The 72,089-nt window shown below is 35.3% G+C and overlaps 3 protein-coding genes and 1 long non-coding RNA gene across 5 annotated transcripts; 1 reads left to right on the forward strand and 3 right to left on the reverse strand.

Annotated features, from left to right (window-relative positions):
- Positions 1-17,442: 17,442 nt before the first annotated feature.
- Positions 17,443-24,360, reverse strand: LOC120091319 (3-epi-6-deoxocathasterone 23-monooxygenase CYP90D1-like). 2 transcript variants are annotated; one of them, XM_090307357.1, is made up of 8 exons: positions 24,006-24,360; positions 23,502-23,835; positions 23,042-23,191; positions 22,079-22,339; positions 20,731-20,820; positions 20,438-20,623; positions 20,222-20,336; positions 17,443-17,830 (listed from the first exon to the last, which is right to left on the reverse strand). In XM_090307357.1, exons 1-7 carry the CDS (start codon positions 24,266-24,268, stop codon positions 20,271-20,273), a joined length of 1,350 nt encoding a protein of 449 aa, XP_090163483.1. In that variant the 5' UTR covers positions 24,269-24,360; the 3' UTR covers positions 17,443-17,830; positions 20,222-20,270. The 2 variants fall into 2 exon arrangements, with proteins under 2 accessions (XP_090163483.1, XP_038905609.1); XM_039049681.2 differs by having other exon boundaries at positions 20,222-20,343.
- Positions 24,361-29,443: 5,083 nt separating this feature from the next.
- On the reverse strand, positions 29,444-36,804 carry RH20 (DEA(D/H)-box RNA helicase family protein). Its single transcript, XM_039048027.2, has 10 exons — positions 36,385-36,804; positions 33,924-34,189; positions 33,534-33,713; positions 33,278-33,439; positions 32,940-33,094; positions 32,144-32,236; positions 31,713-31,798; positions 31,386-31,612; positions 30,062-30,295; positions 29,444-29,837 (listed from the first exon to the last, which is right to left on the reverse strand). Exons 1-10 carry the CDS (start codon positions 36,438-36,440, stop codon positions 29,779-29,781), a joined length of 1,518 nt encoding a protein of 505 aa, XP_038903955.1. The 5' UTR covers positions 36,441-36,804; the 3' UTR covers positions 29,444-29,778.
- Positions 30,831-31,528, forward strand: LOC150038697 (uncharacterized). The gene is made up of 3 exons (XR_016531512.1): positions 30,831-30,967; positions 31,054-31,154; positions 31,312-31,528. It is a non-coding gene; the product is annotated as an uncharacterized LOC150038697 (long non-coding RNA).
- Positions 36,805-44,007: 7,203 nt separating the features above from the next.
- On the reverse strand, positions 44,008-44,463 carry LOC150038698 (uncharacterized). The gene has a single exon (XM_090314176.1). It carries the CDS (start codon positions 44,461-44,463, stop codon positions 44,008-44,010), a length of 456 nt encoding a protein of 151 aa, XP_090170302.1.
- Positions 44,464-72,089: the final 27,626 nt, after the last annotated feature.

Here is a 72,089-nt window from a genome sequence, read left to right on the forward strand (position 1 = left end):
TTTGTGAACGAAGCTAATTTGGTTCCTCAAATAGCTTTTGGGCCTGTTGGGGATGCCACGAGACCCAATTTTTGTGCGCGAACTTTCCGGAGGGCGAAAACGCGAAAACGCAGAAAAGGGTTAAGAACGATGAAAAAAAGCCATGCACCAAACGATTTTGCGAATGGAGCTCATTTGGTACCCCATATAGCTATAAGTCCCAACGGGGTTTCCCCGGGGCCCGATTTTTGTGCGCGAACTTTCCGCCAGGTGAAAATGTGAAAATGGACACAAGAGTTAAGAATGATGAAAAAAAGTCGTGCGCAAGATGGTTTTGTGAACGGAGCTCATTTGGGGCCCAAACGGCTCATTTGGGACCCAGGGGTGAACAACAAAATAGTTTTGCGAACAGAGCTCAATTGGTGGCCCAAACGGCTCTGGGGCCCGACGGGGCTGCCCCGGGGCCAAATTTTTGTGCGTGAACTTTCCTACGGGAAAAAATGCGAAAACGGACGCATGCGTTAAAAGCGATGAAAAAACTCGTGCGCCAGACGGTTTTGTGAACGGAGCTCATTTGGTTCCCAGAACGGCACTCGGACTCAATGAGGCTGCACCGAGGCCAAATTTTTAGGCACGAACTTTCCGGTGGTCAAAATGAAAAAATGGACTGAGGGGTTAAGAACGTGAAAAAAGTTATGTGCCTGACGGTTTTGCTATCAGAGCTCATTAGGTTCCCCAAACGACTCCCGGGCCTGACAATACTACCTTGGGCTTAATTTTTGTGCGTGAACTTTCCTGCGGGTGAAAACGGACCCAGGGGTTAAGAACGATGAAAAACAAGTTGTACACCAGACGGTTTTGCGAATGGAGTGCACTTGGTGCCCCAAACGGCTCCCGAACCCAAAAGTGTTGTCCCGAGACCCAATTTTTGTGTGCAAGCTTTCCAGCAAGCGAAAATGCGAAAACGAACCAAGGGGTTAAGAACGATAAAAAAAAGAGCGCCAAACGGCTTTGCAAACGAAGCTCATTTGGTGCCCCAAACAACTCTCGAGCTCGATGAGGCTGCCTTGGGGCCAAATTTTACTGTGCGGACTTTTTGGTGGGTGAAAATGTGAAAACAGACATAGTGGTTAAGAACAATAAAAAAAAAAGGCATGTGCCAGAAAGTTTTTTGAACGGAGCTCATTCAGTGCCCCAAATGTCTATCGGGCCCGGCAAGTTGCCCCGAGGCCCAATTTTTTTGTGCATTCTCTCCAGCGGGTGAAAACGCGAAAATGGACCCAGGAGTTAAGAACAATGAAAAAAGGGCGGGTGCCAGACGGTTTTGCGAACGGATATCATTTAGTGCCCCAAATGTCTATCAAGCCCGACGGCGCTACCCCGAGCCCAATTTTTGTGCACAAACTTTCCGGCAGGCGAAAACGTGAAAATGAACCCAAGGGTTAAGAACGATGAAAATAGTCGTGCGACGGGCGATTTTGCTAATGGAGCTCATTTGGTGCCCTAAATTGCTATCGGGCCCCGTGGGGCTTCCCTGGGCCCAATTTTTTTGCACAAACTTTCCTACGGTCGAAAACGCGAAAATGGACCCAGGGATTAAGAACGATGAAAAAAGTCGTGTACCAGAAGATTTTGAGAACGAAGCTCATTTGGTACCTCAAATGGCTATCAGGCCCGGTGAGGCTACTCGGGCCCAATTTTTGTGTGCGAACTTTCTGGTGGGCGAAAATGCGAAAACGGTCCTAGGGGTTATAAACGATGAAAAAAATCGTGCGCCAGATGGTTTTGCAAACGGAGCTCATTAGGTGCCTCAAATGGCTATCAAGCCCAACAAGGCTGCCCCGAGCCCAATTTTTGTCTAAAAACTTTCTGACAGGTGAAAACGCGAAAACGAACCAAGGGTTTAGAAAAGATGAGAAAAAGTCGTACGTCTGAGTGTTTTGCGAACGGAGCTCATTTGGTGCCCCAAATGCATATCGGGCCCGATGAGCTACCTTGGGGCCCAATTTTTGTGCACGAATTTTCAGGCAAGCGAAAATGCGAAAATAGACCTAGGGGTTAAGAGGGATGGAAAAAAGTCATGCGCCAGACGGTTTTGCAAACAAAGATCATTTGGTGCCCCAAATGGCTATCGGGCAGGTGGGGTTTCCCTAGGGGCTAGTTATTGTGCGCGAACTTTCCTGCAGGCAAAAACGCAAAAAAAGAACCAGGGGTTAACAATGACGAAAAACAGTTGTGCACCAGACAGTTTTACGAACAGAGCTCATTTGGTGCCCCAAATGCATATCGGCCCCGATGGGCTGCCCTGGGGCACAATTTTTGTGGACAAATTTTGCAGCCGGCAAAAACGTCAAAACAGACTTAGGGGTTAAGAACGATGAAAAAAGTTGTGTGCCAAACGGTTTTGCGAACGAAGCTCATTTGGTGCCCCAAATGGCTATCAGACCCGGCAGGGCTGCCTCGGAGCCCCATTTTTGCGCATGAACTATCAGGTGGGTGAAAACATAAAAACAAACAAAGGGGTTAAGAACGATGAAAAAAATCGTGCGCCAGACGGTTTTGCAAATGGAACTCATTTGGAGCCCTAAATGGCTAACAGGCCTGACGGGGCTACCCTGAGGCCCAATTTTTGTGCGCGAATTTTCTAGCAGGCGAAAACGTGAAAACGAACCAAGGGGTTAAGAACGATATAAAAAAAAAAAAAAAGCCATGCGCCAAACAATTTTGCGAACGGAGACCATTTGATGCCCCAAAAGGCTATCGGGCACGGCTGGGCTACCTCGGGGTCCAATTTTTGTCTGCGAACTTTTCGGCGGGCGACAACGTGAAAACGAACCTAGAGGTTAAGAACGATGAAAAAAAGTCATGCGCCAAACGGTTTTGTAAAAGGACATCATTTGGTGCCCTAAATGGTATCGGGCCCAGCAAGGCAGCTTGAGGCCCAATTTTATTACACGAATTTTTCGGTGGGCAAGAACTAAAAAGCGGACAAAGGGTTTAAGAATAATGAAAAAAAGTTGTACGCCAGACGGTTTTGCGAACGGAGTTCATTTCTTGCTCCAAATGGCTATCGGGTTTGATGGGGCTGCCTCGAGGCCCAATTTTTGTGCGCGAACTTTTCGGCGGGTGAAAACACGAAAATGGACTAAGGGGCTAAGTACGATGAAAAAATGTCGTGCCCAAGACGATTTTGCAAACGGAGCTCATCTGGTGCCCCAAATGACTGTCGAGCTTGGCAGGGCTGCTTCGAGGCCTAATTTTTGTCCGCGAACTTTTCGGCAGGCAACAAACGTGAGAACGGACCCAGGGGTTAAGAACAATAAAAATAAATCGTGCGCTACACGATTTTACAAATGGAGTTCATTTGGTGTCCCAAATTGTATCGGGCCCGACGGGGCAGCCTCAGGGCCATATTTTTGTGCGCAAACTTTCCGGCAGGCAAAAAACGAAAAAATGGAACCAGGGGTTAAGAACGATGAAACAAGCCATGCGTCAGATGGTATTGCGAACGGAGCTCATTCGGTGCCCCAAATGGTTATTGGGCTCGACGGGCTGCCTGAGGACAAATTTTTGTCCCCGAAATTTCCAGTGGGTGAAAACGCGAAACGAACCCAAGGGTTAAGAACGATGAAAAAAGTCGTGCGCCAGACGGTTTTGTGAATGGAGCTCATTTTGTGCCCCAAAATGGATATCGTGCCCAGCGAGACTGCCCTGAGGCCCAATTTTTGTGCGCAAATTTTCCGACGAACGAAAACACAAAAATGGACCCAAGGGTCAAGAGCAATTAAAAAAAGCCATGCGCCAAACAGTTTTGTGAACAGTGCTCATTTGGTGCCCCAAATGGCTATTGGGCCCGGCGAGGTAGCCCCAGGGCCCAATTTTTGTGTGCGAACTTTCTGGCGGGCGAAAACACGAAAACGAACCAAGGGGTTAAGAACAAGGAAAAAAAGTCGTGCACCAGAAGGTTTTTCAAACGGAGCTCATTTGGTGCCCCAAATGGCTATCAGGCCCCACGAGCTACCTCGGGGCTCAATTTTTATGCGCGAACTTATCGACAAGAAAAAACACAAAAGTGGACCCAGGGGTTAAGAACGATGAAAAAAAGTCATGCACTAAACGGTTTTACGAATGGAGCTCATTTGGTGTGTAAACCCCGAGTTTTATTTTCCCTACTTAAGTATGTTTAATAATGTGATAGATTGATAAATTGGTTAAAATATGAGTTAATTCTAATTTTTAGAAAAATTGAAGAATAAAAAGAGTGTTGAAAGAAGGTCCAAAGTATTGCAAAGTGTGGGCCTCGGGTGGAAAGGAGTAGCCTAGCAAGTAAGAAATTCTGCTAAGTTGTGGTCCGTGTGATGAGGGTAGGCATTCACGATGTGCAAGTAAAGGCATGGCTTGAGGTTGTGGCATGGCTAGACAAGGGTGAGTGAAGGCTTCCTAGGTGATGGCCTAAGGATTGGCGATGGGCTTGTGCAAGTGACCATGAGTGTAGGCTAGGTGGCAATTTAGTAAATAGTACCAGCTCGCTGCCTCGAGTATAAATAGGTAGACCGAATTTAAATAATCATTCCGGGAAATCTACTCATTCTATTGAGATGATTTCAAAGGCATCTGAAATCTAGGTGAGTCTAGTTTATGACTAGGGCTTCCGGATGGAAACTCCAAAGGAATCAAGCTCAAAACTTACAAATTTGTAGAAAGGATAGATTTACGGGTGAATTTGGGCCAGTGTTGAGGGTTTGCAGTTTTCGGCCAAACCATGAGAATTTTTTAGCTGAAATTTCAAGGTAAGATTTTTAACTCAATTCTAAATAATGTTGTAGAAGAAACTTTCTTAAGATGATGTCTAGAATTCGAGTTATTTACTCTGAATTTAAACCTGGAAATTGTTGAACAAGCAGGCAGCTGCTTGGGAAGGACAAGCAAGAAACTCAATTTAAGAGGCTCGATTTGGACAATTTCCTCGTGCTTGAAAGCTAAAATAGTTTCTGTCTGTGGGGCTTCCGGAGAAAAATCTCGAAGAATGAAGAAACCGCAGAGAGGTTAAGTTCTCAGGTTAATCAGGGCCAGTGATCAAGATCTAAAGCTCTTGATCAAACGAAGAATAATTCTAAGCCCAAATTTTGAGGTAAGCTTTCTAAGAAAACTTTGAACAAGTTAGTAGAAGGAAATTTCTTGAGATAAAGTCTGTATCATGAGTTATATGGATTATAAATTGAATCTGGAAATTTTTTAACAAGCAGATAGCTGCTTCGGTTGAACAACTCAAGGAGGCCAAGCGTGTACGGGCTGTAGCGAGCTTCAGCATGCCTTGGGCTGGCCGTGGAGCTGTGTAGGCAATCATAGGTGACCTAGACGTCTAAGGGAAGGCTCTTGCAAGGGTGGACAGCATGTAAGGCACCTAGGTTGGACGATTGACGCTCGATTGGTGTGGTTGAAGGAAGGATTGTCGCATAAGCCAAGTTAACACCTAAATAAAAATCCTAAGTGTTCAACATCTAGGGAAGTTGGCATTGGAAGGTAAAGTCAATATGTCAAGTATAATATGAGCTTAATTCTGAAAAGTTAGTCTGAAAAAGGGAGGCCATTGCTAGTAGCTAAATATATGATATTGTGTCCACAGGATTGACACCATTGCTAGAAGCATATCAACCTATAAGAAGTAGCCCTAAAGTTGTGAGTGACTAAGTATTTACAATGTTTTTAAAGAAATTATAATTTTAAGAAAGATTATTCTCATGCTAGCTAGTTTACAAAGTAGTTTTTCCAAGAAAACTATGAGTTTATGTTTTCAAACGCATGCCACATATGAAAGTATGTTGTAAAACTATTTATGTGTGCTCATATGCACAAAGCATGTGCTAGTACCTTTAAAAACATGTTTCTATGCGTTTAGCTTTACATGCTTTAAAGAGTAAGTCTTAGTATGACTAATGTTACTTCAAGCTCGATACTAAAGACATTGAGAAGGTATCCGAGCAACTCAATACTGAAGGACATTGAGAAGGTATCTGAGCAGTAGTACCTAAGGTATGATGGTACTTAGTTATAACCACGTGCATGTAGGTAGTTTGATGTCAGAGATTGAGCAAAATGGTTCTCTCTTGACTAAGGAATTGACGTTGGGATTTAACCATAGTAGGGTTACTCTCAACTAAGGACCAGTTTAATGTTTTATGATGAAAACAGCTTTGCATGTTTAATGCTTGTAAAGTTTACATTTCAGTACAAGGTTACTGTAAAGACTTATGTTTCAGTGTGATCTCTTTATTGAGACTTATGCATGAGAACCTGTTTTCTTTCTTAACTCACTCACTAAGCTAATAGCACACTCCATTTTTTTTTTTTTTCAAATATTTTCTTTCCCCAGGCAGCGGTTAAATTCTCCGAAGATAGCTCTACATATGCTCTACCACTTAAAGTCAGAAGTTCTAGTAACCCATCAGATAGGTGGTTACTGTAAATATTTGTACACATGTTGTAGTTGTTTCATGTAAGGACTAAGTTTGGGAGTTGGGACTTATGAGACATATGTTGTAAACTCTGTAAATGTTTTTGTTTAATAGTTAGTGTTTGTTTGGCCTTAGTGGTAGCCGTTGTATTTGAGATTACATGTTGTTATCAGATTATTTAAAAAGAGCCACTAGGCAGTAAGTGTCATACAAGGGTTGATAACTTCTATAGTCATGTCCTTGCCTAGGCTAAGAAAGTAGTCTAGGAGGGGGTGTGACATGGTGCCCCAAATCGCTAACAGGCCCGAGGGGCTGCCCCGGGACCCATTTTCCTGCACGAACTTTTCGTGAGGCGAAAACCCAAAAAGGGACCCAGACATTAAGAACGATGAAAAAAAGTCGTACGCCAAACGGTTTTGCAAACAGAGCTCATTTGTTGCCCCAAATGGCTATCGAGCCCGATGGGGTTGCCTTGGGGACCAATTTTTGTGCTCGAACTTTCTGGCGGGCGAAAAACCAAAAACGGACCAAGGGATTAAGAACGATAAAAAAAAAGTCGTAAGCCAGAAGGTTTTGCTAATGGAGCTCATTTGGTGCCCCATATGGCTATCGGGCTCATTGAGGTTGCTCTGGGGCTGAATTTTTATGCGCGAACTTTCCGGCAGGTGAAAACGCAAAAATAGACCCAGGAGATAAGAACGATGAAAAAAGTCGTGCGCCAGACAGATTTGCGAATGGAACTAATTTGGTGCCCAAATGGCTATCGGGCCCATCAGGGCTGCCTCGGGGCCCAATTTTTGTGCGCGAACTTTCTGTTGGGCGAAAATGCAAAAACGGACCCAGGAGTTAAGAGCGAGGAAAAAAAGTCGTGCACCAGATGATTTTGCGAACGAAGCTCATTTGGTGCCCCAAATGGCTATCAGGCCAGGCAAGGCTGCCTTGGAGCCCAATTTTTGTCCGCGAACTTTCCAGCGGGCGAAAATGCAAAAACAGACCCAGGAGTTAAGAACGATGAAAAAAGTCGTGTCCCAAACGGTTTTACGAACGGAGCTCATTTAGTACCTCAAATGGCTATCAGGCCCAACAGGGCTGCCCCAGGGCCTAATCTTTGTGCGCAAACTTTCCGGCAGGCAAAAACAGACCCAGGTGTTTAGATCGATGAAAAAAAGCCGTACGCTAAACGGTTTTGTGAACAGAGCTCATTTAGTGCCCCAAATGGTTATCGGGTCTGGCGTGGCTGCCTTGGGGTCTAATTTTTGTGTGCAAACTTTCCGGCGGGCGAAAACACGAAAATGGATACATGGGTTAAGATCGATGAAAAAAAGTCATGCGCCAAATAGTTTTGTGAACGGAGCTCATTTGTTGCCCCAAATGGCTATCAGGCCCGACGAGGCTGCCCTGGGGCCCAATTTTTGTGCGTGAAGTTTCATCGGGCGAAAACGCGAAAACGGACCCTGGGGTTTAAACTGATGAAAAAAAGCGATGTGTTAGACGGTTTTGCGAACGGAGCTCATTTGGTGCCCCAAATGGCTACTTGGATGGAGTTGTGACTATAGCAGTTACCAACCCTTTTGCTGACACTTTCTTCCTAACTAACCTGTTTAAATTTGCTCAAACCCTGAATATGTACATTTCATCAATATACTGAACAAATTAACTCATAACTTAACACAATTACATTACAGGTTTTCATAGCATTGTTCATACATGTATATTACAACTCTTTGACTTTTTACATCTTTGACCATTTCCATTATTTCCTAGCTTTCGAATATGAACGTATTCATATTCTTGATATTTAAATCACATTTAAACATTAAAGTTGTATCTCTAAACTGAAAAATCGACCACTATATCAGTTTCTCTCTCTTCACCTAATTCGAACAATTTGTATTATTCTATCATACTGTTTTAAGTTTATTCCATATGAGCTAGTAGGGGAACCTAATGGACCTATAGATTATGGGCTCTAACGATCCGAGATTAGCTGGCTAAACTCTTTAGATGGAGCTAATCAACATTCGTTAACTCACGGGTCATTCCACTATAGTCACGTAGTTGCACTCCCCTCACTATAAATATATTTGTATCCATATGATATAACCATGATTAGTAAGCTAATTCTTCACAGGTTTCGTAATCTCGGCAGGGTCATAAAAACCGTTTTACCCCTGAGATTACATCTTATTCCTTAAGTTCCACTGATCCTCTAATGAACAATTAGTTTAAGGTCCAACCTATAAAACGAATCCCTCTTGGGCCAAGGAGAGGGTGGAGCCCCTTGTTCAAGACCTGGATTCAGTACAAATGCAACAACCTATCTACTATCCCTTTAACGGGTAGGAGTGAATTTCGTCTTGCACCCTATGTTCCCCACTATCCACCTGATCTTACCCCTGAAATGGGAGGCTTATTGGGCCAGCGATAATGAGCTGCCCTCACCTATGCTGATCTAAGGATAATTCCGAGTGAACAGGAGTTCATAGTTAGCTCAGGATTAAGATTAAGTTACCTAGGTCATCAATTAACGAAACAGTCAATTTTATACATTAAACGGAATTTAGAACGTAAAAAGTGACTATTTCATGGTTCAGTCTCATGTAAACTCTTTACATAGGATGCCCCCATTTTCATGTCTCCACATGAACGGTTTAGGATCACATCGTTTGTACTAACTACAAAATGGGCCGCATCCATAGTGTCCCCAGAATAAGGCACCCAATCTTATTCATATACTATAGACCATTTTGGCTATATATTTTAACTTGATCCACATTTATGTCACTACATAAAGTTCAAACTTAAACTTAATAGCCTCGGATCCTTAGTTTATTGGATTCATGAATATAGAACTTAAATTTACTAAATATTTTCAATAATAACTCTATTGAACAAGCATATGATATTACAAACTACGAGTTTTAGGACATAAAATCCAATAGTTTTTTCATTCAATAAAATGTTATTGATATTGCCTTCTGTTATAAAAGTCAAATAAATAAATCCATGACTACAATATGAATACTTTAACTTTATATGGAGACATAAAAGTGGATCAAGTTTTAGTATATAGCCAAAATAGTCTATAAGTATATGGATGGGATTGGGAACCTCATCCTGGTAACACTATTGGATGCGACCCACTTTGTATACTGATACAAATGATGTGATCACAAAATCATTCATATGGAAACATGCGAGTTGGGGCATTCTATGCAAAAGATGTTTGCATAAGATCGAACCTAGAAATAATCACTTTTCTTTATAACGACCTTTTAATGTTAAAACTGACTATTTCAAATTTGATGACCTAGGGTAACTCAATCTTAATCCCGAGTTAACTGTGAACTCCTATTCATTCGGGATTATCCTTTGTTCTGCATAGGTGAGAGTAGTCCAACAGCACTGCTCAATAAGCCTCCCATTTTGGGGATAAGATTGGATAGATAGTTGGGGACAGAGTCCTGCAAGATGGAACTCACTTCTACCCGATTTAGGGATAGCAGATAGGTTATTCTCTTAAATACTGATTCTTAGTCTTGAACAATGGGGGTCCACCCTCTCATGATTGAGAGGGACTTGGTTTATTAGTTGGACTGTAAACCAATTGTTCAATAGGGGTTCAGTGGGAGTTTAAGGAGCAAGATGTATTTACAGGGGTAAAACAGTAATTTTGACCTAGCTATAAATACGAACAACTTGTGAAGGATCGATTTATTATTTATGGTTAAAGTGAACAGAAATATATCTACGGTGAGAAGAGTGCAAGTAACGAGCTATAGTGGTATGTCTCAATAGTCAACGAATATTGATTGATTCGATCTAAAGAGTTGAGCCAATTAATCTCAAATCGTTGGAGCTCATGATCTGTAGGTCCATAAGTTTCCTCTACTAGCTCGTAAAATTATATCTTGAATTAGTAAATTGACTAGATTTGAAATGTTCACATTCAAAATTAGGGTTTTGAATTTGAAGTGTTCAAATTCAATTTAGGGTTTGATTGATTGTATTTGATATAATTAAAACATTTAATTTTTTTGAAATTGAACGAAATCGGAGAGGTTAAAATATTTAAATATTGAATTGCATGAATAGGATTCATGCTTAAAATAGGTGTTTTATTAATTGAATATTTGATATTAAATTAATATTTAATTAATTAAATTTTTTTAATTAAATTAATAAATCATTTTGAAATTTTGAAGTTCAATTTCAGAATTGATTTTTTTGGTTTTATTTAAATTTAGTTTTAATTATAAAATTAAATAAATAAAAACCAACATTAAAATGGTTTTAATTTGAGTGGAAATGTCCAACTCTTTTGGTGTTTGAAGTGGAATTATCTACAAATCAACACCTAATGCACTCCATTAGTGTTGATTGAAGTGTTAATCAGATGTTTAAAGGAGTGTTTGCATGAATTATGTACATAAATACTCTGAATTTCAGAGTTTGAAAGATGATGCATGTTGGTTTTTTCTTAAATTCAGTATTCTCTCCAAACCCTCTTCCTTCTCAATTCCTTTGACCTCAACTCAATATTTCCACCACACAATCTGAGTTAGAGGATAGTAGAGAAATTCCTTGTGGTGGTCTACTATGATTTTGAAGGTCAATTTCGTGAAGAGGAACAAGAATTTAAAGAGTTTCATCAATGGTAATATATTCTAGAAACCCTCTTTTGAATTATATCTTCATGCATGCTTTTAAATTCAAATTATGTGTAATTAGAGTGCTTATTGATTCTGATTGCTTCCGCATTTTGTATGATTACTCTATCACAAACTCAGTTTAGGGTTTGGTTTATTATATTTGATATAATTGATGTTTAATAGTCGAATTAAATATCACGTTTTTGGAGAGTTAACAATATTTAAATACGATTTAAATATTTAAATGAGGTGTTATATTAATTTAATATTTGATATTAAATTAATTAATTAAATTGGTTTAATTTATCATCCAAATTATTTTATCATATTTTAACTTTATGAAATTCAAAATTATGAAATTAGATTATTAAATTTTGAATTTATGAAACTCAAAATCAAAATCAGTTTATTTAATTTTTTATTTTGAAAAAATTATATTTATAATTTTAATTATTCTTTTTTCAATAATCAAATTTGGATTTCATGGAAGTGGAAAAATCCCACATTTTTCCACTATCAAGTATCAAATCCACCTCATGCCACTAAATTAAATGGAATATGAAGTGCCATTTTCATGGTTAATCTGATCTGCATGATTAACATTTATAAATTGATGTTTTGAACTCAATTTGATGTTCATGCAACTTGAATTTCTGAAGAAAAAAACCAATTTTCCCTCTTCTGTCCAACTCCCAAAACCATATCAAATTCCTCTCAAATTGAGTTCCATCACTCAATCTAAGACCTGAGATTAGTAGAGAGGACTCTTGTAGTGCTCTACTGTGTAGATTGAAGAAGAAACTTGTGGTCAATTCAAGCAATTCGGAGGAAACATCAAAGGTATTCATCAGAAACCCCAATATATTGAAAACCATGAACATGCATGTTTTTTGGCTAAATTGATGTAGTTAAAGTGCTTAGATCCTTAATTGCTTCCACATGTTGAATGTCAACTCTATCACCAAGGTTGCCCTCAAAGCCTCAAAACGATCAGCATCGAGAGCCTTAATAAAAATGTCAGCAATTTGATTTTTTGTGTTAACGTGCTCTAACACAATCTTTTTACTTTCTACAAGATCACGAATAAAATGATGTCTGATATCTATATGCTTAGTATAACTATGTTGAACTGGATTCTTGGATACGTTAATTGTACTCATATTGTCACAGAAAAGAGTCATGGCATCTTGCGAGACATCATAGTCCATCAACATCTGCTTCATCCAAATTAATTGGGTATAACTACTCCCTGCTGTAATATATTCTACTTCAGTCGTAGATAGGAAAACACAATTTTGTTTCTTATTGAACCACGAAATCAAGTTGTTTCCTAAGAATAAGCAACCTTCAGATGTACTCTTTTTATCCTCGAAGCTACCAGCCCAATCAGCATCACAGTAGCCAACTAGAGCGCTACTGGTATCAAAAGTATACAATAAGCCATAATCGCTAGTCTCATTTATGTATTTGATTATTCTCTTTGCACTAAGTAAATGGCTATTTTAGGATAGGATTGATATCTAGCACATACCCCAACAACAAAGACAGTATTAGTTCTGCTGGCAGTCAAATAAAGCAAACTCCCAATGATGCTCCTATAGAGACTCTCATCAACATTAGTTCCACAAGAGTCTTTTGATATTTTTACATGAGTTGGAGCAGGAGTTCTTTTAGTACGAACACTTTCAAGGCCAAATTTCTTCACTAAATTATTGGCATATTTTCTTTGCGAGATAAAGATTTCCTCATTAAGTTGCTTGATTTGAAATCTCGAAAAATAGGATAGTTCTCCTACCATGCTCATTTCAAATTCATCATGCATCTGTTTCACAAAGAGCTCAACCATCTCTTGATACGTTCCTCCGAAAACAATGTCATCAACATAAATTTGAACAGTCACAAATTTTTCACCAGAGCTCTTTACAAAGAGTATTTGATCAACTCCCCCTCGTCTATACCCATTGTTGACAAGAAAATGGGTTAGACGCGCGTATCATGCTCTAGAAGCCTGTTTGAAGCCATAAAGGACCTTGTGAGTTTATACACATGCTCGAGGTGAGAATGATCCAAAAATCCTTTGGGCTGAGCAACATATACTTCCTCATTTAGAATTCCGTTTAAAAAGATATTTTTCACATCCATCTGATGTAATTTAAATTTCAAAAGACAAGCAATATTGAGTAAGAGTATGATGGCTTCTAATCTTGCAATAAGAGCGAAGGTTTCATCAAAATCCACACCTTCAACTTGTGTGCATCCTTGAGCCACTAATCTTGCTTTAATTCTGGTCACGTTTCCATTCTCATCAGTCTTGTTTTTAAAAATCTACTTTTTGTCAATAATTCACATATCCAGGTTGGAGACAAGAGTCCAAACATCATTCCTCAGGAATTGGTCGAGCTCCTCTTACATGGCATTTATCCAACATTCATCTGCAAGAGCTTCTTTAACATTCTTTAGTTCAATAGGGGAAATGAAGCAAATTTTATTGATTATGTCAAGATAGTTAGTTTTATCCTTTCTTCTGGTTGTCGCTCCTTCTTCCAGGTCCGTAACAATATTACTAGAAGGATGATTTTTATGAACCCTGCTGGAAGGTTGTTTATTACTAGCTTCTACCTATTCTGAGATATTCTAGTTAAGCTCCACTTGATTTTCTGAATTCACATCTGAAGGCATGTCAGGCAAGATGTTAGGCACATTAGTATTAACGACTGAAGTGATATTGAGATCTTCTTCAATAGGAGGAGAACCAGCGAAAGCATCATTGTCATCAATTATAACATTGATAGACTTCATTACAGTATGAGTTTGTTTGTTGTAGACATGGGAAGCTCGACTATATGTGGAATATCCAAGAAATATCCCTTTATCAGACTTGGAATCCCATTTTCTTCTATTCTCTCTATCAACAAGAATGTAACAAACACTTCCAAAGACATGAAAATATTTCACATTAGGTTTTCTATCTCTCCATTTCATAAATAGTGCTTGAAGTTCTTGATCGTAAGACCACTCTATTATGTATATGACAAGTCGTGTTTAAAGCTTCCATCTAGAAGTGAAATGGTAGATGTTTTGCATGTATCATCGCACAAGCCATCTTTTAAAAGTGTTCTGACTTTCCTTTCCACAATCTCATTCTGTTGTAGTGTAATAGGAGCTGAAAATTCATGGTGAATCCCAGCAAACTAACATAACTCAATAAATTGAGAGTTCTCAAACTCCCTACCATGATCACTTCGAATATGTATCACATTCAGATCTTTCTCATGTTGTTGTTGAAGACAGAAAGCACGAAAAACATAAAAAATGTCTAATTTTTCACGAAGAACATGCACCCAGGTGTATCTAAAGAAGTCATCAACAACAACTAGAACATATTGTTTGCCTCCCAGACACTCAAATTGCATGGGTCCTATCAAATCCATATGATGAAGTTCCAGAATACGGGAAGAGCTTAAGTGGCCTGATTGTTTATGAGAGGCATGAGTTTGTTTACCAGATAGGCAATCTCCACAAATAATTCCAGAAGACGATAAAGAAGGGAGACTGGTTATAACATTAGTTGCAAGAGCCTTTTGAATAGTTTTCATGCTTATATGCCCAAGACATTTATGCCTTAGGCTCACTTCATCTTGTCTAGAGAGATGACAAACCTGCAAAGAATGATCAGGACTCCACACATAACAATTATCAAAAGAACGTAAACCTGTCATAATAAGAATTTTGACATCGTCTATGACAACACATTTGTCTTTGGTAAAGCTCACATTCAATCCTTGGTCGCATAGCTGACTGATGCTAATAAGATTGGCAGTGAGTCCTTCAACCAACATTACATCTTTTAGTGGAGGAAGACTCGAATATTGAGTTTTCCTTTCCCGATAATTTTTCCACAAGCACTATCACTAAAAGTGACCTTTTTGGAACTGATAGATTTGATGCTGCTAACAAGCACTTTGATATAATCCTCTGAATCACTAATATCATCAACATTACATATTCTTTGCTCTGTCTCTTCAGAAAAGTGGGACGTTTAGCCTGTATATGACTAAATTCACCACACTCTAGACATTTGAAGTTATTTTCCTTATGTGAAAGTAGATTTCCTGACTTGTCAAATTCACTTTTACTATTCTGAGATCTAAATTAATTGGGAGTATAACCATTAGACTTGTTATTATTATAAGAGTCAGACCTCTTGCCAAAACGTTTTAGCACATGGTTAAACTGTTTTAATAGCAAAGCAATCGATTCAGTAAGAGGATCTTTTGATTCTCTATTGTCACTTAACAACTCTTCTTTAACCACGGATTGAGGCAATTCCTTTATTTTTCTTTTCGACTGTCCCATCCAGAGACATTTCAAAAGTGAGTAAGGAACCAAATAATTCTTCTACTCTCAACTTTGTTATATCTTGAGCTTCCTCAATGGTCGTGACTTTCATGTCAAATCTCTTAGGTAGAGATCTAAGTACCTTCCTGACAAGTTTTCCTTCCGAAATCTTCCCTCCGAGAGCAAATTACTCATTTGTAATATCTAGCAAACGTACATTGAATTAAGCAATGAATTCTTCTTCATGCATTCTAAATGCTCAAACGTTGATGTAATTAACTACAACCTGAACATCTTTACTTTAGACATTCCCTCATGAGCAACAAACAATATGTCTTACCTCCTTAGCTAAGATACGAATGTTAATTAATCTGAATATGTTGTGATCTACACCATTGAATATGGCATTCAAGGCACGAGAATTTTCTAAAGAGACTTCATCTTCTTCTCCAGACCATTGATATTCTGACTTCAAAATTTTCTTTCCATCATTAATTTTGATGGTAGGATGACTCCATCCAGATATAACAGCCTTCTAAGTTTTACTATCAATCGACTTCAGAAAGGCAATCATTCGAGCTTTCCAGTAAGAATAGTTTTTTCCATTAAGAACAAGTGGACAAGTAGTAGAACCTCCTTCCTTTATTCCTTCCATGATCGAAAAACCTGAGATAAAGGTGACCCGCTCTGAAACCAATTGAAAAAGCGCTAGGATGACTCACCACTCGATATACGAATATTAAAATGAAAGCACTAACAACAACTGTAACAACAAAAATACCAACAACAAGTAAACAAGTAAAAACACACAACAGTTGGTATCCCAGTTCAGTGATAAATACCTAGGTCTAGAGAGCAAAAAGTCCAGGAAAGATAATCCACTAATATTAAAGAGTTAAGGAATTTACAACATAGTACTTATTTGTAATACACAAACTACTACAGTGACTCACGTAGAGCTTAGCTCACACTGCACCTAGGCTCCCTCTAGATGTGAGACTCCCTCTCAACTAAACTTAGGCTCCCCCTAAGTATGTTAATATTAGTATCTGACACTTCTGTACCCGACAGTATGTGAGACTCCTCTCAACTTTATTATCTTCCTCTTGGATTAGTGAACTCCCTTCACTGACAATTCTTAAGTCTCTCTAAGACAGAAAACTCCTTCTCTGAAGCTAAGGTCTTAGGCTCCTTCTAAGATTGAGAATCTCTTCTCTTGCAGCAATGGCTTAGGCTCCCCCTAAGACCTTGAAACTCTTCAACGTGTTGCATTCAATGGATGAAGAACATGCACAGTGGAATAGTGAGCAAACAAGCAAGAACACGATATAGAATAGTTCAACTGGAATACAAAAAAACGTCTTGCTCAATTACACAAATGCGACAACCCTAAATGATTTGCAACACACCTTAAATAAACAAATCCAATAAAGGAAATAAGTCCTCATTTGGAATAAAAAGTCACGCTTTAAAAAAGAACATATCCGACTAAATACCACAGCCGGATATTTCCAGATATGAAAAATATTCAACAGGAAAATACTCTAATATCACAATTGGATGTTAATACTTTATTTGAAACATCTGCAGAACCACTGTCTTAGAGAAAATTATAAAGCCAACAAATCAAATCTCCAACAACTTTCTTTTAAATTATGTGGAATATGAAGATAAAGAAGAAATTGTACACTTTTTAAGATGGTGATGGATCACAATTTCACTAGTTCAAATGTAAAATAGATTTTTTCCAAAACTGGTGATGTTTTTTTTAATAGACAACTCCTTTTAAAATTGAAGATAGTTAATTTAAACAAAATTTTTATTAGAGGTGTTTTCAAATATAGAAAAATGAACTAAAATATTTATAAATAATAGTAAAATATCACAGTCTATCTATGATAGACTGCAATAGACAGCGATAGACTACTATTATTTGTAAATATTTTTAGCAGTTTTATCATTTAAAATAATTTTCTTTAATATTATTTATTATTATTATTTCTTATATTCCACTACTATCCCTATCCCCTACTAAACAATAATATTCAAAACTAGGTGATTAAAAATTAAACATAAAGGAAAAGAAAAGAATCCTATGGAAATTGGGATTTAATTTGTAGTACAATATACAAACATTTTTCCCATGACGACAAATAAGAACATTAAAGTGGCCATACTCACACGTTAGGCATTTTGATTTTTGACCAAGAAAATGTCTTTTCTTTTTGTCTGTCCCAATTATTTCTGTCTATTTTTCAAAAGATCAAAATGGTCAAAATTGGATGGAAATTATGTTGATGTGTCTTTGTATCATTTTAATGCTCTCTCTTCTTTACCCAAATTGCCATTCTCTTCTTCATTCTTACTGTTGGGAAGTTGATAATATTGTCTTCCTCAGCCACCCACCTAATTAATCAAATTTACAAGAAGATTAGTATATATAGTCATTATATTGGACAAAGATTATTTAATTAAACTATATAATGTTTATATTCCTATTGTCACAAAAAAAAAAAGAATTTTATGTTCTTTTTGTGTTAAAAGATGATTTAATTAAACTATATAATGTTTATACTCCTATTGTCACCCAAAAAAAAAAGAAAAAGAAAAAAAAAGAAATTTATGTTCTTTTTGTGTTATGATTTGCTCAAGAACTTTATATTTATGTTTTAAATCCAAGGCTTCAAGATTAGGATTAGATAGAGTACATGTGTTATAGAATAACTCATAAAGTGTCTTTTTCTTTATATTTCAAGGAAATTGGTAATGTGATTACTCGGTTACAATAATGTTTAGAAACAATCCTTTTCTCCAAATCTTATATAGATTTTGAACCAATGTGGGTATAGTTTAAGTGTTAATGCATATATCATCAATAATCTCTATTACTTTAATAAGAATTTTTTTTGGTTTTTAAATAAAAATCCTAAAAAGAATGCCAGATAAAGTTTTAAAAATTGAAAACGAAGTCTTCTTTTAAAAAACCCACAAAAAAAAAAATATTGTTTTTTAGGTCCCGTTTAGTAATCATTTTGTTTTTTATTTTTTATTTTTGAAAATTAAACCTATTTTCTCCCAATTTCTTACATTGATTTGCATCTTTCTTGAGAACAATTGTTGAATTCTTAGTCAAATTTTAAAAACAAAAACAGGTTTTTTAAAAGATATTTGTTTTTACTATTTTACATTCATCAACTTTTTTATTCTTGATACAGTGTTTACTATTTCTTACTCAAACTAAAATAGTTTACACCTCAAATATATATTATTATAACTTGTTTTTGAAATAGTGTTGACTATAATTAATTGGGTTTTGAAATAGTATTTACTGTAGAGGTAGTGTTAACAAATTTCATTTTTTTCAATAGTATATAAATATAACAATTTTAATATTTTGTTGGAGAAAACCCTAATTTTACATTTTGCATAACCCAGCAAGATTCCTCTCAAAGAGAGTGAAACCCTAATTATATGTTGGAAAGTTACACACATCACAACCAAATTGTTCTCAAAAGAGACCAAGTTCCTCTCACATTATAAAAATTCATTTTTCTAATAAAAAAAAATAAATGCTTTACTCCATCTACTTAATTTTGGTTCATTTTGGTCTTTATGTTTCCAAAATATTCGACTTTGGTTCATTTTGATTCATGTTCTTCAATTCTGGTTCATTTGGGTCATTGAAAGTGACCATTTTGGTTTCTTTACTTTTATTTTTATTTCATTTTTAAGTGGACCAAATAGTCACTTTTTGAAAGTTCGAGGACCAAAATCAACCTAAAGTTAAAAGTACAATTATGAAAATGAACCAAAATTGAAAGTATAGAAACTAAAATGAATCTTTTAAAAATAAAAAGACTAAAATAAATTAAAACAAAAAAATATTAGAACCAATTTAAACTAAACAGACCAAAAAAACTATATTTTCCAAGGATTGACTCTCTTTCATGGAAGAAGAGGAGCCATCTCCATTGCACGTGTGTGTGTGTAAGAGACAGCAAAAAAATAAAAAATAAAAATAAAAATAAGGGCAGCAACGATGAGACAGAGAACAGAAGGATTCACCAAAGATTCAATTGCTACTTTTTGGATTTTCCCCAATCAATCATCCAAATTTGGTCTATTCAACTTCAAAACTTTCCTTCTTTATATATATATATATATATAACCTTCAATTTCTTCTTTTTCTTTTTTTTTTTATTATTATTATTTTACATTTTTCTACTCCAAAATTCCCTTTGGATTTTTTCTTTCAATTTAGCAATTACTCAATGCTAACCCATAATCATTTCCCCCTAAAAAAACCCATTAAGTTTTTTTGTATCTTTCTCTCATAAATGATTATCATTTTAGCTAATTGGCACATTAATTAGAGACATTATGTTGATTACTCCTTACCCCACTTTGGAAAGTTTGCTGAAAACCACTCATGATTTTGCTTTAAACCCTGATTTTTAGTGAATAGACATGAGTTGATTTGAAAGCATGCATGAATGGATATAATTTGTATGGCAAAAAAAGTTGTTTCATTGTTTCATCTTAGCTTTCTAACTTTTTTTTTTTTTTTTTAACCAATCACTAAATGAGGTGATGACGTAGATAGATATACCGATATTTCTTAATTAAGTTGACACATATTTAACACCATCATCATATCTCAAACCTAAAAATGAAAGTTAAGTTATCTTCTTAGCTTTCAATTTATATTAATCTTAAAAGAGATACGATTCGAATCAAAATCCGAACAACGACTCCGATAGATTTAAAAGAAAATGCATATGAATATTTATATTTTACCTGAACTCAGTAACGAAGTGATGTAAGAAAATGGAAGCTTCTAATCTGGCTAATTCAAGTCCAGGGCACAATCTTTGTCCTCCACCAAAAGGAGTGAAATTGAAGTTATTTGAGTCTTTATCCTTTAAAAAAAGAAATCAAAATTTAATATTTCCATACATTAATTAACCATTAAAAATTATACCCAAATAATTAGGGCAATTAATGAGTACTTACTTGCCATCTCCATGGATTGAAATGGTAAGGGCTTTCAAAGTGGTTTTCATCAACATGAACTGACCTAATATATGCAAGAACACACCATCCTTTAGGTATTAAATATCCTTTTATCTCAACGTCTTTCATCGTCTTTCTCATCACTCCTGTTATTATGTTTCCTATCCTTAATGTCTCTGTTATGACCTAAATATATCACGACAATTATAAGAAAATATAATATATTACAATAATTTAATTAAATATTTTTATTATATTATAAATGATATTGGAAAATTGAGTAGGTGTCTTACATTTTGTGTAAATGGCAAAGACAAGTAATCACTCCACTTTAATGTCTCTCCAAGCTGAGTTTTCAGTCTTTTCAATTCCATGTTTTCTTCCTGTCCATTAAAAATTATAAATTTAGAACAGAAAAAAATATTCAAAGATAATATAATAATGCTGAATAGAATATATTTTTGATTCATTGGGTTGTGACTGTTGAAATATATCCTTATTAAGACAAAAGAAAATCATTATTTTGTTGTACAGATTCTACATTCATGAATGTAATATCTGTCTTTCATGATTATCTTTTAATTATTTTCCTTTTTTTTTTTTTTTGTTTATAAAAGAAATCTTTTGTGAAAACAAGAGTATATATTTTGAAAAAGAGAGAAAAATAAATAAAGAGGTATTATTGGAGAGTGGAGAGTGGAGAGTGGAGAGAGAGTTATTTTTATATTATTGATGTGGTTGTCACCCAAATGACAGAAACAATCGCTATCAAATGAAACACACATTATAAGGGACAACCACACTCAATAAGTAAATAAAATAAAACCAAAATTATTAATTTAAAACCAAATTCGCAACCCTTCGATTAAATAAATGGATGATTATAAATATATAAATAAGAATAATTATTTCTATTCCTATATAAGTCCTTTTAGATAAAACAAAAAACAAAATCATGGTGTATGTTTAAAATAGACAATATCATATTATTGTAGAGATGCTTTAAACGTCATTGTCGCTAACAGATTTCTATTTTATAAAATACAAAAAATAAAAGTCTCAATTTGAGGATAGATCTTCTATAGGTTAAGACACAAATTACCATCTCAAATATCAACCAAAAAAAAAAGTAGATTTACATTTCATTTTGGTCTTTTTTTTATTACAATATAAGAACGGAGAATCAAACCTTTGACCTCGAATTTGATAGTATGATGCCCTTTGTCTCGTTATTTTTGTCTTTTCCCTTATTTTGTTACGACACGATTTATTAAGTATATGCATATAAGCATGTTAATATGAATATTATTCCAAGTCATATAGTTAAAAGAAAAGGCATTGACCACAAGTGGATATGTATATATTAGATGGAAATTAACTAACATGTCACAAACCACAAAAGTGATTTTGTCTTTTCAAAGTTCAGCAACTAATAGAAATTTTGAATGTTTGAAGATATTGAAATGGAACCAACTTAAAAGTTTAAAGCGATATTTAAATATCTACAACATATTTAAACAAAAAGAATAATATAGAGAAAGAGTGTTCATTCTAAAACTATTCGAAAGGTTTGAATCTTTACCCTAAATTTGTACATTAAAAAAAACGATAGACTAAAACACGAGAGTATGATGCACGTACCACTAATTGATGGAGGGCAGATGGGGAATCTGAAAGGTATTTAATGGCCAAAGTGATAAGAATTGGGACAGAATCTTGGCCTGGAATCATCATATCAATCATGTTATCTGCTATTAGTTCATCTGTGACTTGTTGGCTTCCATCATTCACCAAAACATCCACAACATCATTAATTGGGATTGCATTACTCAATTTCTCACCCTTCTTCTTTCTTCTACCTTCTATTATTTCTTGCACTAACTTAACCATTTTCCTTTTGGCCTGAAGATTTTGACATAAAAACATAAACAATACAATTTTGCTTGATTTTCCATTTTTTTTAATTTTCAAGAGAAAAATACCTTTTTCTTCCTTTGGATTTTGAGTCTAGTATCTATTTAGTCTCTGGATTTCAAAATCTAACATTTTTAGTCATTCCTTAAGTAACCAAATGTAGTATCTGGATTTCAAAATCTAACATTTTTAGTCATTCCTTAAGTAACCAAATGTTATAATTTTACCCTTGAGGTTTGAGTTTTCTTTCGATTTTGTCTCTATGTTTCAAGACTTGTACTTTTGATCTCAATTTTTCATTAAAGACTCGTATCAATTAATTAATTTAAAAGAATTATAAAGTTTCACCATTGTTTCGTCCCTATTAAGATGAATTTAAAATTCTCACTTCATGATTATTTTAAATTAATTAATAAATATTCACGCCAAAGATTGAAAGGGAATATTTAGTCTGAAAAAACGATATTAAAAGGATAATCTTGAAATTTAGGGATTAACTAAAACAAAACTCAAACCTCAAAGGTTAAATGGACTAAATTGAAATCAAACTTACTAAAAGTATAACATTTTGAAACTTAGAAACCAAATGAAAACTAAGACCCACAATCTAGGGACCGAAAAACAATATTTTTCAATAATCTCAATTATATATGAGAACACAAATTTTTATAAGGAAAAAAAAAAACTTGCCTGTAATGATCTGTAAAGTCTGCTTCCTGGGATGTTTATTGGGAAAGCCATAATCCCAGCAATGAATTGATTAAACTGTTTCTTGAGAAATTCCATTTCGTCACCAGCCTCCAAACTGATCAGTGTCTTTACTAGTACTTCAAAGGCAATCTGAAGAAATTAATCAAATATAAATTTTATTTTTTTATTTTTTTTTGTCTCTCAGTTGAGAAAAATGAGAAAAAAAAAATTACTTATGATTATGAATGTGTGAGTTTCTTGGACAATATGATTCCTAGCAAAATTATGACCAACCCATGTTTCAAATGAGAGCAATTTCTACCATAAAATATTTAATCATCTTTTTAACATATTCTTAATATACTTCACTCCACTCTAATATTATTGGGCGAACTTAAAATTTAAGTTGATAGATTACGAGAAATTTAATCAAAACAAGTAAGAGAAAAAGAGGAGGTACATTTTTGGCTTCATCTTGAATGTAGATAGGATTGTGTTGACAAGTATTAGTCCAAGTAGGGATGGATTTTTTAAGATATTTCTGCATGTCTATGGTTACTTGAGCTTTGAGATGAGATGACTTGAAAAATGCTCCAATAAGGCCATGAATTCTTCTATGTAAAGAGCCATTGATAAGCAATATAGAAGATTTTCCCATCAACTCTGTCACAGATTTTGGATAAGATGGCACAAAAAACTTTGCATCACTTTGTAGAATAAACCTATTCACTTCTGCATCAGTTGAAACTATTGTTGGACTTCCAAATATATGTGATTTGAAAACCTTTCCATACCTATAAAAAAAAATCCCATTATTTCATGTTCTTAAAAACGAGATATGTCCGCAACCAAAAGGTTTCATCAGAGACGAAACGAAGAAGGAACGACAAAGAAAAATAAATAAAGATAAACTTTTACGACGGTTATCTCTATGAAAATTTCTAGCTATAACCCTGAAACTCACCGTCGGCGACGTGTGTCCATGAAGGTGTCGGGACGTTGAGAGTAAGCGGAAGAGATGAAGTGGAGGGTTTCGCCGACGAAGGGGAGACCGAGGGAGCCGGAAGGAAGTGAAGGATTGTTGGAGGAGATGAAAGAGTTTGAAGATGATGATGATGATGATGATGGTGTGGTGGGGATATTGATGAAGCTTTTGAGGATTATGATTGTGGAAGACATAAAAGCTGCAGCTGTGATGAGCTGCACAAATATCCACAAAGAATCCATTTTTTTGATGAATCTGATCTTTGTGTGTGTATAGATTTGTTTTGAGATTTTGCAATGGTACTACTCAACCCTTTTGAGATCTCTCTTTTTTTTCCTCTTCTCTCTCTATCCTCTCTCACCTTTTATATATAAATATGAGGGCTCATATGATGATCACCACTCTTCAAATTTTGAAGGTTTTTTTTTTCTTTTTTGAGTTATTGCAATAATATGAATTTGCATGGTTTTTAGGTCCACAGAGACTTTACCCTCCCTTTTACGGGGTAAAATTGACAGTCACATTGTGACGATCTCTCCAAATAATTGAGAGAGTTTTTCTCTTTTTTTTCTTTTTTTTTTTTTTTTTCAAGGAAGAGGTTTTATTATGTAGAAGGTGTAGGTTGAATTTTCCGTAATTAAATAGTAGAGAAGAGGGATAGGGTAATGCTACCTAAGGGATTTATTGTAAAGAATACATTTTAGGAAAAAATAACAACTCTCCTTTAATAATATTTTTTTAGAAAAAAACTTAGGTGCAACCTTATTGTGAGTTCAACACTTACTGTACTTAATGAAAGAGGCTGTCATGTGTCAAATTTTTTTAAAAGTAAAAATATTTATTTTATTTTATTACGTAAAGATAAGAGCATTAAATTAGATACAATGTAAGTTGTATCTAATCGTTGTCCTTCTTTTAATTGTATTTTTATTTTTTTAAAACAAAATTATAAAAGGAAACTTTTTTTTTCACAATTTTATGAAACTTTACCACGATAGCACATTCTTCCTTGTGTTTCAAAAAGTTAAAGGCAAACTAAATTACTTAATATTTTGAAGAAATTATAGGGTTATTAGAAGCAAAAATATATATAATTAGAAAAACACATAGATTTAAGTTTTTTTATATTAAATTGTTTAAATATAAATTAAGGTTAAATTACATGTTTTGCGCTAAAGTTTATTTCAAGTTTTTGTCAAATTAAGAACTTTAAAAAATATTTTTTAATATAAATCTCTAAATTTTCAATTTTGAATGAATTCAATAAGTCTTTATAATTTTGATTTTGATATCTAGAAAATAAGTTCTTACACTTTTATATCTAATAGATGTGTTGGTTTTGTAAAATATTGAATATGCCAATGGCCTCATTAGGACAAAAAAATTAAAAAATTATGAACCTATTAGATACAACTTTCTAAATTGTTCAATAGCCTATTTGACAAAATATGAAAGTTGAGGGGACTAAGATTTTTAATATAACTTATATAATAGTCAAAGTGACCTTAGCTCAACGATCATAACTTTCCTTTTCAAAGATCGAAACTTCAATCCTCCATTCCCATCATTATTCTACTCGATATATATATAAACTAACATAAGGGACATATATAAATTTATCACTCTTTTTTCCTCCTTTTACACAATTGAACAATTTTGAAGATTGAAAGAACAAATCTTGATAATTAAAGTTGAATAAATCTTTTATAAAAAAGAAATGTTTTATATATTTATAACTAGTATATAGTAAGGAAGTAAAATTACTTATTTAAAAAAGAGTGAAATGAAAAGAAAGAAATTATAATGGAGAGACAAAAGACCAAAAGTTTATTTAATTTCAAAGTTTGAATGATGTAGCTCTAGAATATTGGCTCAATAACATGTTTAATGGATGACAAATTTTCTTTATATATTATTATTAATATTATTATTATTATACATATAACACTGCTCAATTCAAAGATATAGACCTACTTATTACACCCTCCATCTCAAAACATTGATCTTTTAATAGAAAGTGAGTTTTCCAAAGTAAAACTTGGATTATCCCTCCATTAATCTTTGACCATTTGACTTTGAAATTTTTATCATTTCTATAATTACCATCCAATGGAGTAACTTCTAGAGGATACTAAGTTTGATATTTTATTTAATTATTCCTATATTATAAGTTTATAGCTATCATTTATCAATCAAGGAATCGATATTAAATTAAATTTGTAAAACGTTATTCTTTTGTTGATGAACAAGGTGAAGCACAAATCAAAGGCTATAGTGATTACTTCTTACACAATAATCTTAGAGATCTAAGTATAATTTAAGGGAGAAAAAAGTTCCTTTCAAATAAAATTCTTATTATATTGAAATCTTATTAGTTTCGTGAGTACGTCTGAACTAGCTTTTACATACGTCGATTAATCTCACATGACAACTGTCTAGCATCATCCTTTATATAATTTGATTGTTTAAAAAACTCATAAAAGATATAGCCATGAATCATCACGACTTGCTTCTCATGCCTTCCATGTTAGAATAATAAATATAAACTTCCTTTTGATCATCACTCCACATAGAGGATGCATGTGCCACCCTATGTGATGGGAAATTTAAAAAGGGGAATTTTTTTTTTTTAATTTGGAGTATTCATCATTGCCCATAAAATCTTTTTGAATCCAACCCATTTTTCTTGCACATTTTCAAAGATTTCCCTTTGACCCTTTCCTTAACTTATGTTCATTTTAATGACCCAACATTCATTCATTGCCAATTTGTTTAATAATTAAGTGTTCCACACTCTCTCTCTTCAAGCCTAGTACCTAACTAATTGATGTGTTAGTTTATTTAACTCACTAAATATAATAGTATATTGTTTTGGCACATATCATCATCATGTCATCAAACTCTTTGGACCTAATCTTTTCTTTTCCCTCTTATTTTCTTTGTTCATTTTCAAAAGTTTATATATATCTTTGAGAACCTCATAGAAAGCTAGAGAAAAGAGTTCTTTATTTGCCCTCAAAAAAGAGACTAGAGCTTTGGGATTATTTTGAATCTTGATTGGGGAACTTTGTATAATCTATACAAATAAAGATATAATTAGACAACTTATATGGAGCCTTAACATTTGACTAGTTGCACTAGTGAAAGTTGACATGCTTTTGGCTTTAAGAACACTTGACTGATCCATTTCCTTCATCCATGGGATTGTTCTGATTTTTTAAAAATAAAAATTAAAAAAAAAATCAAAAAGCTTAAAATTGTTCTTCATAATTTCATGATTTTAAAAGAAAAAAATAACTATACTAGTTAAATTTAAGCTTTCATTCTTGAACTTTTAAGATTATGTTATTTAGATTCGTACAACTATACTTCAAAAATTTTCTAACAATTTTTTAAATTTTCAAGATTATGCTCTTTTAGTCCCTATAACTTAAAGTATTTCTAATAGATTTTTAAACTTTCAACTTTGCACTTAATTGATATGTCATTAACTACACAAATTTAGCGATAGTGGTACATTCGCTATAACTTAAGAACTATAGGGTGGACTAATTTCAGGCTAGTTCAAGCCACTAGTACAAATTTAAGAATGAATGACATTAAAGGGAAATGTTTTTTTTTTTTTTTTTACCAAGACAGAAGCTCCAATTTGTTGTAGTGAATGTGTTTTATTAGTATTAACATAACAATGGATGCATGCTAGATACAAAATTAAAATTGTATATCCTATCAACCCTTTCTAAGTTATAAAACTTAAATAAATACAACTTTAAAATTTGATAAACCTATAAGAAACTTCTTAAAACGGCCTTTTTTTTTCGAAGAATAAGAACATGATAAACACTACTTTAAAAACACAAAATCGAACTTATAACTTAACCTAAAATATATGACTCAAACTTATAATTTAACCTAAAATATATGCCAAACATAAAAACAAACTGCTGAGGAAATAAATCTTTTGAAAAACCTCCATCTGAATTACACCAACAATACCCTAAAGTTTGACAAATATTGGCCTTTGGTATTGAGGCAATCTTAGCTAAACAAAAGACAAACATATTCTGTTCATACTGTCTGACAATTGAATCTAATACAATCAAAGTAACTCATATATAAGTGATCTGTTGGTTTCTAAATGGTGACTTTGTAAAAGGTTTATCAACATTTCAAGTTCCAATGAGCCTTTAACTTGAAACTAAATCTGCAACAGAAAAACAAAGCAAGGATGTTAAATTAAAGGTACACTTGCACACTAAGTTTCCTCTTAAATATAATTTCTTCTTTGCTTTTGGATCCTGTTCAATGAATATGCTGCTCCTTTTTTCAAGTCAAATCTTTACTTTATTCATCGTATCTCATCATATTTTATAAACATAAGTCTCAATGTATACTTAGCAGAAAACTAAAGCCACGTATAACAGATTCATAATGAGAATTGGTATAATCATAATATTTTTTTTGATAGGTCAATCGTAACACCAAAATCATAAATGTATTAAATTACTTTTAATTATGCTTACTTAGAATTATAAATCTATCACATTTACTATTATCATTATCGTTTGACCCTAAACAATAAATATGACAAATTCATATTTCTCATATTGTAAGAGTACACTAACTATCAGTATCAATAACATAATTTCAAAATATAAATGAATTAATCATCGTTCGTTCTTCAATCAGTTTGTATTTTTATTTTAGATTGTGCAATGGATCCCACATATCAATATAAGTACGAAACACAGGATAAACAACCATAAATGAAATTCATTGAGACTCACTTTTAAGAGTACCATTCATTTATTATTTTTCTCCTGGTATAAATATGATGATTATGAAAGAATGTAAACAAAAACTAAATTCAACAGAGTGAAAATTTTCCAATGCTATGACAGTATGGGAGTGCATCAATTCCATTTTTGTCATAAACAAACCATTAGAAAATGATATGAAACCCGTGACATAGAACAATATATCATCTAATGTCATGTCAATAGTACTAAAAAATTTTCTTTCCTCCCTGACTAATGAGGACTACAAGAGAGTAAGAGGGGAAGAATTTTAAGTGGAAAAAAATTATAAATTTAGTTTATCAAGCTCATGTTTTGTCAACCAACTATAGAGAGTTAGTTCATGCCATCATAACCCCTGCTCTCTTGTCAATCTCTATATTTCTTCACGTTTGTCATAATTTCTCTCTTTCATTGTGGGTTTGAGAGTAAGCATGGATCAATCCATCCTTGTTTAAAATCCAAATTATTATATAAATGCGTGATTATGTTGGTCCAAAGTTACAGCTAATCTAGAGATTAGCTGTTTCCTGAGTTTCGGCAGCTCTTGCCTTTTTCTTAATGATAAAAGATATTATCCCATGTAAGATCCTTGACGATGTCTCGTAGAGAGGTCAGAAATAATTAGAAAATTTACTTTCTAACATACTAGAAAATATCATTGGTACAGTACTGCAGCATATTTGAACAACTTGTCTACTAAATACACATTAACTTGAACATTTTTCTTTTGAGGTAAAAAAATGAAATTCTTTCTTGTACATCAAAATCCCAGAGAACTTTCACCTTCTTCCTGTCATGTGTTAGTAAGAGTGGCAGTAGATGGAGCTGTTCAAAGGGTTAACTTTGTAATTTGAGCATACCTACTTTTTCAATGGCAACACAGTGCATATGTAGCAATATCAAACATGTGATTGCAGGACTAATAATTGACTTGAAAGATCAGGTTTAGAAAATCAACTCCATGATCGTCCTCCACCATATCCCCTTCCACGATCTCGAAATCCCCCATGACCTGATTAACATACAGATTAAATGTTCGATAAACTCAAAAACATTCATTAACAAGCACAGAAGTGTATGTACAGTTCAGCGAGGATGCACCAGAGAGAAATACAAGTAATGGACCAAGCTTCTTGATTACTTTTCCTTTTATACTTGGTAGTTGGTATTGATTTTTAAACGTATTGATAGTAATAGGAACAAGAACGCCATTTCACTAGCATAGAGAAAACTAACCTGAGGGAGGAGGAGGTGCACCACGACCCATTGCTGCCAGTTCAGGACTAACCTTCTGTCCAGCCTCTTCAAGAATCGCTATAAGTTCTTTTGCAAATCTGGCATTAGCAGCGGTAAAGAAAGTGTATGCAGTTCCTTTCGCTCCAGCTCTTCCAGTTCTACCAATTCGGTGAACATAATCCTCAAGAGATCCAGGAAAATCATAATTTATAACGTATTTCACGTCCTTCACGTCTGCAGTCAAATGACATTGTTAGGAAATACTAAAGACAGCAGTAAAGTTCGTCAAAAGATGAAGCTACAAACTTATGAGACACAACACCCAGTTCCTTGAGCAATCCGAATGAATTCTGGTCCATACAAATCTAGTGTTAGTAGCTTTTATCCTTTTAATAATGAGCAAGAATATTATTTTCCATTCATACATATGAAAGAGCAAACTTAACAAAAAATATATACAAAACAAGAAAGAAGATGATGCATCTGGTAGGTTACCTTTTTTTTTTTTTTAATATATGAACACTTAAATCTGAGGATATTTTCAACAGAGAAACTTGCAGAATAACAAATTATATAGGTAAGCGATATTCTACATGTTCTTCCAGGTTATCCATTACCCACATCCTCATATTTTATCTAATTCTTTGTTGGGAATGAATTGCTTATGTGGTTTCACCTTTTGAGGCGATTTACTGGAATAGGTAAATTCTTTTTTTTTTTTTTTTTTTTCAGTCTCTAACCCTTGCTTTCATCTGGCTTTTTGACCCCGTGCTAATGATATCTTGTCCTGGCATCTGGCTATTGTTTTACACCCTTTTGGGTTATTCTCCCGTGCTAATGAAGGTGTTAAAGGAAGTGTATTAAGCAGCTCTTTGGGAAATCCATACCCATCAACGTCGTCCAGAGGTTTGTTTTGTTTGCCTTCTCATCATAACCGTTTTCTTTCATCCTTTTGAAGTCTCACATAAAACCAACATGGAGTTTCTGTCCAGTCCTCCAAGGGATAGAAGCAAGTTACAGTAGGATTTGGGCGTATTGGCTTTTCAGCAAAATATTTGGTCCTATCAGTAAAGGCACATATTCAGAGTGTTAGGTGGTTCAATACTTCCCTTCGGGTTTTCAACTTCTTCCTTATTTTCAGATATTACTCTGCTTCTGATTGCAGATGATTGAGATCATTATGATACTTTTAGGTTGAGACCCTTATCTTTAGTTCTTATTGTTCCTATTGGAAATTCTGTTGTTCTCAGAATAAATGCACGAGCAGATATCCGGCGACTACTGTAAAAGGTCACACCTTACAATTTTAATATAAAAGACATACCTAAACCACGAGCAGCAACATCGGTAGCCGTCATTATAGGACTCTTGCCAGACCGAAATTCTGAGAGGACCCAATCCCTTTCTGCTTGACTCTTATCACCATGAATTGAAAGTGCAGGCCAACCATCCATGCGAAGCTGTCGGGTAATTTGATCACATCCTTTCTTGGTATCCATAAAGATCAGGATTCGACTCCCATCCATGATATCCTCTAGTAATTTCACCAATCTGGAAAATTAGTCAGTACCATTTACTCTCATCATACCCTGACAGGCTTTTGGGGAATTATGGTCCCCTAAAAAAACAAACGACCACACAAAATACTCACTTGTTATATTTCTGATTTTCAGAGACAATATCAACATGTTGGCGTATGGCATGATTCGCTTTCAGATCTGGAGAACCAATGATGACCTGTGGAAATTAATTTTTTTAAAAAAGAAAAAAGAAGTCAATAACAGCATAAAGAATGCTAAAGACCACCTCCCTACTCTCTCCATAAGAGAGAGAAAACTAATAGATTTATATTTTGGAGAAAGAATCTTCAATTACCATCCACAGCAGTTATCCTGAAAAACAAAACTTTCCTTCATGGTGGAATTCTTTTATGTAATAAAAATGTAAAGATAAATACTGCCATGCTATGGAAAGAGAAGTGAATGAACCTCACTTCTTTCTTAGAGAAGTACAAGGTATATTTTTGCAACATAGACCACATTTATGTCCTTGAAGAGGGTGTATGAGTTAAAGATTTTTTACCTTGTATGGATTGTAAAGAAACTGCCTGGCCAATTGTTCAACTTCTTTAGGCCAGGTAGCACTCCAGTACAACGTTTGTCTATCTGGTCGAATCTGTATTGAAAATAAAATAGCATTTAAGAAAATTTAACAATTTGGCACAACACAATTAAGTGCTATCACCAACTGACCCATAAAAAATGAGCACAAGTAAAGCCACCAAAAACACACATAAATGCCTGGCTCAAAAGCTGGCTATCAACCAGGACTGCACCAGAAGCCAAGAAAATACAATTCAGTTTTAACAAATCTTCTGAACAGTCAGATTGATTTAGAGTCTGCAAATTTATCATACAGAATCTAGTTCCAGGAAATCGTGCAACTTATGTCACCAAGGAACTGAGACGAAAAATGTCACAACTAATAAGTTTTTAATGAATATCAACAGTCAGAATATTTGGTTTGCCCATTTTGAATGAATCTTTTCTTCTCTTAAATAAACTAATTAAAAAAAAAGATTAACAGACGGAATGAACAACATTTACGAGCAAGGAACTTGTACAGCAGTATAAAAGCAAAAAAAAAATGTAAGAGAACAGAGGACAAGAAGAAAACCAACTTGCAAAAGAGCCCAAAACTGTGTTTTTTGAACAAACAAAGTTGTCATTTTTACTTTTTTTCTTTTTTTTTTATTTTTGCAACACCATTTTTACTTGATATTATCTGAAACCTTTACCTTAGATCTATCAAACCTATGAAAATAATTACATACAATATGACAATAATGTGATCAGATTTAGCGTACAAGAACTTAAACCTGTGAAACAATTTTTCGTATTTGAGGGTCAAATCCCATATCTAGCATCCGATCAGCCTCATCCAGCACAAGGTAAGTAACCCTTCGCAAGTTTGTATGATGTGACTCCATCATATCAATCAACCTTCCCGGTGTAGCAATCACAATTTCAACTCCTGGTTTTACAGAAAAAACAGGAGCTAATCTCACTAGGTAGGGTAGTAATTTTTTAAAAAAATAAAAAAAGAGGGGGGATATTCAATTAATCAACCATGAATGTAAGAAGAAAGTGTTCATTGACACCTCAAATTTTGGTTAGGATAAGAGTATGAACATCTTGAACTTAATTCACCATCTACCTTTCTGAAGATCACGCACTTGAGGTCCCTTGGGAACGCCACCGTATATGCATGTGTTCTTAATCTTCGATGATGCACCAAATTTTGTAGCTTCTTGTTGTATTTGAACGGCAAGTTCACGAGTAGGAGCTAGAACTAACACAATCGGACCATCTCCAGGAGCTGAGAAATATTATAAAATGAAAATAAGAAATCAGTTAATTTGAACGTAATGACCACAATTAGACACTTAATAGTTTACACATTATCTCCTTACAAAGAATTGGCTGGGCATTAACATGGACAATTGCAGGCAAAAGGTATGCAAGTGTCTTCCCTGACCCCGTTTCAGCAATACCAATGAGATCTCGACCTTTGAGTGCCATTGGCCATCCTTGCGACTGAATGGGAGTAGGCTCAGTGAAGCCAGCTTTGGCAATTTCTTGCATGACATAATCTGATATGCATAATACGTTAAAAATCTTCGTATGCATTAATTATAAAGAAAATTGAAACTAAACATTAAATAACTCAGGTCATATCAACAATAATGCTCAAACTTCAAAATAGCATCAATCATCTAGAGAATGTGGCAGTAACTGTTGAATTATAACATCAGAAGTCAAATTTTAGTTTGTAAAAATAAGTTCTTTCTTAAGAAAAGTACCAGGAAATCCAACATCGCGGAAAGACTTGACTGGTTTTGGAACATCACGACCTTCTACGGTAATTTCCCTCCTTTGACGATACTCCTCAACCTCTCTCTCTGTCATTGCCGCCACTGATGGAGCCTCAATGTAGAAGTTCTTCTCAAAATGAGGCAATCCATCCAAATCCACCTTTTTTGGGCCCTCAGATGCATAATAATCATTCTTGCTAGAGGAGGATCGAACAGAACTGCTATAGCCTGTAGACCCACCAAAACCTGAATCACTGCAGCAGCCCAAGAGACATATTGAGAGAGAGAGCCACATTATTTAAGGAAAAACAAAATAAAGAATACCAACGTGGTTTATCCTAAGAAGTACAGGGAAGACAATACATCATTTTTCCTAAAAGAATACAACGATACAATCACAAGAAGAAAACATATGAACATTAATTTAAAGATTACTATGATTAATCATATTTTAAGAACTTCACAGATTTGTAAGTTGAAACTTGAAAGGTATACGTGATTATGGTTTTCAGGTTGATTTTGTAAAGAGTTGGCATCTTCTGACAAGGAGAAATATGGAAAAGATTAAACATGGAAGACTGGAGTTGGGAAGTTTATTGATCTTTTGAAGCTACTGGAAAATATTCATGCTAGAGAAATGGTGAGAGCCGAGAGGACTAGGATCTTCGTTTCCATTGTTTCATATTTTTATGAAGAGAATTTTGGAATGGGAAATGCTCTAGAAAAATTTAAGTATTTGATTCTTCAGCTTTTTATTCGGTCCTAAATTCAAAATAAGTCAAATAAGCTTCGGAGGAGATGTCCAATGATGGCTTTAAATCTGTTGATCTCTACTTGAGAGTTGGTGAATTTTTGGATCATCTACTTTTTCACTACCCTCGCAGTAAGGAGTTATGGCACTCTCTCTTCCAAGGCCTATCAAGAATCAATGAAGCACAAACATAGACACTAATACGAGATATAGATATGATAGGATACGGCGATAAGCAATTTCTAAAAAACTAGGATATGGATACATTGAGAATACGGTTTTTTTATATATTTTTTCTAGGTTATATGTAGATTTAACATAAAGATATTAAATGTAATCCACTAAAAAGCATAAAAGGTCAAATTAGTGACAATAGTACAAAATCCAATACATGCACTTAAATACTATACAAAAAACATCATCAGAGATATTGAGATACAATAGAAAAGGTTGGTGGCATGTCGGAGTCAGATTGATCAAAGAAGAAGAACATTAGAGGGAAAGGTACAAAGACAAACAAAGAAGATAAAGTTGAACTGTTGAAGATATTTAAGAGGGTTATTTTTTGCATGACTTGGGGCCTTGGGCTGTGAAGAGGAAAATTATCAAAACACGTTCTTAAGAAAGTCATAAGTAAGAAGAATGGTAAAGATACCGATTTAAAGGACCTCTCAGAACATGGCACAACCATCGTCTTCTACATAAAAGGTAATAAAAAACAAAACTTGAAAGATAGGAAGAGATTGATTTCCATGGATTCATAAAGGTGTCCTTAGAAGCTAAACTGAAATCTTGGTCAAGAGATGAAACCCATACTTACAACCAACAGATGCCACGAAGCATGAGGTTCTAAACAGAACCATCGTAGCTACTTTAAGAGAAATGCCACATTTCTGCGGCACAAATTTCTGATGCTTAAACCACCCACCACAATAGATTGACCCACTTCCCTCCTCCACCTCCTCCCATTAAAAACCTCTCATGATCTTTTCGAAGTGTGCCTTCGGCATGTCAGTTTTTAAATCTGTTCTACAAACGTACTTCTAAAGATTAATCAAGTTGCTTCGTATTACTTAAGCTTCCTATTCCCTAGCCCATATTTTTTAACACTAGATGACTTTGATAATAAATTTAGAAAGATAGCAAAAAGAAACCCAACTGATCAATGAACATAAAACAAGAGAAACAAGATTTATAAATAATTATCAAAACACGTTCACACTCCAAATGAAATGTGGAGGGGGGAAACTTCACTTTAGAAACCAAAAACATCTTCAGGGTAGTCATAGGCTTAGAACGAAATTAAGTACTTTCTGGAATACGGTTTAATCCCTTGCTTTAGGAGTTACGGCACTGTACTACCTAAAGCTCTGGTAACACCTAGGAGTACATCACCGAAAGCCTTTTAATAACTAATCTTTTTGTAATTAATTCCAGTTGGATGTTTCTGGATTCCCCAAATCTTCCTCTAGAAGAAGGAAAGAAAAAACTGCAGCCATAATCGGGATACTATTCAATCAGCTACGATGTAATAAACTTGAAGCAGCAAAATCCCATTACTCAAAATAGCCCTCATCGTGGTGAAAATTAAGCAAGCTCACAAAGCCTAAGTACATTAAAAGGCTTAAAATTCAAAGCAATAAAACCAAAACCCACATTCGAATGCGTTCACATGAAAGGAGGAAGATAGAGTGATACCTTCTACGGTCGCGATAAGAAGTGGGATCGGAGGAGCGGCTGTCGTAGCGACTCATGGCGCCGGAGCTCGCCGGAAAGAAGTTGACGAAGTGGGAATTTAAGGGTTTTAGACGCTGGCTCTGTTCGGTGAAGGCGAAAAGCGAAAAACGAACAACGGAGGACTTTCTGTGCCCTTGGCTCGATCGACTTCGAGGCTTGCTAATCGTACGGCTAAGTTTTTCTTTTCGGCTCACTGCACCTATTACAGGGTGCCACGTACTATAGCGGTGTCTTTCGTATTAATCAGATTTATTGTTCAATTACCTTAATGAAATTAGGATAATTTGGATGAAGGACCGATTAGGTTGCATTTTGCGCGCAGGTTTAGAATCAAAAAAACTTTAGAATGTCAACTTGGAGGCTACGAGGTTTAGATAATCCGGGAGGTATTGTGTTGGTAGTGCAGGTTTTAGAAATAAAATCCAAATTTATAAATCTTGAGCTTGTGAAATATTTTCTTATTTTTTAAATGAGTTCAATCTTATCATCTTAATTATTTTAATATAATTAAATTTAAAATAAATTAAAAAATTTATAACTATATATATATTGAATCTTGAAATAGAGATGTGACTAAAATTATATTTTTATTTAATTTATTATTTTAATAATTTGGTATTTTGATTTTACTAGGTTTTAAAATAAAACTTCGTAGATTTTATCACTTTAACTAGTTTGAAAATGATCGATTCTTTTTATGATACCTTCAAATTGAAATAAACTCTTGAATTCAATTATTGAAAAATTATAGTTTCTTTTTTTTTATCAAATTACATTTGAGGAATTAAACTAAGGGCCTCTTTAGAGTGATTTAGAAAAAAATGTTTGACGGTGGGATCGCTGGAAGTGGTGGCCAAAGGTTGGCCTGCGGCGATCACTAGAGGTAAGGTCTAGAAGTTGGCTGACGAACTTCCTATATTAAATTAGGCAAAAAAAAAAAAGTAACTCATGGCTTTAAATAGTTTACTATTCAAACCTACGAGAACATGGTGGAAGAAGCCAAGGTTGGGCTTAGGATGCCTAACTCATCCAATCTCAAGCCTTGAAACAAACACCCAATCAAAAACATTTTGAAAAGTCAACCGTGATATAGCTCCATTAGAATAAAAGATGTATTCTCTATATTTTAATATAGAAACTGTTGGATTGGTATCCAAAATCTCTTTGTTCTCGTAGTTTGTAAACTTGTATAAACAAATTGTTATTAATAAAATAAACGTTATTTCGTTTGTGTATTAACTTAATCCAATAAATTAAGATCCAAGATTATTTTATGTAACTTGAACATGCATGTGGTTGAGATATAAGTGGATCATGTTTAAGAAATAACCTAAATGGTTTATAGTAAATGGCAGATAAGGTTGGATGTCTTGTCCTGGTGACACTACAAATATGGGCCACTTTATAATTGTTACAGTTGTTGTAAAGTGTTACAAATGATTGATCCTAACCATTCATGGGGAGACATGTGAGTGAGAGTATCTTATACAAAGAATTTGTATAAGACCGAACCACGAAATAATTAGTCTTTCTTTATAATGTCATCAACTAAAAAGACTTACATTTCACTAAGATGACCATAAGTAACTTGACCTTAATCCTAAGTGAGTTATGAACTCCTGCATATAAAGGCAATCCTTTGATCTGTATGGGTGAGAGTGGTCAAGTTCATCGACTCAATATGCCTACCATTTTAGAGATTTGTTTGAGTAGAGAGCTTTAAACATAGTTATACTAGATGGAATTATTCCTTTAAAGGATCTTGAACAATAAGGGCCCTCACCCTCTCATTGACTAGAGATAGGTCTAATTTAGAGTAGGACTATATCTAATTGTTCATTAAAGAAATTAGTGGTATTTAAGAAGTTAGATGTAACTAGAGAGGTAAAACAATAATTTGACCCAACTATAGTTACGAGCAATTTATGAAGGGTCAACTTACTGTTGATTGGTTATATTTATGGATACAAAAATATATCTACAGTGCTAAGAGTCCAGTTGTCAGTCTTTGGTGGAATGACCGAAATTAATGAATGTTGATTAATTAAATTAAATAATTAATCTCATATCATTGGAGCTTCTAATCTGTAGGTCCATAAGGTCCCCTTACTGACTCGATAAGGATTAAATGAGAATCAATTAATTTTAGATTAAATTTAAATTGTTCAAATTAATTAAAGGAAAGTTGATTATATGAGATGCAATTAATATAATGTATATGGATATATTAAAATATTAAGTTTAATGAGAGAGATAAATATCTGAATATGATTAATGTATTAATTATATGAATGAGATTCATATAAAAACCACAGGTTAAATTAATATGAATATGATTCATATTAAAACTATAGATTATACGAAAATATGTAAAGTTAGATTATATTATATATAATATGATATAAATTATAGGTTATATTATATGAGATATAATATAATGTTTTAATTTAATTATATTATTTTAATATAATTAAAGAGAGTTATTTTATGTGATGAAGAGAGTTATGAAAATAACTTCCCTCAACTCTTTCATATATAGGATCACAAAGGGATTTTTTTATAGTGGATGAACATACGTGAATAAAAAAAAGTGGTGAACCCTCTCTGCACTTTTCCTTCCTCTCTGTAAAACTCTCTCAAATAATTCTCTTCCAATTTTCTCACCAAAATCAATAAGAAGAGCCCACAACTCTTTGATTCTCACCTCGAGAATAATAAGGAAGACTTCGGTGGTGGTGTCCAAGAGTTTCTGCATTCTTGTTGTGTTCATGGAAGAAGGTCCTGTGAGTAGAAGACGAGTTCATGATCATTAGGAGAGGAGTACGTGAAGAATGATTTCTTCAAAGTTAAGTGTTTACTCTTCCCTTTCCCCTCTGTACGTTTTAGAAAGCATGCTTAGAATTTTGTTTATTGTTCTATGTTTTCTCTAGTTTTAATTTTGTTCTGAAAAGAATTCATTGACACAAAAGCGTTCATACGCTTCCGCACTGGGATTCCATACCTTCAATTAATGTTAGAGCCAAATTATGTCTCTGAATTTATTTTTGAAAACGAAAATCAGAGAAATGGTGGGTATTGCACTGCATTGTGAATGTTGATTTGCAAATTAGATGTTTTCAAAACTTGGCACTTTAGATTTACTGGTTAAATTGTTTAAAGTTGTAAGGGCCATTGTTTTAGGCATTTAAATTCCTGCTCGAGTTTGTAAGTCTATGTCGATCGTGATGCAAGTGTTGCTGAGAATATCAGTGCAATTTCAAGCAAAGACAGACTAGTTTTGAAGCAGAAATTGCATTCTATGCTAGAGCGAAATGGGAGAGCATTGCAATGCTGCCTTTTACGCTATAGCACAGAAGGGCCAACATTGCAACCCTCCAGTCGAGCGTTGCTACACTAAAACATTATCCAGACTAACGTCGCAACGCTTCAGCCGTGCGTAACGACGCTAGAGCGATTTCCAGACTAGCGTTGCGATGCTACAACCGAGCGTTGCAATGCTCCAAGACGGTCACACGTGCACGACCAACGGTTTGAAAAGTCGTGAGTTCGAGGCTGACGTGGTGCAACAGTCATTTTTTACCCATTTTTTTCTAATTTTATGTAGTTTATTTGCTTATTAATTAATATAAGTGTTATATTAATTTAATTAATTTTTAGGAGTGTCAATTTTTTTATCCAATTTTGTTGTTTAATTAATTTTACATGTGATATATGATTAATTTAAATGTTGCATGATGTAGGTCATATAGTTTAAAATTTCACCATAGGATAAACATTTGTCATGCATCATATTTAATATAATTGTTATATTATATAGTTACATGATATTATAAGTATGCCCATACATCATATTGAATATAAATGTTATATTATATGATTGCATATATCATTTACATAAGTGTTATATTATATAAAATGAAAATGGATGTGTTTTATTTTCATTAGTTTATAATATAAATGTTATATTATATAAAATGAAAATGGAATTGCATTGAGCATGACATTACTTAATTAATCTGATTGTTATCTTTAATTAATTTCATTAGGTGCATGATTATAGGTTTTAATTATTTCATTAATTTATAAATGTTATAAGTTTGATAATTAGAATTAAAATCTATAATCAACAGTTGCATGTCAACATGGATTTCAATTAGTTTGAAATGGTTTAAAATTAATTTCACCTAAACCTATATTCAAATATCACTAACATGATTAGAAATAAGTTAATTTTTTATTTTATTTTTAATAGGATTAATAAAAGATTAAGTTTATAGAATAATTGTCTATAAGGGACCTTTGTCTAAGAAAGGTTATGTTTAAGGTTGGGGTATTTAAGCTGACAAAAATGGAACTAGAGATGTCCACGGGGTGGGGCGGGGATGGAAAAGCCCTCCCTGTCCCTACCCCCACCCTCTATTCCATTCCCCGTCCCCGTGAATTTCTCCGCGGGGAATGGGGTGGGGATTACGTGGGGATCAGGTTCCCCGCAGGAAAATTTTCTTTAAACATATCCAATACAACTTTCATTTAAATAAAATATTATCAATTTTGGTAATAAAAAAAGTTGGAAATGTCCTAGAACTCGCAGTTCATAAAATTCATGTTAAACATTTTATTTATCAATAAAATATTATTGAGTATCTTATTCGATAAGTTGTTGATATTGCATTCTATTATGAAAATCCAATAAATATATCAATGGCTATAGTATGAATACTTTAATTCTATGTAGTGCATAAACAGGATCAAGTTAATAGTATATAACTTAAATGGTCTATAAGTATATGGATGAAATTGGGTATCTCATTGATGCGTTGGTTTACCATGCGATGTAAGGATGTGTGGATGCGATGATCATGCAAGTTTTCCTAATAAAGGCCAAGTATAAGCCTTCTTAGGGTCCTGGTAAGTCCAGGGTCGAACGCAGGGATTACTAAATAGAGATGTGCGACGGACTTTCTGATCCTATTGCGATGGTGATAAAGAAGTAGATGGTGATTTAACTTAGATCTTCTAATGCAGTGGAATTAAATACGGAGCGATGAAAGGGTGGTGTTGTAACAAGTATGCGATGAAGGGGTTGAAAAGAGATTTAGCTAGCATTTCTTAAGATTTTGTTCAAGTCATGCGATCATGCTATACACAAATATTAAGCACTACATTTCTCAATGCATAATGCCACATTTTCTATTTCTAGGATGCATGCAATGTGTATGGAATGTAGCAGATAAAACTTATTTCTAAGTCTCTACTCTTGTGTATGTGATCTAATTCGACTCTCTCAAGCCTATATTCTGTCTTCAAACTACTCTCTCAAGTACTTCAAATGATGAATGAAGCATACATAAGACAAGATGATCGCATAAAGTGCATAGCTTAAGTCATTTTAGCTAAGTACTTCTCAACTCATTCACAAATTTAGTTACTCATGCATGGTATGAAGAGATTGAACATAAATTGAAATGAATTTTCCATTTTTGCAAATAAAGTATTTGAGTACAAAACAATAAATGGTGTAAGAAGTATCAAGCCATGTAAGCAATGTCTTGCTTCCTCTGGCTTTTTACACTACTCTTATCACTTCAACTCTTTCTCAAATTGTAGAATCTTGCTCTCGTAAGGGTTAGGTGTCTCTCCTTCGTGTTATTTCCGGCAGCCTCTCGACCTCTTCGAAAATTAATTTCTTCTCAAGAATCCCCTTCCCTCGGCTTTGCCTTGCTTCCTCGCGTGCTCCCTTTTTTGGTTTGGTAGCATTAGGTATTTATAGAATTCTTAGGCAAAGCAGTTCTTCTCATTAATGATTGCGTGGATGGCCAGCATTAATTTTCATACCCTGTTGCGCCGTCTGATAATCACCAAAAGTTCAATGTATTTGCAATGATATGGCCTTTCAATGACCGTCAACTATATTTCCGAATTGACCGTCATCAGCTTTATGTCCCATCATATTATGTTGTTGTCTTTATGTAAAGTCTTTATCCGATCATGATCACAAACTCAAACGTGTCATCGCATTGTGCCCTTGGATTGCAAACTCAAACTATGCCATTGCATTTTACCTGCACAGAATAACGCAATTTAACTGTTTTTATGAGATGAGCGTCAGCGATCGCAATTTTCTTTTAGTTTGTCGCATTCAATCGTAATATTGCCTATTTTACCATCGTTTTCTCCCATTGTTTTAATAATTTGAGCTTTAATATGTATTTCTACCAGTTATCACACTCTCAAATTTAAAACAATGTTTGTCCTCAAGCATAAACTAAAGATTTCTCAAAATTTCAATCGTCTTCACCCTGCCTAGGCTTCTCATGGTGCCTTATTCAAATTGCTGAACCAATGTCTTATTAATTTCTATCCTAATCTCTTCCTAAAATATTTCTAACCTTTAGGGACCGTGAGTTTAATCTTCAAAAAAATCTTTACTCATTTCCCAGGACATCGCATGATTTATTTCAAATTTTATCAAACCGGGGTGTTCAAGCAATATCGGTCTTTGCATGATTCAAATATTCGTTTTGTGATCTTGGGCTGATCCGAGTGCCTAGCCTTCATTTTGGCTTGCCCTTATGGGTGTCATGCGGACATCCAACTACGAGCGAGACACTCTTTTCAGTCAAAACTCATGCCCATCTCTTTATTTGGCAGCGGAGTTGCTGATCACTTAGCTTCTGCGTTGATCATGATTCCCTCCTTCATTTTGGCTTGCCCCCACGGGTGTCATGCGGACATCCAACTACAAGCGGGATATGATCTCAACGATATATATATATTTTTAAAATTGAAATGAAGTTTTGAAAATAATGAGGCTGAAAACAACACCCCCCCCCCCCTAAATTTAACACGCAGCAATGTCCTCATTGCTGAAGATGAAATAATTCATGCGATGGACTCAGAAAATTTTGTAAATATGTTTAAAGTAAAGTTGGTTGACCACTAAATTTTAGAAATGTTTTGTGAATCGATTTTCCTGAAATTAATCTGACGCTAGTTCATGTGATAAGAAAAGATGCATATATTTCACATTGAAGTCATAATGGGCAAAGGATGAATGCGGCGACCAAATTAAGTAATAAAAAATTCATAATTGGGCCAAACGAGAGAGAATACGATAGTAGAATTCATCAATATTAAATTGAAAGTGAGAAATATAAAAAATTAAATAAGATGAGGCAAGAAAGGACACAACCCCCAAATTTAATTTCTCGCCTGCATCATTTTGATCGCATCCTTTCCTGTGATGGGCAGATAATTTTTTTTTTAAAAAAAATTGAAAGCTCCACCGATCGCATGTTTTAAGCCCATCGCATTACTCCGTTGCATTCATTTATTGTGATCAAAATGATGAAATAAAAAATATTAGAAGTATAAAAAAAAAAAGTTGACAATCACAAAGAGTAGTAAATATGCAGAAAGTAAAATAGATTCTTGAAAGAAAAACAAAAAGGATATACTTCATCCCAGATGAATGTATGTCGCTTATCATCATAGGGACTGCATGTTTCGTCTTTATTCTGGCTTACCTAAGTCAATGGAGGTTTTCTCGCATTGGAAATCTCCTCCATGATACATCTTTACTCTTTATCCATTCACTTTAAATACGTTGGTTCCATCTTCGTTGGTCAATTCCACCACTCCGTACGGGAATACTTTCTTGATTATGAAAGGCCCAGACCAACATGACTTCAGTTTTCCAGGAAAGAGACGCAACCTAGAGTTGAACAGTAATACCCTTTGACCTACCTTGAGGTTTTTCTCGCAAAAATGCTTATCATGCCATCGCTTGGTGCATTCTTTGTAAATTTTGGAATTCTCATACGCTTGTAATCTCCACCCGTCCAACTCTAGTAGCTGAAGTTTTCTCTCTTCTCCTGCAACCTTAAAATCAAAGTTAAGTTTCTTAACTGCCCTCATCGCCTTATATTCTAGTACCAACGGCAGATGACAAGCCTTTCCAAATACCAACGCATATGGTGACATGCCTATGGGTGTTTTATAAGCAGTTTGATATGCCCACAAGGCATCATCCAGTTTCATGGCCCAATCTTTCCATGATGGGTTCACCACCTTCTCTAAGATTAATTTGATTTCTCTGTTAGAAACCCCTGCTTGCCCATTTGTTTGGGGGTGATATGCGATGGTGATCTTATGGTGGACATTATATTTGATCAACAGTTTACGAACAATGCGATTCACAAAGTAGGTCCCTTCATCACTTATTATGGCACGTATGGTGCCAAAACGAGTGAAACAGCTTCAATCCATTTGGAAACATAGTCGACAACCAATAGAATGTATTTATGACCATTTGATGAAGGAAATGGTCTCATAAAATCTATTCCCTAGACGTTGAATAGCTCTACCTATAATATGATGTTCATTGGCATTGCATTTTTTTCTGAAATGCTTCCAGTGTGTTGGCACTTATCACATTTCATGGAGAATTCTCGTGCGTCCTTAAACAGAGTGGGCTAGTAATACCCACATTGCAAAACTTTTGTTGTTGTGCGCTGTCCACCGAAATGCCCTCCATATGGTGATTCATGACATTGAAACAATATGTGATGGAAAGCAGTTTCTAGAACACAGAGTCTCAATATCTAGTCTGGTCCCCTTTTGTAGAGATTCGGATCGTCCCAGTAGTAAAATTTGCATTCATGAATGAGCCTTTTCTTTTGATGGGGTGTATAGTTTTTAGGGAATTATTTGCAGACCAGGAAGACAACAATATTATACAGGGTAGTTCTTCAATTTTAAGCAACTGTTCATCAGGAAATGAGGCGTTCACCTCCTACTGGATGCGATCCACTTCTAGATTCTATAATCGTGATAAATGGTCAGCGACCTGGTTCTCTGTTCCCTTTCGGTCGATTATTTCCATATTAAATTTTTGGAGTAAGAGAATCCATCGGATTAGTCTAGGCTTCGCATCAAGAGAATCCATCGGATTAGTCTAGGCTTCGCATCTTTTTTTGTCATCAAATATCTTATCGCAAAGTGGTCTATGTGGAATATCACTTTTGATCCCAACAAGTAAGATCTGAATTTTTCAATCGCAAAAATTACCGCTAAAAGTTCCTTCTCGGTGGTGTTGTAATTCGCCTATGTGGAGTTTAATGTTCTGCTAGCATATGTGATGGGGTGTAACATTCTCTTTACTTTTTGTGCCAAGACTGCCCCCATCCGCTGGCATCACACATCAGTTCGAATGGCTTTGCCCAATCGGGTGCGATCAGAATCTGCGCTGTAGTCAAAGCGTCCTTTAGTGTTTTGAATGCAGTGAGGCAGTGTGAATGAAAATCAAATGGTCTATCAGCTTCCAACAACGCATTCAAAGGTCGAACGATTTTGAAAAAGTCTCTTACAAACCTTCTGTAAAACCCAGCGTGTCCTAGGAAACTCCTCAAAGCTTTCACATTCGTTAGAGGTGGAAGTTTTTCTATAGCTTCAATTTTTGCTTTGTCCACCTCTAACCCATTTCTTGAAACCTTGTGCCTGGGCACAATTCCTTCTTTGACCATAAAATGGCACTTTTTCCCATTTCAACACCAGATTAGTTTCTCTACATCTTTTCAGTATTCTCTCCAGGTTTTGCAAACAGATTTAATATCTTTGCCCATAGACTAAGAAATCATCCATAAAGATTTTGACTGAGTCTTCAAGGTACTCGGAGAAGATCGTCATCATACACCTTTGAAACGTACTGGGACATTGCATAATCCAAAAGGCATATGACAAAAGGCGAACGTTCCATATGGACATATGAACGTGGTCTTTTCTTAATCCTCTAGTGCGATCATAATTTGGTTATAGCCTGTGTACCCATCAAGAAAGCAGAAATAATCATTCCTCGCTAATCAGTCGAGCATTTGATCAATTAAAGGCAAAGGGAAATGATCTTTCTTTGTCGCCGCGTTGAGTTTCCTATAGTCCATACAAATCTACCAACTCGTGACGGTTCTCATGGGGATCAATTCATTGTTTGCGTTAAGAACTATTGTCATCCCACCCTTCTTGGGACACACCCTGCACGGGGCTGACCCACGTGCTATCTGTGATAAGGTAGATAATGTCAGCATCTAACCATTTGATGATTTCTTTTTTTACAACCTTCTTCATCGCATGGTTTAGTCTATGCTAAGGTTCTATTGAGCCCTTTTGATTTTCTTCAAGCCGGATTCGATGCATGCAATACGTCGGGCTAATACCTCTGATGTCTTCAAGCATCCATCCGATTGCTCTAATATATTTCTTTAGAACACTGAGCAATGCGGTTTCTTTTTCTTCAGGTAACGCAAAGGATATGATGACTGGTAAGGTTTCATTCTGGCCGAGAAATACGTACTTCAAGTGGGTTGGTAGAGTTTTTGGTTCTAGTGTAAGTGGTTGCTCTAAAGAGGGATTTTGTGCTTTTCTTTCTTCATCCAAATTCAGCATTTTCTCATTTTTAATATCTCTGTTATCGCATGGCAAGTCTCTATGGATGATGTCGCATCCTCTCTTTCTTCATTCTCTTCCTCGGACTCCCAATTTTCAGCGCAAGTATGTTCATCATCGGAATCCGATAAGCCTTCCTCATCTGGGAACTTTATTTCCTTTATAATATTGAACCTAAGCTTCTTTCCGTTGATGCTCATTGTGATTTCTCCCTTGTGCACATCTATTTGAGCACGACCAGTAGACAAAAAGGGTTGTCCCAATATGATTGGAACATCTTTATCCGCCTCATAATCTAAGATAATAAAGTTTGCAAGTAGAACGAATCTGTCTATTATTACCAAGACATCCTTTAATTTCCCTTCAGGCTACACCAAGGTTCTATCGGCGAGGTGAAGAGTCGCCGTTGTGGGTGTTAGCTGTCCTACATTTAATCTTTTGAAGATTGAATGGGGCATTAAGTTTATGCTTGCCCCAAGATTGCATAATGCTTGACCAATATAGATTCCTCCTATTGAGCAGGGTATTGTGAAACTGTCTGGTCGCGCATCTTTGGTGGGATTATAGTATTGGATTCTTGTGTCAATGCCACTGTGGCGAATCTTCTCGTGCTTTTCTTCTTTGAGACAATGTCCTTTAACAATTTCGCATACACCGACATTTGCTTTATCGCTTCTATGAATGGAATATTGATGTTCAATTGTTTCAATATTTCCAAGAAGCGCTGATACTGGCCTTTATTATTATGTTTCTTTTTCAGTCTTTGAGGAAATGGAGGTAGCTGTACTTTCAATGTTTCATGGTCTGGAGGCTTAGAGGTGATCGCATCTTTTTGTTCCCTAGTTTCGGACTCCTTTGATTAAGTCTGCGATAGAGGTTTCTTTGATTCAATCGCAGGTTGCTCCTTTCACTCGGTCTTACGAGGCTTCTTTCTGACTTCTATCGCTACCTTTCCACTCCTTAAGGTGACTACTTGGCAGTGTTCTTTCCCTATATTCCTTGGATTGCGTGGAAGCTCAGTTGAGCTGGGCAATGTCCCTTAGGGTCTATTCTTTAGCTCTCCTGCAATTTGTCCCATTTGAATTTCCGAATTGCGGATGGATTTAGCTTGGTTTTGAAGGATTGTATCATTCTTTTCGATGTATTGCTTCAACAAGTTTTCCAGGGATGATGGGGATGGTGTTTGAGAGCTACTAGCTTGTTGTTGTCCATTAGTTCTATGGGAAAACCCTGGCGGTCCCTCTCTCTGAGCCACAGGCTGATTGCCTTGCTGTTGGTTGTTCTTCCAAGAAAAATTAGGGTGATTTCGTCACCTCGGGTTGTATGTGTTTGAAAAAGGATTGTTTTTGACAAAGTAAATTGATTGATGATTTCATGGACGTTCCTCAAAAGAATGTGATTCTTCATATATGACACAGCTGGTGATTGTTTTCTTTATCGCATTGATTTGCCCATTTCGAGTTCCTGAATTGTTTATTGCGATGCCTTGCAACAAGTTTATCATCTCATTCATCTGATTTTGTAATGATGCGATGGCACCATTACTCGCATTATCGTCTCTGGGCTTCGTTCTTTGATCGCTTTCTTACCAATCTTCGTGGTTTTTCGAGATGCAATCAAGAATATTCTTTGTTTCATCATATGTTTTGTCCAGCAGACCTTTTGCTGCTGCCGCATTGGCAGCCGTCTGCGATGTAGAGTTGAGTCCATGATAAAAAATCTCCATTTGGAGGCAATCCGACAATTTTGGCAATCGCGTACTAGCCTCTTGAACCTCGCTCATGCGTCACTGAGCGATTCATCTTCTTCTTGTTCAAGATTGGTGATCAATTTCCTCCTTCTGGATTTTTCTGTGGGAGGGAAATACTTCTTCATAAACTTCTCCACAACTTGCTCCCATGACGTTATCTCTCCTGGTTCGACAGAGTAAGCTCATTTTCTTGCTTTATCGCATAGTGAAAATGGAAATAACGTGAGTCGAACCTCTTCTGAGGAAATATTAGGGAACACAAAAGTGTTGCAAATTTCAATGAAGCTTCGTAGATAGGCGTGTGGATCTTCACCACGTCATCCTCTAAAATCTAAAATGTCCTGCTATTTGTATTATTTGTAACATTACTGGCTTCATCTCGAACCTTGATCCATCTAATGCTGGTCTCATGATTCCTGGGGAGAAGTCATACAAGTTTGGTGACGCATAGTCCTGAATGGGTCTATTACGATCATTTTCCAGTAGGATAGGATTTGCCATCATGTTGTTTTCATTTGCTACTCGTTCCTCAGTTTGTTCAGTTATTCTGTGAACTCTTCCTTATCGTTTACGTCTGTTTCTCTACCTTTTGCGAAAAGTTCTTTCAATCTTTAGGTCGTACTTAAGCTCAGGAGTATGTCTTTCACTCATATGATGCTTGTTTCTTCCTTCACAGGTGGAATGACAATACAACAAAGGCTGAAAGCTACAAAGATCAAAGAGGTTTGATGTTAGCGCAATCTATATCGTAATCCCCAGGAACGGTGCCAAAAACTTGATATGTTGGTTTATCATGCGATGTAAGGATGTGTGGATGCGATGAGTATGCAAGTTTTCCTAATAAAGGCCAAGTATAAGCCTTCTTAGGGTCCTGATAATTTCAGGGTCGAACGCAGGGATTACTAAATAGAGATGTGCGACAGACTTTCTGATCCTATTGCGATGGTGATAAAGAAGTAGATGGTGGTTTAACTTAGATTTTCTAATGCGGTGGAATTAAATGCGGAGCGATGAAAGGGTGGTGTTGTAACAAGTATGCGATGAAGGGGTTGAAAAGAGATTTATCTAGCATTTCTTAAGATTTTGTTCAAGTCAGGCGATCATGCTATACACAAATATTAAGCACTACATTTCTCAATGCATAATGCCACATTTCCTATTTCTAGGATGCATGCAATGTGTAAGGAATGTAGCAGATAAAACTTATTTTTAAGTCTATACTTTTACTTATGCGATCTAATTCGACTCTCTCAAGCCTAAATTCTGTCTTCAGACTACTCTCTCAAGTACTCCAAATGATGAATGAAGCATACATAAGACAAGATGATCGCATAAAGTGCATAGCTTAAGTCATTCTAGCTAAGTACTTTTCAACCCATTCACAAATTTAGTTACTCATGCAAGGTATGGAGAGATTGAACATAAATTGAAATGAAGTTTCCATTTTTGCAAATAAAGTGTTTGAGTACAAAACAATAAATGGTGTAAGAAGTATCAAGCCAGGTAAGCAATGTCTTACTTCCTCTGGCTTTTTACACTACTCTTATCACTTCAACTCTTTCTCAAATTGTAGAATCTTGCTCTCGCAAGGGTTGAGTGTCTCTCCTTCGTGTTATTTCCAGCAGCCTCTCGACCTTTTCGAAAATTAATTTCTTCTCAAGAATCCCCTTCCCTCGACTTTGCCTTGCTTCCTCGCGTGCTCCCTTTTTTGGTTTGGTAGCATTGGGTATTTATAGAATTCTTAGGCAAAAAAGTTCTTCTCACTAATGATTGCGTGGATGGCCAGCATTAATTTTCATACCCTATTGCGCCGTCTGATAATCACCAAAAGTTCAATGTATTTGCAATGATATGGCCTTTCAATGATCGTCAACTGTATTTCCGAATTGACCGTCATCAGCTTTATGTCCCATCATATTATGTTGTTGTCTTTATGTAAAGTCTTTATGCGATCATGATCGCAAACTCAAACGTGCCATCGCAATGTGCCCTTGGATTGCAAACTCAAACTACGCCATTGCATTGTACCTGCACAGAGTAATGCAATTTAACTGTTTTTATGCGATGAGCATCAGCGATCATAATTTTCTTTTAGTTTGTCGCATTCAATCGTAATATTGCCTATTTTATCATCACTTTCTCCCATTTTTTTTAATAATTTGAGCTTTAATAACTTGTATTTCTAGCAGTTATCACTCATCCCGGAAACACTATTTGATGTGACCCATTTTGTATAGATAATACAGATGATGTGATCCACAGATGATTCATGTAGATATGAGTGGGGGCATCTTATGCAATGAGTTTGCATAAAGACTGGACCACGAAATAGTCACTTTTCTTTATAATGATCGTTTACTGTTAAAACTGACTATTTCATACTAAAATGACCTAGGATAACTCGATCTTAATCCCGAGCTAGCTGTGAACTCCTGTTTATTCGGGATTGTCTTTTGATCTGCATGAGTAAGAGTAGTCCAATAGAACTACTCAATAAGTCTTCCATTTTGGGATAAGACCAGATAGATAGCTAGGGACATAGCACAGCGAGATGGAACTCTCTCCTACCCATTTTAGGGTTAGCAGATAGGTTGTTCTCTTAAGTGTTGATTTCAGGTCTTGAATAATCAGGGCCCCACCTTCTCATGATAGAGAGAGACATGATTCATAAGTGGTATTATGAATCAGTTGTTCATTAGAGGGTCAGTGAGAGTTTAAGGAACAAGATGTATTTATAAGGGTAAAACGATAATTTTGACCCAGCTGTCAATACGAACGACGTGTGAAGGATCGACTTACTGATTATGGTTTATATGGACAGAAATACATCTACAGTGAGAAGAGTGCAACTATCGAGCTATAGTGGTATGTCTTGACGGTTAACGAAAAGTAATTGATTTGGTTTAAAGAGTTTAATCAATTGATTACAAATCGTTGGAGCTCATAATCTGTAGGTCCAATAGGTCCCTCTACTAGCTCATAAATTGGAATAATGAATTAAGTAATTGATTTGATGAATTTTGAATTTATGGTTATGAATTTGAAATGTTCAAATTCAGTTTTAGGGATTTTCAATTAATTGTATATGATGCAATTAAAAAAGTTTAATTTAATCGAAATTAAAACGAGATTGGAGAATCAATTAATATTTAAATTATGATTTAAGTATTGATTTTGAATCATATTGGTGGAATTGATGTTTTGTTAATTTAATATTAAGATATTAAATTAGTTTTATTTAAATTAATTAATTTTGAATTAATTATATAAAACTAAATTTTAAATTGTTTTATTTAAATGGAAAAAAAAACAAATTTTGAATTTTTTTTTGAGTTAGTGGATTTTCCCCAAAAATTGGAAATCCACTAACATCATTTATGGTGTTTTATCATCAAAATCCACCATGAATTCTTCAATTAATACAAAGTAGGAGCTACCCTACATGCAACCATGTTCTAATACATGGATTAAGGCTATATAATCAAGCTTTATGCATGGAAATTATGAAGAGACTGAGTTATTTATCCAAGTTGCTGTAAAACCGAAACCCTACTACACCCTCACCAGTTCATCTTCAATTCAGCTTGATTAGAGTGTTTCCACTACACATTCCTTCTCGAGCATAGTTGAGAAGAACTTGTTGGTGGTCTATTTGAAGAATCCAGCTCAAACTTGTGGAGATTCTGTTGAAACCGTGAAGAGAACTACAAAGGTATTGTCATGTTCAAACCCTTTTTTGAAAACTTCATGAGTAGCATGTTTAAAACTCAAATTAAATGTAGTTTAAGTGCTTATTTATTCTGAATTCTTCCGTTGCATGTTTTATTACTTCTTCAATTGGTATCAGGGCATGATTTAAGCACTTAACTATTGTTAATTTGAGTTTGGTGGGTGTTTTTCATGAACTGTATGAAAATAGTATGATGGTATGGTTTTTTTCAAGGTTTTGGCATTTGAATCTTTTCAATTATGTTGTAACTCTTGTAATTGGCTTTTGTTTGATGGGTCTTATATGTGTTTAAGAGTCTGTAATTCGTTTGGAATCATTAGAGTTGCAAGTTGGAAATTTGAATTTCTACCAGATACTCGATGCTCGATGAGATACTTGATGGCATTCTTGATAAAATTTTGTGAAATACTCGATGCATGATGCCATACTCGATGGTACTCGATGTATTTACTCAATCATATTTCATGAAATACTCGATGCATGATGCCATACTCGATTGTGCTCGATGATATTTCATGAAATACTCGATACTCGATGCCAGATTCCTTACTCGATGGTATTTTTGTGAAATATTTGATGCTCGATGTCATACTCGATGCATACTAGCATACTTGATGCTAGTTGATTGCTGATACTCGATGAGTTTTGCCATGTTCTAGGTGGTTTGAGTGGTCCAGAAGTTTTTGAAGCCGGTTTTGCTGATTCTTGTAATAGCTAGACTTTTATTTATTTTAAAATGCCAAAACCAAAAACCATATCAGTTTTATGTTTAATTATTTATGCATTTGAAGTTTGTTATAATAAAATATTTTTATATATATGCATAAAGTATGCCATTTAGATTTAAAATCCCACCATAGATAAACATGTTACCTGCATTATTGTATGTTATAATTAGTTATATATATAGTATGCATGTTTTAGGGTTTGTTAAAAATTGTTGTAATTGTTATATTGATTTTAAATACCTTTGAAGCATGTTATGGATTGTTAAAGCATGTTTATTTTATAAATTTTTGTTATAAAATGAAATTAGACTTTAAAATCCATAACAAAGATAAACAACATGCTCACTTAGGTTAACAACTAGTTTTAACGGTTAAAATAGGTTGTTACCTTATAAAATTTGGTTACAAACTCAAATCGGTTCATAAACCTGTCAAAGGCCAAGGATACTTAAGTTGATGGTTTACGTAACACCTCCTCTTGGGGATTATGACCGAGACATTGAGCATTGTTAACTGATTTCACGAGCTTACGTGAGCGATGTAAGGTTTAAAACTGGTTTAAACACTTAGACATCGTAGGGTGATATCCAAATATAAATGTTATACTTGGATGAAAATCATGTAGACTTAGGTTGTTTAAAGTTAGCCGTTTTTAAACCTAAATAAATAAATAATCAAACATTTAGAACACTTTAGTGGTAGATCAACAAATATATTCGATATATAATTATTAGCTCTCATGTCCTCAAGACTTCACACCGTGAGATCCATGCTCGGTTTCGTGTCGCTTTTACCGCGACTATTCCATTCGGAAAATATTTGTATGGGTCAATAACAAGGTGAATGGGAGAAGTAGTTCATAGTAAGTGGGTGAAGGAAATGTGTCAACATTCTCCTATGGTCTCCCTCATTAGTTTGAACCGTGAGATTCCTATGTTGCACCTGTTGTCATTTTAAGGCGGCACTAGCTAGTTGTTAACTAGGTGATCCCCACAGAGGGTTGTAACATAGGATTCGGAACAACCCAAGATTTAGAAATGAATAGGATCTTATAGTTCTGTCTTGGATATTGTCTTCCATCTCGAGGGCATATTCATATCATTCTATAGGATTTGAAAATGGCAGGTCACACTTAAAAAAATTACTAATTGTTAGTAAAGATCTTGACCGAAAATGATAACCAAAGGAACTATAGGAATAAAGAGTTATTCTGATATAGTATTTGGTCAAGATTGTCTTGCTTCAATGAAAGTTTTTTTTTACTACCTCACGATAGCAACTATTCTGGATCACTGAAGTATTGTTGCAAAATAAATAAAGAAAAATGGGTACTTTATTTCTTTGTTAAAATTAGAATTAGATGCATAAGTTTAATAGAATTTGTTTAAATTTTTTTAGCAATGTCAAATTCAATTATACAACTGCTCGCTTCCTATAAGTTTAATGGAGAAGGATATTCAAATTGGAAATCCAACATAAATACGATATTAGTTGTGGATGATTTGAGATTTGTGTTGACGGAGGAATATCCTCCGATTTCCAGTACAACAGCGAACCGAAATGTTCGGGACATTTATGATTAGTGGGTTAGGGCTAACGAAAAAGCCAAGGCCTATATCTTAGCAAGTATATCTGATGTACTTAATAATAAACATGAGGTAATGCCCACACCGTCATCCTCTGTTCGACATGAAGCCATCAAATATGTTTATAGTACTCGCATGAAAGATGGTACCACCGTTAGAGAAAATGTTCTCGATATGATGGTCCATTTTAATATTGTTGAGGTTCATGAGGCGATGATAGATGAAATCAGTCAAGTCATTATGATATTAGAATCTCTTTCGAAGAGTTATCTACCTTTTAGAACCAATGTTGTTATGAACAAAATTACTTACAATTTGAATACAATGTTGAACGAACTACTGACGTATCAATTTATAATGAAACTTGAAGAAAGTGAAGTAAATGTTATTTCACGACCTAAAAAGTTTCTAAAGGGTTCTACGTCTAGAGCAAAACCCCCTGATAAAAAGAAGTTTGTTCCCTCTTCTTCAAAAGACAAATCTGTACAAATGAAGCAGAAGGGTGAAGGGAATAAGAAAACCACTGCAAAGAAAAACAAAAACAAAAACAAAACTCCCAAAGGGAAGTGTTTCCATTGCGGAGCGGATGGGTACTGGAAGCATAACTGCCCAAAGTATTTAGCAAAAAAGAAAGCGGAAAAGGGAACCAAGGTAAATCAGCTTTACTAGTAGTTGAAACATGTCTAATGGAGAATACTCACCTCACCTGGATATTAGATTCGGGCGTCGCTAATCATGTTTGTACTTTTCTACAGGAAACTAGTTATTGAAAACAACTTTCTGAACAAGAAATTACTTTCAAGGTGGGAACGGAAGAAGTCATTTCAGCTCATACAGTGGGAGATGTCAACCTATTTTTCGGAGAATCTTTCATCTTACTTAGAAATGTATATTATGTACCTAAGATGAAAAGAAACTTAATCTCCATTTCCTGTCTACTAAAAAATATATACAAAATATCTTTTGAATCTAATAAAGTGTTTGTTTTTTCAAGAGGTGTTCATCTCTGTTTTGCAAGACTCGAAAATAACTTGTACATATTCAAACCAACTGAAGCAAAGGTCATTCTCAATATAGAAATGCTTAAAATGGCTGAGAATCAAAATAAAAGATGAAAATTTCTCCTAACGCCTAGCTTTGGCACCTTAGACTTGGTCACATTAATCCTAGCAGGATTGAGAGATTGGTTAAAAACAGTCATCTAAGTCAGTTAGAAGATGGTTCTTTACCTCTATGTGAATCATGTCTTGAGGAAAAAATGTTGAAAAGATATTTTTCTGAAAAAGGTGTTCATGCCAAAGAGCCTCTCGGACTTATACATTCAGACCTATGTGGTCCGATGAATGTAAAAGCGCGAGGAGGATATCAGTTCTTTGTCAATTTATTGATGATTACTCTAAATATGACTACATTTACTTAATAAGTCACAAGTTTGAAACTTTTTAAGCAAAAGAATTAAAACACTTCGATCTGATCAAGGTGGTGATTATATGGATTTACAATTCCAGAACTATCTAGTGGATCGTGGAATTCAATCCCAACTTACAACACCTAGAACGTCACAAGAAAACAGTGTTGTAAAAAGGAGAAATCGAACCTTATTAGACATGATCCGATCAATGGTGAGTTATGCTCAGTTACCTCAATCCTTTTGGGGGTATGCAGTACAGACTGCAGTATATATTCTGAATGTTGTTCCTTTAAAAAGTATTTCAGAAACACCGCATGAGTTATGAAAAGGACGCAAAATTAGTTTACATCATTTTCATATCTGGGGTTGTCCAGCACATGTGTTGGTACAAAATCCTAAGAAACTGGAAACACGTTCGAAGTTATGCCTTTTAGTGGGATACCCAAAAGAAACAAAAGGAGGGCTATTCTATGATCCTCAAGAAGAAAAAATGTTTGTATCGACAAATTCTACATTCTTGGAAGAAAATCATGTTAAAAATCATCAATCTCACAGTAAACAAATATTACAAGAAATGAGCAAAGATACTATAGGAAAATCAACGAGAGTTGTTGATCAAGATGGCCCATCAACAACTATTGTTGCCCCGTCACGTTCTTCTCAAGAGTTGAGTATGCCTCGACGTAGTGGGAAGGTTGCTCAGCAACCTGAATGCTATATGGGTTTAACAGAAACTCAAAACATCATACATGATGATGGTTTAGAGGATCCATTAACCTTTAAAAAGGCAATGGAAAATGTTGATAGGGAATAGTGGATAAAAGCCATGGACGTTGAAATGGAGTCGATGTACTTCAATTCTATCTAGAAACTTGTAGATCAACCACATGGGGTTAAACCTATAGGTTGCAAATGGATCTACAAAAGAAAACGAAACCAAACTGGCAAGGTGCAAACCTATAAAGCCAGACTGGTGGCAAAAGGTTTTATCCAAAGAGAAGGGGTTGATTATGAAGAAACCTTTTCTCCAGTTGCCATGATAAAATCTATAAGAATACTTCTATCCATTGCCATATATTATGACTATGAAATATGGCAAAGTGTCAAGACAGCTTTTCCGAACGGCCATCTTAATGAAAGTATTTTTATGTCTCAACCAGAAGGGTTCATCAAATAAGGACAGGAACAGAAAGTCTGTAAGCTTAAACGATCCATTTATGGGTTAAAGCAAGCTTCAAGATCCTGGAATATACTACAATCAAATCTTATGGTTTTGAACAGAATGTTGACGAACCTTGTGTATACAAGAAAATAGTCAACAAAACTGTAGCATTCTTAGTACTTTATGTTGATGATAATTTGCTCATTGAGAATGAGACAAGCTTCCTTGATGACGTAAAGAGATAGTTAGCAACATAGTTTCAAATGAAAGATTTGGGTGATGCTCAATATGTTCTTGGGATACATTTTTTTTTAATCAAAAGAATAAAACCTTAGCACTATCTCAAGCATCTTATATTGACAAGATGTTATCAAGATATAATATGAAAAATTCCAAAAAAGGCATGTTACCTTTTAAACATGGAATTCATTTGTCAAAGGAGTAGTGTCCTAAGACAATCTTAAAATGTTGAGGAAATGAAAAGAATTGTATATGCATCTGCAGTTGGGAGTTTAATGTACACAATGTTATGTACATGTTTTGACATATGCTTTGTAGTTGGAATCGTTAGCAGGTTCCAATCCAATCCAGGACACATTCATTGGACTGCTGTAAAAAACATCTTTAAGTATCTAAGGAGAACGAGGGACTATGTGCTTATGTATGGACCTAAGGATTTGATTCTTACTGGGTACATTGATTCTGATTTTCAGACTGATGTAGATTCAAGAAAATCTACTTCATGATCAATTTTCTCTCTCAATAGAGGAGCTATAGTATCAAGAAGCATTAAACAGAGTTGTATCGCTGACTCCACGATGGAAGCAGTATACGTAGCTACATGTGAAGCCGCTCAAGAAGCAGTATGGCTACGCAAACTTTTGGCTGACTTGGAAATAGTTCCAGATATGCACCTACCCATTACATTATATTGTGACAATAGTGGTGTTATTTCCAACTCGAAAGAACCAAGGAGTCACAAACGTGGAAAACATATTGAGAGAAATAGTACAACCGAGGAGACGTGATCGTCACGAAGATAGCCTCTGAAGACAACCTTACTGATCCATTTACGAAAGGCCCTCTCGGCTAAAGTATTCAAGAGCCACCTGGTTGGACTAGGACTCCAAGCTGTTGGGGTTGATGCCCTAAACTCTCGTTGGGTCCTGTAGTTTGTAAACCTGTATTGAACAAACGCTTGTGATGTAATAATATGAGATATTTTATTCACTGTTATCTATGAAACATGAGAAGTTTTATTTGTATTTACCACAAACCAATTGTTGGGGTTTGTGCCTTAAAGTCTCGTGCCCTGTAGTTTGTAAACAATTTTGTACGAACATTTTTATTGTATAATATATATGATATTTACTTCACTTCTTTACTTTGCACATATAGATGTTTTTTATTTTACCACAAAAACCAATAAACTTAGTGTCCCTGGTTGTCTTTATGTAACTTAAGCATGTATGTAGTGACATACAAGTGCATCATGTCTTAAGTGACAACCAAAAATAGTCTGTAGTATATGGATATAGGAGGGAAACCTTATCCTTGTAACACTACGGACGTGGCCTACTTTGTTACAAATGTTGCGACTTGTTATAAATGGTCTGATCCTGATCATTCGTGTAGTGGACATGCAAGCGGGGGTGTCCTATACAAAGAGTTTGTATAAAACCTGACCTCGAAGTGTTAATGTCGTCATATAACTCCGTTCACGATTGAGACTTCACTTCACTACGATGACCATAGGTAACATGACATCAATCCTAAGTGAGTTGGGAACTCCTGTCATTGAGCGCGGTCCTTTGATTTGCATGGGTGCGAGTGGCCAGAGCGCTAACTCAAACCTACCATTTGGGGATTTGTCTGATTTGGGAGTGATGCATATTGAATGGAAATATGGATGATATGCGTTGATGGATTGCGTTGTACACTCAAGTTTCTCCAGTGGAATTCAAGTGTAAATTCCCCTGAGTTTCCTGGTAAGTCTAGGGTCGAACACAGGGACTTGTGAAAATAGTTACGTTGGTAATATTTATGAAGACTTTGTGGTAACCAAGTAAATAATAAGTTTTGGGTGTGTTGTTGCGTTGATGAAAAAGAAGTAAATAAAGGCGGTGGATTTGAGAAGGATAGTTGCATTGATAGATGCAATGAGTATGTGATGAACGGGTTGAGAAGATCTTTAGCTAGTGTTACTCGGGAATGCGTCAAACTTTGCGATCATGTTACAACCATGCACAACAAGTCATTTCCCAATGTAAATGCGATGCTCCTAAGTCTAGGACGTATGTGTTGAATGCAAAATGTCCATAGAGCTTATCCCTAAGTCTCTACTCTTGTCCTATGCGTTGATGCAAAATGCATAAAAGTAAGGTGACCGCATATAATTATATCTTATTGCTAAGATGCATGCGATGCGTACTAACAAATAGGGCTCATTCCTGGCCTGACCTTCCCAAGTCTAGATCCTGTCTTTAGAATACCTTCCCGAGTATCTCTAATAGATGAATGAAGCATGCATAAACAAGATAATCGCAAAGATAAAGATTCCCTCGTTATGCTAGCTAACAACTTCTCAATCCATTCAACTAATTTAGCTACTCATGCATAAATAATAGAGAGTGAATAGATATAGAGAAAGACATTCCATTCTTATAACTGAGTTAAGTACAAAATGACATGGAAAGTAAAGGTAGAGAGTTGTTGTAAGGATACGAGATGTATATTGTGATGTGTATGTTATGTATCGCTTATACACACTATTGATGGTGAAAATGATTCAAGTTTATGTTGCCATAAACTTGTTGACTAAAATTTAATCTCTTTTTCTTTATCTAGCTCTAACGCATGGTTTGTGAATGAAGTGCTATATATGCGCTCAAGTGCTTGCAATAAAGACATTTTTATGCGATACTACGTCTAAATATATGCGTTGATAGTGCTATGCTCATAGTATGCAATGAAATAGTGCGTGTCACAAGTTTCCTTGCACTGAAACCAAGTATAATTCCAACGCAAGTTTCTCAGAATGATCCGAGGTTGAACACAGGGATTGTTTTCGTTAATGTGATAGCGACCAGTATTTAACAATAAATAAAGAATGGTGGTTTATACAGAAATATAAATTGCGATAAAAGTAAAAATGCATTAATAAAGTAAAGTAAAAATGCATTGATAAAAGAAATTCTTAAGCTACTATGATACATGATACAAGATACTGAGGTCGAGAACTGACTGTGAAGTTGTACAAAGAATCGATGTATGCGATGGCAAGTCTTATGCATGAAGTAGAAAAAGAAAGAGTAAAGAGTAAAAACATCGCAAGTTTGTCAATCATGTTAAGGACGCAACTAAGGTTCCGCTTTCCCTAGGCGTACACCTCTCAGTGACTGGCCACGTTCCCATATCTCTATGGTGAAACAGGGATGAATGTGATGAACGCAAGGTTGTTTCCATCTCTGAAAATACTTTTCGCTTTAGTTAATGCATTCTTCCAACCTTCTCTCGATAGGCGAAATAACATTTTCACTTCTGCTCTCACAGGTAGAGATGCCATTGAGCATGCTTTAGCTAAACTTAATTATTTCCTTAACACAAATTAACTTACTCACTTAATTCTTGCTATTTACCCAGGGAATTAAGGACACTACATGGAGAAAATGGATTATTGATGTATGGAAAGAGACAGAGAGATGACAATGGTGATGATCATAACATTTAATTCTAAAATTAAGCGTTTGATACATGTTGTGAATGAGAGATTAAAGAAGATGAATACAGAAGATGAAATAGAGATTAGAAACAAATACGGAAAGAGTGTCAACATCTTGACACAGATCCCGATCGGAGATTGTGCTTACCGGTGTGTGAAAGTGGTGGAGAGGAAAGCTTCCCTCTCAGACTTGATATCCCGGTAGAATTGACCTTCGTACAGAGCTTCAGCTACGGGAATTGAAAGAATTCTCTGCTCGGAGACTCACCTCTCGGCCTTATCTCATGGTTCTCCTGGATTTGCTCTTGACAGTCGCTTCAGACCAGCCTCTCTCCCAGAATCAGTATATGCACGTCTATATGTATATATGTATATTTTTAGTGAATTTGAAGAAGCTATTTATAGGTGAGGCTTGGCTCTTTGAATTTGTGGCCCCCAATATATAGTTATAGTAGTTCCTAAAATGGCATAATGGAAAATTCCTTCTGTTACGTAATCAATCCGTCAGAAATGCACAAATGAAAGTTGTACACTTGTCAGAATCATCCGCAAATGCGTTGCTCTGCACATCTTTGATCTATCGCCGCATGCGGTGTTGTTTTTTATTATCGCATGCGGTTGAAATTGCGTTGATCACTAAAGCTCTTGATCAATTGTCGCATGCGCTGTCATTGCGTTGATCATCTCTTCATTCTTGATTGATGGGCGCAATGCGATGTAGATGCGTTGTTCATTTTATCTTCGAGCCATGAATGCATGCGGTCACTGATTTCCTGCAAAACTGAAACTGAAACATTCTATTCTACCATCGCAATGGTGTTAATGGGTGTATTTACGACATTTCGTAATTTTCGCATTTCTTAGGCAATTTCTATACTATCGATGCAACTTTTCTTTCTTTTAGCCGCAATATCTAATAAAACAATATAAATAACTTTTATTTATGCAACTTTTCTTTGCAAAATTTGCGCTTGTAACATCTTTTCGTGCTTTTCTTCTTCCTTTCTTCTTCTTCTTTCCTTCTCCTCTACTGCACTTTGCAAAATTTGTGGGTTGATTGTTGACCCTTGCAACACATTCTCCTTGCGATGCTGCATAAGAGGGATGATGTCTGGATCCTCTCCATCGTCAGTCGCAACCGTTCTTATTTGCATTGATTCCTCTTCAGGTTGCGCTAATTCTCTTTGTTGCGTTAACACCACCCTCATCCACCCTTGCGGTGGTTGATTCTCCATCGACCTCTGAGCTCTCAGCCCTTTTTCTCTTTTCTTCCTTCTTCTTCAGGCGCTTTCCTTCTCGCCTACGTTCCCTCTTCTCATTTGATTTTCTTTCTTTCTTCTCCTTCCTTGGCTGGGCTTTTTCATCACCTTCTGCCCTCTTCTCCTTATTGTTCTTCTTCTTCTTCTCCTCAGCCATTTCAGGATGCTTCTCCGCCACCACTTCCTCCAAAGCACTCTGGTGGTCCCTCATAGGATTATATGTGAACAGTTCCCTTAGGATCCGAAATTGCCAGAGCGCTTCTTATCGAAGCTTCCTCCATCTTTTCCTCCGAAGGTAATGGCTGATTAACAACCCCAGCTTTAGGCAACCCTCCTTCGTTTTCCATATTACTTAGTATGCTTCTAAAAACTTCTCTGTCGTCTCTTCTCTTCTTCTCGCTTTTAGATGACAGTGTTGGGAGTGGGGCACTCTCCGTGCTTTGCCCCTCTTGGATTTGGAGTGGTCTGGCTACTAAAGGCAAAGTTTTTCGGCGATTCGGGTGATGGGTTTTGGCTGGGCGACTTACTGCGAGGAATGCCGCCTCTCTTGCAGTGATTTGGGCTGGTGAAGGTGATGAGGGTAAAGAGGATGAATGGGAAGATTGATCGCCATGGTTGTACTGAGTGAAAGAGTTAGGAAAGCTCTTAGGGTTTAGGAAGAAAGGTTGAAGGTCTGGGTATACAAAGGATTCGCTAGGGTTTTCGTTTCGCAAAAGATTCAAGTAGACGACCTAAGATGGAGAAGGACAGAATTTATAGGTTGGGCCTTGATGGGCCCAACGCAAATTCTGCGGTGGCAGGCCTCGAGGTACTCAAAAAGCCTGCCGCCGCGCTCCTCACATTTATGAATTAGCAGAGAAGTACATCCTTTCATCTGCTAAGTCATCATTTCCTTGGAAGCCTAAATGATTGGACTACTCTATTTACAAAAATAATTTGTCTTTTGTGTTTTATTCGGATGGGCGCAAGGTTAAGATTAACGGAATGCCTCCATTAACGCAAATGCATATTTGCAGAGGATGGGCAACAACGCATGTATTAGCGCAAGACACCCCTTAACTGAACGCATTTCTGGAGGACGGGTGCATGGTATTTCTACTGGCGCAACACTACCTCGGAATAGTGCGTTTTTTTGCCAAGGACGGGCAAAAAATACATACGAGCGCAACACACCCTTCAATGCAATGCATTTGGGTAGGATGGATGCAAAGTGTATCTTGTTAGTGCAAGATGCACCCATCATCGCAATGCATACCGGATGTATTTTATTATTATTATTTTCATTATATATATATATATACTTTTTTTTTCATCAACAACGCAAGTCACTAGGACTTTGCGGTATTCATTTTCTTTTTAACAATCATTCACAGAGAATTTAAAACAACGCAATTAATGTAGAAAGTAAGGAAATTGAAATAACGCACGGAAATTAACGCAATTGAATTAAATGAAAAGTAAATTCATAAAGCAATAAAAGCTAGTTTAAGAAAACAATAAATAACGTAATGCATAAAGCAATAAAGGAAAGCAATTAAGAAAGAAATTAAACATAGATTTTAGAGATATGGATTGAAAGACAATTTTCTCATGATTACAGCAATCCACACCTCTGCAGGCAGTCAAGCTTGCCTGCGCAATTTATAATTTATATACAAAAGTTAGGACAGGGCGGGGGTGGGGTCGGGGAATATATTCCTCGTCCTCAGCCTCAAATCGTAAACGGGGAAAAAAATTTCTTACTCCCTCCCCAATTCCCGTGTATTTGAGGATTCCCCACCCTGTTCGATGTAGGTCCCCGCGGGGGGGCCGACCTCATGGATTTTTTGAACATCTCTAGACGGAACATCTCTACCTAGGAACCAACCTGGTAGGTGAATTAGACAAGTATTTATAAGCATGCAATACATGATTTTAGTTTATTAAATTTTTTTAATGAACAAAATCATATATTGTTAAACTATCCAATATAAGAGTTATATTAGGCCAATTTAACAATAGACTTAGATAAATTATTAGCCAGATTTTTTCCATTCATGTTCTCCCTCAAGGCTTAAAGAACCCGGTTAAAGGTCCTTGAGCGGAATTGATCGTTCCAATTTCACAATTTTCACAGAATACATAACTTTTTAGAAGAAGAACATACAATTATGCATTTAGTACAGAAATTACAGCATGCTAAAAAATAAATGATGAAGAATAAAATGTTGGGTTGTATGTCCTAAAACTCGCAGTTTTTAATGTTAAACATATTTTATTATCAATAAAGATATTATTGAACGCCATAGAGATGGTGGTTAATTATATTAAAGAGTTTAGCTGATTAATCACAGATCGTTGGAGTCCATGATCTGTAGATCCACGAGGTTCCCCTACTAGCTCATAACGAACTAAACCTTAGAACAGTGTGACGAACGAATTTGAAGTGTTCAAATTCAGTTTTTGGAGCAAAAGCATTAAATATATACGATATATTTAACCTAATGTTTAATTGTGAATTAAACATAAAGAGAGAGAAAATAGAAGATATTTAAATAAGATTTAAATATCAAGATTATGAACAGGGATTCATATTGATCGGAATTAGTGTTGGATTTAATATTAAATTAAATTAATTAAATTAGTTAAATTATTTAATTAATTATTTAATATTAATTTAATTTTAAATTTGATTATTAGAGTTAATTTTGAAATTAAATGGAATAGGTCAAAATTGCATTAAAAGTCAAAAAGTCAGATTTGTTGACTTTGGACTTTGGAAGTCAAACTTTGACCATTGACTAAGTTAGTGGAAATATCCAATACTTATGAATGGAAAATGCCAACTTTTGTATTGTTAAGTGTTGTTTTCATTTGAAGACACTTACCCACTAAATTCCACTTTGAGTTAGTGGATTTTTTAATATCAATTTCTTATCAAACTCAAAGTTGCATGTTTTGCATGTAATGGCTTTTAAAAGGAAGAGTTTCTTGTTTTTTAAAGATTATTGGCCAAGTGGAAATTTATGAGATTATGTGATAATCTCATAATTTTTTTTTCTCTCAAAGACTTAGCTTTTTCCTCTCCAAATTAGTCACTCACCAAATCCCACATCTCATTCTAAGGCTGGAGAATAGTCGGAAAGACTCTCGTGGTGGTCTACGAACCGTTCGTGAGAAGATTGAAGCTAATTTATAGAAGATTCAAAGTCTACAAAGGTTGTATTTATACTTTGCCTTTATTCTTGTTTGAATCGCGTGCTTATCTTTTTAATTAAATTAATTATAGTACTTTAGATCCATTTTTTCTTCTGTTGCCCATGTGTTCGTTTCATCATAAAATTGGGTTCAAGAACCCTTACCTTTGAAGACCTTTCTTCAATGAATTCCCTCGAACAATACAGACACCACCACGATGGCTACCTCGATATTCTATGGGATGAGAACCCAGGAGTTGTGGGCTCTGGCTATTTTGGTAGAGAGAGAAGAATTTTGAGGAGAAAATATAACCTATAGTTTCTATATTATATCGAATGAAATATAAGATGTCAGCGGGGATATAACCTATAGTTTCTATATTGTATCAAATAAAATATAAGATGAAAAAAATAGAGTATATACTCATGTGCTTAAAAGATATATCTTTTTATTGTTTGAACTTATATCGTGTATGCATGGATGCGGGTAAAAAGAATTGCCTTTGTTGCGATCAGTTTGGACACTTGGGAATTGACTAAGTACAGTTCCTTGCAGTAGATGTGTGAAAGCTAGTGCCCCTAGGTAAAATGATACAAGTTTATGGCCCTTTGTTATTGAAAAAAAAATTTTTTAAAAAAAAAAGACAAGGCACCTTAATGGACATATTACACTCTTGAAATATGTGGATGCTTCATGATTGGTGCATGAGCCAAAGTAGGGGAAAAACTGAAGAAGCTCTCTTGAACCTAACTTTAGTTCTTGTGTTTTGAATTAAATGTGAATTGCACACACACACGTGTGAGATGATGAGATTTGGCCTTGAAATCTTTAAATGTTGGGATGTGTTTGCAAGTCTCTACTAATGGATCTAATATGCTTATTTTGAATGATGAGGTTTTGAATCATGCATGCTTGTGTGAATTTCCTTATAGTCTTGTTCTTTCTTTGCTCGAGACCAGCAAAGTTCTAAGTTTGGGGTGGTGAAACGCATTCCAAAAGTGTGTTTTCTGGGCTTAGAATTAGTTTTATGTTTAATTTGAGATCTTTGATGCTTTTATTGTTTAGTTGTAGGAAATTGAGCAATTGAATGAGAATAAGAAATTTTGGAAAATTAATGATCAAAATACCCCCAAGAAGGTCAAAGTTTTGACTTAGGGTAATGGTCAATGAAGAAAAAGGAAGGAAAATGAGAAGATCGGAGGCAAGGCAGCGTTGAACAAGCATTGCAATGCTACAAACCCGAGAGGGTAGAAAAACAGGGCAGCGTCGCGACACTATAATTAGAAGAGGCGTGAATTTCACACCAGCTTTGCAACATTAGTTGCAGCGTTACAACACTGCGACTGCTGCCTATATAAGAAGTTTGTCGCCGAACTGATTGGAAGAGGAAATTTTAGGGCTATTTTGAAAGCATAAAGCGATATTTCGGTGAGTTCTCTTTGGGAAGTGTAATTCTGGACAGATGCAGCATCTTAGAGCTTCAAAGGATTGAAGATTTAAAGAGATCGTTGGGTTGCAATTCCGGATTCGAGGACGAGAATTAAGAACACAGCTTGCAATTTCTTGCCTTTATGTTTGGAAACTTCATGAATGGTCTATGTTTTTGTTGTAATCATGAGTGACTAATTTGTGTTTCTAGGGTGTTGATCTAGTTTTATGGATTGCAAAAACTGATTTGGTTATTTCTTGGATTGAATTTATGCGTAATTATTTTAGCATGCTTGTTCTTAATACTTTTGAACAATTAGCCATTATTTGAATGTTCTTTACTTAATGTCTATCTCGAGAGAGAAGACGTTGGGTTAGATCTAGCTTGTTAAACTGTTAATTGAGTATGCACGAGAGTGATAGGAGACTAATAGAGATTATTGATGGAGGAACTTAATGTTGTAACTAATCAAGCGATAGAAGAGATTCGGGTTGATGTTTAGTTATTAGAAAAGGTTGAGCTCAAGAGAGATACCTAGTGTAAGATTGTATGCCTAAATGCAGTTTGTAAAGTTAAACATATTCTATTATCAATAAAGATGTTATTCAACATTTCTTCAATAAAGTTGTTATTGAATCTATAAATTGCACTTATACAATCTAAATTTAATAAACTCAGATCCATGGTTGTTATATGAATACTTTAACTTTATGTGGAGACATAAAAGTGGATCAGATTCAAGTAAATAGTCAAAATGATCTATAGTATACAAACAAGGTTGGGTGTCTTATTCTGGTAACACTATTGGATGCAACCCACTCTGTAATTGTTACAAGTTGTTGTAATTGTGCTATAAACAAAGTGATCTTGATTCGTTCATATATTGACATAAAAAGTAGGGGCGTCCTATGCAATGAGTTTGCATAAGATCGGACCAAGAAATAAGTCGCTCTTACTTTCTAACATTGTTTACTGTTTAAGACTGACTATTTCGCTAAGATGACCTAGGTAACTAGATCTTAAACCTCAGCTAACTATGAACTCCTGTTCATTCGAGATTATCCTTAGATTTTCATAGGTGAGGGTTGGCTCAAGAGCGCCGGCTCAATAAGCCTCCCATTTCAGGGGTAAGATCAGGTAAATAACTGGGGACATAGGGTGCAATAAGGAATTCATGCCTACCCGATTTAGGGATAGAAGAAAGGTTGTTCTCTTAAGTACTGAATCAATGTCTTGAACAAGGGACCTCACTCTCTTGTTGGCCCGAGAGGGATCCAGTTTAGTGATTAGATCATAAACCAATTATTCATTAAAAGATTAGTGGAACTTAAGAAGCAAGATGTAATATTGAGGATAAAACAACATATTGACCCAACCATTATTACGAACAACTTGTGAAGGGTCGACTTACTAATTATGGTTAAATCAAGTGAACATAAATGAAGGAAATCGGAATTGAGATTTCCATGAGTAGCGGAACGAGATTATTCCAAATTACAATCATGAATGAACATATATTTACAGTCGTCTTCAATACAAACGGTTATACAATTCATACAGAGAAATTACAGCATGAATAAACTCAAATAAACAAAGATCAAACTCTACGCACATATAAGGATGCGTCTCCACGCTCCGTTGCTCGACTCTGATCGAACAATAACAACCACGAGCGCTTGATCTACACAACTGCAACACCGCACGAACACTTCGCACTCGTCCTCAACGATCTCCTCGGCACGAACTCTTCGCACTCGTCCTCAACGGTCGCCTCAGCCACAAACGGCCTCCACAGCACCATGAACGACCTCCAGAAAACCTCGATGGTATCGAATTGAGTCTGACACCACCAACAAGGCGACCTTGGTATTCTCAGTGTGAGAATCCAGAGAGTGGGCTCTGTTCTGACTTGGTATGAGGCAAATGACCGGAGGAAACAAAGATCGTGTACACGACTGGGCAAGTGGGAGATGGCGGAGACCTATCGTATAGGTTGATGCCTAATCGTTTAGATAAAGCTATGCGATCATCTAGCAAAAACTATGCGATCGTTTAGTCTATCATTTAGCTTGGTCTGTCACCTATAGACACTACACGATTATTTACCTCGGGCCAATGATCGTCTAGCAAAGCTATGCGATCGTTTAGTAAATATTGCACGATCGTTTAGCTCTACTCTGCACGATCGTTTAGCTCGCCCAACCATCGTTTAGTAAATCCGAATTTACTTGACGACTACGTGAGTTTCTTTTTCGCGAGAGAAAACTCAAAAACCTTTTAAAATATATGTGATTTTTTTTTAAAATAGGAAAACCAATTTTTCTTTTAAACTCACGGTTACCATGATCCAATAACCACCCACTACTTTGCTAATTTAAAAGAAAATAATTAATTATCCAATAATTAATATTATTATAAACATAAATGATAACCAACTTATCATACTATATTTATAACCTATAGTTTTAATATTTCATCTCATGAAACATGTAAACCATAGTTCTTTTCCCATGGTACTTAATGTAAATCTCATTTACATCAATCCCCCACTAAATGTATCTTATACATCATACCGATTATATCATATATAATCAAAATATCTCTTGTCAATTTGAACATTTTAAATCAACACCAAGAACTGATCCTCAATTGAATCAAAGCTGCCAAGGGGACCTCATGGACTTGTAGCTCGAAGTTCCAACGGTACATGAATAACTAACTAAACTCTTTAGTCACGAGATCCACCATTTGTTAACTGCCAGACACTCCACTAAAGACTGACAGCTGAACTCTTCTTACCACAGATATATTATATGTCCATCTTAACCAATCAGCAGTGCGACAACCCTTCACAGATCGCTCGTAAGTACAGCTAGCTAATAACCGTTATGCCCATGTAGTTACATTTGTCTTCTTAAGTACCACTAATCCCTCTAATGAACATAAGTCATAGTCCTACTATGACTGAGTTTTCTTTTCCAAAAAGAAGTTGTGGCCACTATGTTCAAGCCCTAGAATTAGCCCTCAAGATAGCAATCTCTCTACTTATCCCTGCTTCAGGAAAGGAGTGAATTCCATATTGTGGATTGAGTTCCCAGCTCCCAGATTAGACAAGTCCCCAAAAAGGTAGACATGTTGAGTTGGCAATCTGCCCACTCTCACCCATACTAATCAAAGGACCGCCCTCAAAGGCAGGAGTTCCCAAAACACTCAGGATTGAGGTCGTGTCTCCTATGGTCGTTTAGGTGAGATGCAAGTCTCTAGTATCAACGGCGTTATATATAGAGTCTAGTCATCTCATGGTCCAGGTCTTATACAAACTCTTTGTATAGGACACCTCCGCTCCACGTCTCCACATGAATGGTCAGGATCTACTATCTGTAGTAGTTTACAACACTTGCAAACCTCTACAAAGTGGGTAGTATCCGTAGTGTCACAAGGATTAGGTATCTCACCTTAATCCTTATACTATAGACCTATTTAGGTTATCACTTAAGGCATGATCCACTTGTATATCACATATACATGCTTAAGTTCACATAAGATAACTAAGGAGCTTTGTTTATTGGATATGAGTAAATGCCAGAATTAAATAACATTTATTTTATTCATTGAACAATGTGTATATTTACAAAACAACGAGACTCTGGGAGATTTAGGACACCAATCCCAACAATAAATATATCTACAGCGAGGAGAGTGCAACTATCAAGTCAACTATCAAGTTATAGTGGTGTGACTTGATAGTTAATGAATACTGATTAACTTGGTCTAAAGAGTTTTAGTCAATTAACCTTAAATCGTTGGAGCTCATGCTCTGTAGGTTCATAAGGTCTCTCTACTAGCTCGTAACATATGAACACCTTGAATTAATAAATTGAGTGAATTTGGAATGATATCAATTTGAATTGTTCAAATTGAATTTCAATTTGAAAGTGTTCAAATTGAAATTAGGGTTTGAATTTGAATAAGTTCAAATTCGAGTTAGGGTTTGTATAATTATATTTGATATAATTAATGTTTAATTTATTGAAACTAAATGAAATTGGAGAGTTTACAATATTTAAATAATAATTTAAATATTAATTACATGAATAAGATTCATGGTTAAAATTAGGTGTATGATTAATTTAATATTTTATATCAAATTATTTAATTAAATAAATAAAAATCAAATTAATTTTCAATTTCAATCAATTTAAGAAATTGAATTTTGATGTTTTAGATTTAATTAATTACGAATTAATTAAATCAAATTTTAGTTAATTTTGGTATTAATTAAAATTTGAAATTGAAAATTAAAAAAATGAGAAAACTTGGTTTGAGTGGGTTTGTTCCCACATTTTAAACCCAGTAGGAGGTGTTCCTCCCAAATTTACACATAAATCCCACTTCTTCATCAAGTTGTTGCTAGCATTGAGTTGAGTTTGAGTGTTTGCATGCACTTTTTGTGTAAAAGCTCCAAAATTGAAGATTGAAAGGGTCAATTTCTAAGTTCTTTAGAAAACTGCTGCAGAAATTCGTCTTAACAAAAAATCCACACAAACACCCTTCACAAATTCCTTCTAATTGGAGTTTCATCACTCAAATTCAAGGTTGAGAATAGTAAAGAAGATCTCTTGGTGGTTCACTGCTGAATAACAGTTGGAATCACGTGAAGAGTAGCTTGAAGTTGGGAGAATTCATCAAAGTTGTTAAGAAACCTTCTTCTTAAACTTATGTTTAAGCATGCTTTTAGAACTCAAATTAAATGTAATCAGAGTGCTTATTGATTCTGTTTGCTTTTGTTGCATACTAGTATATTCTAACACCTGGGTAAAAGACTCCTAGGTCAATAATTTGCATGAAATCAATTTAAGGTCAAAATAATTAATTTGGTTAATCCATTTAAAGAAATCATACCCTAGAACGTGTCTTTGTCTAGTTTCACCCCAGTGTTATCTTTTCTTGATTTTTAGGATTAGATTAATTAGATTCTCATCATAGTCTGGCCCCCTAAATAAAATTAGAAGGATTTCTGAATAGCTAAAAGAGTCAAATCAATTCCTCAGAGGACAATACTCGTTCTCTTGACCATTTTACTATATTATAATTTGACGCTTGTGCTTGCGTAACATCAATTTCTAAAATAGTAGGCTTATTGAGTCGGCGATCTAGCCACTCTCACCATACAAATCAAATCAAAGGACCGCCTTTGTAGGCAGGAGTTCACAACTCACTCAAGATTCAGGTCATGTTACCTATGGTCATCCTGGTGAAATGTAAGTCACTAT

The sequence above is a fragment of the Benincasa hispida genome, chromosome 1, assembly GCF_027475165.1.
Source record: "Benincasa hispida cultivar pf3 chromosome 1, pf3_genome.v1.1, whole genome shotgun sequence".
NCBI lineage: Eukaryota > Viridiplantae > Streptophyta > Magnoliopsida > Cucurbitales > Cucurbitaceae > Benincasa > Benincasa hispida.

Excerpts from the sequence above, each read along its gene's own strand:
- RH20 (XM_039048027.2), bottom strand. The coding sequence starts at position 36,440 with ATGAGTCGCTACGACAGCCGCTCCTCCGATCCCACTTCTTATCGCGAC. Across the intron at positions 33,440-33,533 it reads TAATGCCCAGCCAATTCTTT|CTCCTGGAGATGGTCCGATT; the intron begins GTAAGGAGATAA and ends AATATTTCTCAG. Across the intron at positions 31,799-32,143 it reads TTCTTTACAATCCATACAAG|GTCATCATTGGTTCTCCAGA; the intron begins GTAAAAAATCTT and ends TAATTTCCACAG.
- LOC150038698 (XM_090314176.1), bottom strand. The coding sequence starts at position 44,463 with ATGAAACTGGATGATGCCTTGTGGGCATATCAAACTGCTTATAAAACA.
- LOC120091319 (XM_039049681.2), bottom strand. The coding sequence starts at position 24,268 with ATGGATTCTTTGTGGATATTTGTGCAGCTCATCACAGCTGCAGCTTTT. Across the intron at positions 22,340-23,041 it reads GACTTTACAGATCATTACAG|GCCAAAAGGAAAATGGTTAA; the intron begins GCAAGTTTTTTT and ends CAAAATCTTCAG. Across the intron at positions 17,831-20,221 it reads CACTTCGTTACTGAGTTCAG|GTGGGTGGCTGAGGAAGACA; the intron begins GTAAAATATAAA and ends TTGATTAATTAG.